Source organism: Saccopteryx bilineata, chromosome 4 (assembly GCF_036850765.1).
Source record: "Saccopteryx bilineata isolate mSacBil1 chromosome 4, mSacBil1_pri_phased_curated, whole genome shotgun sequence".
Classification (NCBI taxonomy): domain Eukaryota; kingdom Metazoa; phylum Chordata; class Mammalia; order Chiroptera; family Emballonuridae; genus Saccopteryx; species Saccopteryx bilineata.
Window position 1 is genome coordinate 91,969,069 of NC_089493.1, and position 72,089 is coordinate 92,041,157.

Genomic DNA, 72,089 nt, shown 5'->3' on the forward strand with positions numbered 1-72,089 from the left:
ATAAGAGAAACAAACGAACAAATATAATAAAATGGGATAGGTTATAAAGTCTGCGGATTATTCTGATTTTGAGAGGTTATCTTCTTGCTTTTTCTTTTTTCTCCTTCTTCCTGGTCGATGACTCTGTACCCTGGGTTCTGCCCCTTTGGCACGCTCAGGTAGAGGTTTGCAGTTGATAAGTCTCTATGACGATGTCATGTATTGTGCTTCAGTCTCGTTGGCAGTCAAGGCTCATTAGCGTTTATAGGCTCCGACAGTGAGAGAGTCCATGTTCCAGGAGCCTCTCTCCTAGTCTTTCCTTCCTCAACCAGCAGCCTGAGAATCCAACTATGGGGTTGCTGCAGCCTCTGCCTGGATAGTAAGAGGCTCAAAGAGCGGTCAACTCCCCACTCTTATTTCCACTCAGCACAGGGCTCTGGGTAAGGCTCAGTCAGTCAGAGCTGCTAGCATAATCAGCCGGGGCTTTCGCCTACTCAAAGACCTCTGGCTCTGTCACTCTGTCCGGTAACACGGCCGGGTCTGCGCGCGCAGACCAGGATGTTAGACAGGAAGTCTCGCCCTCTGAGTGAAACCCCCCGCCCGCACTGAAAAGTTCCAATGTTGGAATTGGCTCTCGCTCGTCCCCGTGTGCCGCTCTTTCAAGGCACTGGGGCAGCCTGGGACTCCGCCCTCGGCCCACACAAAGGCCCCTGACTCTGCCCCTCCATGGGACAACACGGGCTCCCACTCCCGAGGTGCTGGGAGGAGTCTCCTTCCCACTCTCCATGCGCGCAGACCAGGATGTGAGGTCGGAGTCTTGCCCTCTGAGTGAAACCTCCTGCCCGCACTGAAAAGTTCCAGTGTTGGAATTAGCTCTCGCTTCCTCCCCATGTGCGGCTCTCCCCGGGTGCTGGGGCAGCCCGGAGGCTTTCGGCCCACACAAAGGCCTCTGACTCTGCCTCTCTGTGGAGTAACACGGGCGCACCCTCCCAGGGCTTTGGAAGGAATCTCTCGCCCACTATGCGCCGACCAGGGGATCAGGTAAAATGGCTGCTCCGCTTGTCTTTCTTTGTCTGGGTTTGGCGCGAGTGTTAGCTGTATTGCCCAGGTTGTCACAGGAACAGTTTTTCCTTGGCTTGGATCTCTGTGCCACAGCCTGGTTCGGCTGTTTGTGCCGCGGCCTGGATCTATTCACCCCCTTTGCCCGCTTCAGTTTCTATATTCACAGTTACCAGAGAAAGCCGCCGTGTTTAGGGTAGTGAGGAAGGTGGAGCATTTCTTACTCCCTATTTCCTTTGGGGTTTGGTTATATATTTAGCCAATTTTTCGCTCGGTCATACCTTTGGGCGTATTGCGAAACATCTGGAGTCTCCAAGGATAGGCTTTTCTGTTTCTGGTTGAAGATCTTGTTGAGGTTTGGGGGAGATTTATCGGTATCGCTTCCTACTCCACCATTACTCTGACGTCATCTCCAATTTTACTCTTAAAACAATACTTTACCTCAAAAATTCATTTTGAAAAAGTAAAATTTTGTTATTATTTAAAGCTATATTTGCTTCCTTAATGAAAAGAATGTTTATACCATTATATTAATAAGTAACAGTAAACTTCTCCTTTTTGCATTGTCTCTGTCAGGGTTCTTTTTCTGTTTTTGTCTTTGCCTCTTATGCTAAGGCATTTTTTTTTCTCAAATGTCTAGTAATCTGCATGTTCAGTCATACTGAATGTGATACCTGTGAGGATCATAATAGTGATATCCAGGATGTGAGCTCTGGTGAACAACGTAACTGCAAAAGCAGTCCAGCTCCCACACTTTTCTGGGCAGCAGCCCAGCTCCTATGCCTTATCAGGCTGGCTAACTCAGCTCTGGTTCCCATGCCTTTCTAGGGCAGCCACGCCTTTTCAGGCAGCCGGACTCAGCAACTGACATCACCAACGGACATCATCTCACTGATGTAATATTGGCCCCATGGTGCTATTGTCCCCAAGCACTATATATACCTTGTCGGCACTGCTAGGTAGAGATTCCAGAACTGAAGGACTGCAGGACCACTTAGAATTCAGCACAGAATAAAGTATTGCATCATGACTCATCTTCCTTTGGCTTCTCATGCTTTTTTTATCTTGGGAATCTTGCTGCCTAAATCATCCCATGCAGAGCGAGTAGACTCCAACAATACAAATCTGAGATTTGAGCAAATCAAGGTGGCTCCAGTTCCCCAATTTTAACTATTGTCCTCACATCATTATCAACTAAACTTTGTATCCCAGATTCTTATTCTTCTTTATTCAATATTCTCAGAAAAATGGGATTCTCCCCTGAAAGTAGTTAGGAAGGAGTGGACATCTTATTTTTTTAGGTCAGGATGGGAGATTTGAACTGTAATTGCATTTCAGACAACTGTTACATACTAAGTAAAGTCCCATTTCCCCCATGCCTCACTCTGAGGCATCAGGTGCTCTGATTCTTGAGACTTTCAGGGCACCTGGGTTTTTGTTGCCATTTCCCTCTGTGGACAGTTAGGATTCAATTTTCATCAGTTGGCTAAGCCAGTCACTACTTGACATTCTCTCTCAACTCGGAAAATACCTCATGTTTTGTTGCCCACCACCTGTTCTGTATGTACTTTGTGGTTCACAAGTTAAAATAATTAGTGTCATTTCAGTGGGATCTCAAAAAAGGAAAAGAGAAAAAACTATGTCTTCAATTCACCAAAAGTCTAGTCTTCACTGATTTTTCATAGAAATTATAAAGTGCACAGGGGCAGGCAGAGTTCCTGTCTGTCTTGTCTGTGTCTCCATATTTCCTAACAGATAGTGGGTTCTCAATAAGTGCTCATCCAGTGATAAGGAAAAATAAGATTAGTTTTTAAAAACTCTCAGTGGCAGGAAATGACAGCAATCTAGTAACTAGCCATAGGGAGCAGTGTTTCTGTTCTTAGATAACCTGTAAGGTTAGCTCAAGGCTCTTGAGAGAAACCTCCAGTTAGAGATCAGATTGGCTGACACACAGAACAGATATTGTAACCCTATGATGATCTTATAGGCTACTCTAAGTCCAGGGGAGATTCTTGAAGCAAAAGCCCATTTAGGAAATAATTATCTGTTGAAGGACTTGTGATGGGCATTCTCCTTGAAGGTTTAATAATAATCCTCTGGATGCAGCTGACATGTGAGTCTTGGGGATTTCTGGTTTTTGCACCAGATCTCTAAAGGGGTGGGAATTCTGTGAGTGCAGGAGATGAGGTTTCATCCAGGTCTGTGAGAAGAGGGGAACAAGGAGAAAAGCTAGAGAAGGAGGGAGGAGAGGAAAAAGCACCAAGGCAGGACTGGGGGTTAGGGACAGAGTGTTCATCACAGCTCTGAGAAAGGTGACCTAAACATGACCTTGAATACTTTCTTTGTTTTTCTAAACAGGGATGAGTGGCCAACAACTAAATCAGAGTTCTCAGTCATTATCCATCCAGGAAGGAGAGGCTATCTTCGTAAGCTGCATTTCCTCAAGTGCACTCAACCCATTGCTATGGTACAAGCAGGATGCTAGAGGAGGCTCTGTCCTCTAGATAACCTTATATAAAGATGGTGAATTGACCAGAAATGGGAAACTGACTGCTCAGTTTTGTGGAACAAGGAAGGACAGCATCCTGAACATTTCATCCTCTGAGCTTGCCGATGCAGGCACCTACTTCTGCGCGGGGCAGCACAGTGCTCCACTAGCACCTGCAGCCTGAACTCAAACTTACAACCAGAACCCCAGTAACCATGCTGCCTCTGGCTCCTGCTCCTCTTGCCATGAAATGGGGCCATGCACACCACCTGTCTCCTGCTTTTCCCTTACTGTAAATTCTCAGGTATTCAATGGTTTATCTTCCAAAGAAGAATATAAAATCATGATAATCAATACTATGCCAATAAATGTTAATGTGTACAAGTGGTTAACTTAATAGGAAAATGATAATTGCTAAACTCTATTCAAGAAGAGATAGGAAAAACTAAATAAAGTCTAAAAACATAAGAGTAATAAAGTCAGAGGAATTTATAATGGGAATTTATAAAATTTCCTAATAACAGATCATTCCTATATTGCTGGAAATGTTTTAGAACATAGAAAAAGCTAAAAATATCAAGCTCATCCCAAAAAGTTTGCATTACCTTTACATAAAAAAAATACAATCATTCTAAAAGATGAAAAAAAATAAGTATTTATATTTGATAAATTTTAAACATTTTCTAAGTTAACAATAGAAGAAAAATGCAGCAATTAAAAATATATATCGGTCCAAACAGAAAAAAGATGGCAGCGGAGTAGGCGGATGCACAGACGCCCAGCTCTTACCACCAAACTGGAATACAAATCAATTTAGGAAAAATCAGCATGAAAAACCAACTCTGAACTGCAAGAATGGCTCTCAAAAACCAAGGAGCAAAGAGGAAATCACAGGAATCCTGGTAGGGAGCCCCTGTACCTCCTCTGCTTGCTGGAACAGAGGGGGGTGGGGTGGGGCTGAGAGCAACTTGCCTGGCGACCAGGGAGCAAGGTGCATTGAAAGGACCAGCTTATCTCCCAGGTGGAGAGGACAGGGAGAGGGACAGACTGTGAGGGGATAAGGAATGCAGGAGAGGAGCTAAAAGGGCTGACTCATCGTGCTGGAGGCGGCCATAGCTGGGGGAGGGACTGAACCTTTCACAAAACAGAGCTGAAGTGCTTCCGGATCAGAGACCTCTGGACATCTCTCCAGCTCCAATCAGCGCAATAAGACACAGCTGAAAACAAGAAGTGGGGAGGAGGGGCAGTAACTCAGGTCTCCATGGAGATCTGAGATACACCTCCCCCTACTGAAGCTGAGAAAACACCCTGCCCCCAGTGAGTCTAGCTAGCTAAAGAGGCCTTCAGAGTCTCAGGTTACACCCACCGCATTCCTGGATACAGTTTCAAGGAAGCCCCCTGCTGAGATCAGTAAACAAGACTATCACCTGTTAAGAAAACAAACAAATCAAGACTTCAGAGCTGCCCAAATCCGAAAGTGGATTACAGATAACAGCTGATACCAACCCAAGAAGACGTAGAAATAACACAACTGAAAACTGGAGGCAGACAACACCAAGCCTAGACTCAACCAACTCTACAAATAAAACAAACAAACAAAAAAAGAGGGTGAGAAGACAAAGGAGTGCAATCCAAATGAAACCACAAGAGACACCTTCGAGAGATGAACTGAGTGATATGGAAATAATCAAACTTCCAGATGCGAGTTCAAAATAATGATTGTAAGGATGCTTAGGGATCTTAGAACAACAATGGAGGGGCAGTTTGAAAACCTAAATAAAGAAATAGGAAGTATAAAAAAGAATCAATTGTAGACGACAAATACAATATCAGAAATAAAGACCACAAAGAAGGAATTAAAAACAGGATAGATAGAGCAGAGGATAGAATCTGCAAGTTAGAGGACAATTGGAATGAAGGCATGAAAGCAGAGAAGAAAAGAGGAAAGAGACGCAAAAAGTCAGAGGAAACTCTTAGAGAGTTCTGTGAAAACATGAAGAGAAATAACATCCACATCATAGGGGTTTCTGAATAAGAAGAAAAAGAACAAGGGATAGAGACTTTGTTCAATCATATCATAGCTGAAAACTTCCCTAAATTAATGCAAGAGAAACTCTCACAAATCCAAGAAGCACAGAGGACTCCATTAAAGAGAAACCCAAAGAAACCTACACCAAGACACATCATAGTTAAAATACCAAAGCTAAGCAATAAAAAGAAAATATTAAAAGATGCAAGAGAAAAAAAAGTTATCACCTACAAAGTAGCCCCCATAAGGATGACATCTGACTTCTCAACAGAAACACTTGAGGCCAGAAGGAAATGGCAAGAAATATTCAAAGTAATGCAGAACAAGAACCTACAACCAAGACTACTTTATCCAGCAAGGCTATCATTTAAAATCGAAGGAGAAATAAAAAGCTTCCCAGACAAAAAACAACTCAAGGAATTCATTACAACCAAACCAATGCTGCAGGAAATATTAAGGGGACTGGTGTAAACAGATCAAAGTGGGAAAAGAATACAGAAAAAAAAAAAAAAGGAATACACCTTTAAAGAATAAAATGGCAATAGACAACTACATATCAATAATAACCTTAAATGTAAATGGATTAAATGATCGAATCAAAACACATAGGGTAGCTGCGTGGATAAGAAAACAGGACCCATACATATGTTGTCTACAAGAGACACACCTTAGAACAAAAGACACACATAGACTGAAGGTAAAAGGATGGAAAAAAACGTTTCATGCAAATGGAAATGAAAAAAAAGCTGGGGTAGCAATACTTATATCAGAGAAATTGGACTTTATAACAAAGGATATAGTAGGAGATAAAGAAGGCCACTACATAATGATAAAGGGAGTAATCCAACAGGGAGATATAACTATTATAAATATCTATGCACCTAACATAGGAGCACCTAAATATATAAAGCAGACTTTGATGGATTTAAAGGGCGAAATCAACAGCAATACTATAATAGTAGGGGATTTCAATACCCCACTAACATCACTAGATAGATACTCAAGAAAGAAAATTAACAAAAAAACAGCAGACTTATTGGAAACACTAGATCAACTCGATTTAATAGATATCTTCAGAACCTTTCACCCTAAAGCAGCAGAATATACATTCTTTTCAAGTGCTCATGGTACATTCTCTAGGATAGACCACATGTTCGGGCACAAAAGTGCTCTCAACAAATTTAAGAAGACTGAAATCGTATCAAGCACTTTCTCCGATCACAACGGCATGAAACTAGAAATGAATCACAACAGAAAAGCTCAAAAATTCTCAAACACATGGAAACTAAATAGCAGCTTGTTAAATAATGAATGGATTAAGAATGAGATCAAAGAAGAAATAAAAACTTCCTAGAAATGAATGACAATGAGCATAAAACAACTCAAAATTTATGGGACACAGTGAAAGCAGTGCTGAGAGGGAAGTTCATAGCACTACAGGCACACTTTCAGAAGCTAGAAAAAGCTCAAATAAACAACTTAACCCTGCATCTAAAAGAACTAGAAAAAGAACAGCAAGTAAAGTCCAAATGTAGTAGAAGGAAGGAAATAATAAAGATCAGAGCAGAAATAAATGACATAGAGGCTAAAGAAACAATACAGAAGATCAATGAAACTAGGAGCTGGTTCTTTGAAAAGGTAAACAAGATTGATGAACCTTTAAGTAGACTCACCAAGAAAAAGAGAGAGAGGACTCAAATAAATAAAATTAGAAATGAGAGAGGAGAAATAACAACTGACATAACAGAAATACAAAATATTATAAGAAAATACTATGAAGAACTGTATGCCAAAAAACTAGACAACCTGGATGAAATGGACAAATTCCTTGAAACATACAATCTTCCAAAAATCAATCTGGAAGAATCAGAAAACCTAAACAGACCGATTACAACAAAGGAGATCGAAACAGTTATCAAAAAACTCCCAACAAAGAAAAGTCCAGGGCCCGATGGCTTCACAACAGAATTCTACCTAATATTCAAAGAAGAACTAACTCCTATCCTTCTCAAACTATTTCAAAAAATTCAAGAGGAAGGAAGACTTCCAAGCTCCTTTTATGAGGCAAGCATAATTCTGATTCCAAAACCAGGCAAAAACAACACAAAGAAAGAAAATTATAGGCCAATATCCCTGATGAATATAGATGCTAAAATCCTCAACAAAATATTAGCAAACTGGATCCAACAATATATGGAAAAAATCATACACCATGATCAAGTGGGATTTATTCTGGGGAGGCAAGGCTGGTAGAATATTCACAAATCTGTCAATGTTATTTATTACATAAATGAAAGGAAGGAGAAAAACCACATGATAATTTCAATAGATGCAAAAAAGTATTTGATAAAATCCAGCACCTATTCATGATCAAAACCCTCAGCAAAGTGGGAATACAGGGAACATACCTCAACATGATAAAAACCATTTATGAGAAACCCATAGCCAACATCATACTCAATGGGCAAAAATTAAAAGCAATACCCATAAGTTCAGGATCAAGGCAGGGGTGCCCCCTTTCACCACTCTTATTTAACATAGTCCTGGAAGTCCTAGCCACAGCAATCAGACAAGAAGAAGAAATAAAAGGCATTCAAGTTGGAAAAGAAGAAGTAAAACTATCATTATTTGCAGATGATATGATATTGTATATAGAAAACCATAAAGTCTCAGTCAAAATACTACTGGACCTGATAAATGAATTCAGCAAAGTGGCAGGATATAAAATCAATACTCAGAAATCAGAGGCATTTTTATACACCAACAATGAACAGTCAGAAAGAGAAATTAAGGAAACAATCCTTTTCACAATTACAACCAAAAAAATAAAGTACCTAGGAGTAAACTTAACCAAGGAGACTAAAGACTTGTACTCAGGAAATTACAAAGCATTGATAAAAGAAATCAAAGAAGATACTAACAAGTGGAAGCATATACCGTGCTCATGGTTAGGAAGAATAAACATCATTAAAATGTCTATATTACCCAAAGCAATCTATAAATTCAATGCAATACCAATTAAAATACTAATGACATACTTCAAAGATATAGAACACATATTCCAAAAATTTATATGGAACCAAAAGAGAACACGAATAGCCTCAGAAATCTTAAAAAAGAAGAATAAAGTGGGAGGTATCACATTTCCTGATATCAAGTTATACTACAAGGCCATTGTACTCAAAACAGCCTGGTATTGGCATAAGAACAGGCATATAGATCAATGGAACAGAACAGAGAACCCAGAAATAAAGCCACAGTTCTATGGACAACTGATATTTGACAAAGGAGGTAAGGAAATACAATGGAGTAAAGACAGCCTCTTTAACAAATGGTGTTGGGAAAATTGGACAGCTACCTGCAAAAAAATGAAACTAGATCACCAGCTTACACCACTCACAAAAATAAACTCAAAATGGATAAAAGACTTAAATGTAGGCCGTGAAACCATAAGCATCTTAGAAGAAAACATAGGTAGTAAGCTCTCCGACATCTCTTGGAGCAATATATTTGCTGATTTATCTCCATGGAGAAGTGAAATAAAAGACAGGATAAACAAATGGGACTATATCAAACTAAAAAGCTTTTGCACAGCTAAAGACAATAAGAACAGGATAAAAAGACAAACTACACAATGGGAGAACATATTTGACAATACGTCTGATAAGGGGTTAATAACCAAAATTTATAAAGAACTCGTAAATCTCAACACCAGGAAGACAAACAATCCAATCCAAAAATGGGCAAAAGAGATGAATAGACACTTCTCCAAAGAGGACATACAGATGGCCAACAGGCATATGAAAAAATGCTCAACATCACTAATCATTAGAGAAATGCAAATTAAAACCACAATGAGATATCACCTCACACCAGTCAGAATGGCGCTCATCAACAAAACAACACAGAATAAGTGCTGGCGAGGATGTAGAGACAAGGGAACCCTCCTGCACTACTGGTGGGAATGCAGACTGGTGCAGCCTCTGTGGAAAACAGTATGGAGATTCCTCAAAAATCTGAAAATCGAACTGCCTTTTGACCCAGCTATCCCACTTTTAGGAATATACCCCAAGGACACCATAGAACGGCTCGAAAAGGAGAAATGCACCCGCATGTTTGTGGCAGCATTGTTCACAATAGCGAAGATCTGGAAACAGCCCAAGTGTTCGTTAGAGGACGAGTGGATTAAAAAGCTTTGGTACATATATACTATGGAGTACTACTCAGCCATAAGAAATGATGACATCGGATACTTTACAATAACATGGATGGACCTTGATAACATTATATGGAGTGAAATAAGTAAATCAGAAAAAAAAACTAAGAACTACATGAAACCATACATAGAAGGGACATAAAAATGAGACTCAGAGACATGAACAAGAATGTGATGGCAACAGAGGTGGGAGGTGGGGGTTGGGGGGAGGGGGGATGGGTGAAGAAGGAGAGAGGGGTTGGGGGAGGGGAGGGGTACAAAGAAAACCAGATAGAAGGTGACAGAAGACAATTTAACTTTGGGGGAGGGGTATACAGCACAATCAAATGTCAAAATAATCTAAAGATGTTTTCTCTCAACATATGTACCCTGATTTATCAATGTCACTGCATTAAATTTAATAAATAAATTAAAAAAAAGAAATGCAAAAAAAATATATATATATTGGTCCAAAGAGCAAACAAGTAGAACAGTGAACATTATAGAGAGACCAGCAGTAGATCCATATATATGACAGTTAAAGAAAAGGTAAAATTACAAAAAATAATTAAGAAAAATAAAGCCTTTTCAATAAATGGTAATGGTTCAAATGAATACTCTCATAACTACCTCATATCATAACAACATTTCATTTGGGATGTATTGTATATAAATATAAAAAAAGAATTCTGGCCCTGGCTGGATGGCTCAGTGGTAGAGTGCCAGCCTGGCTTGTGAATGTCCTGGGTTTGAATCCCAGTCAGGGCCTACAAGAGAAGTGATCATCTGCTTCTCTACCCCTCCCTATTTCTCTCTCTCTCTTCTCCTCCTGCAGCCATGGTTCAATGGTTTCAGCAAGTTGGCCTTGGGCACTGAAGATGGGTCCCTGCCTCAGGTGCTAAAAATAGCTCAGTTGCTGAGCAATGGAGCAATGGCCAAGATGGGTAGAACATTGCCCTTAGGGGGCTTGCCAGGTGGATCCCTTTCTGGGTCCACGTGGGAGTCTGTCTCTCTGCTTCCCCTCCTCTAACTTAATAATAATAATAAAAGAAAGCAGAATTATAAGATATTTGAAATAATACAGGAGTGGAATTTTTTTTATGAATTTCTTTTTCTCAATTTTTTAAAAATTTATTGTTTTAACATGGTTTCAAGTGTCCCACTCAATATAACTCCCTCAACCCCCCACATCATGCTCCCATGCCCCATGCAAAGTCTCTTTCCATTCTCTTTCACCTTCTTTGCTTCCCTCCCCCACCACTATCCACCCTTTCCCTCTGAGGCTTGCTGCCCTGTTAGCTGTATCTGTGTGTGTGTGAACATAGATATATATGTTCTAACATATATATATATATATATATATATAAATATATAAATAATTGGGCTAATCCCTTCACCTTCTGTAATACTGTCCCCTCATCCCCCTTTCTTCTGACAGTTGTCCATCTGTTCCTTGTGACCCTGTCTCTGTTTCTATTTTGTTCCTTAGTTTATTGTGTTCACCAGATTCCACATATAAGTGAGTTCATATGATATTTGTATTTCTATGCCTGGCTTATTTCATGTAGCATAATAATTTCCAGGTCCAGCCTGACCAGGCAGTGACACAGTGGATAGAGTGTCGGACTGGGATGCGGAGGACCCAGGTTTGAGACCCCGAGGTCGCCAGCTTGAGCGCGAGCTCATCTGGTTTGAGCAAAAGCTCACCAGCTTGGACCCAAGGTCACTGGCTCAAGCAAGGGGTTACTCAGTCTGCTGTAGCCCCACGGTCAAGGCACATATGAGAAAGCAATCAATGAACAACTAAGGTGTTGCAATGAAAAACTGATGATTGATGCTTTTCATCTCTCTCTGCCCCTGTCTATCCCTCTCTCTGTCTCTGTGTAAAAAAAAAATAAAAAAATAAAAAAAAATTTCAGGTCCATACATGGGGTTGCAAAAGGTAAAAATTTCCTTCTTTTTCATGGCTGTGTAGTATTCCATTGTGTATATGTACCACAGCTTTTTTATCCACTTGTCTACTGATGGACACTTGGTTTGTTTTCAAATCTTGGCTATTGTAAGCAATGCTGCAATAAGTATGGGGGTGCATATCTTTTTTTGAATGATTTTCTGAAATATTTGTGTTTTTGATTCTTAGGATATATTTCTAGAAGTGGAATTGATGGCTCAAAAGGCAGTTCCATTTTTAATTTTTTGAAGAAATACCATACTGTTTTCCACAGTGGCTGCATAAGTCTATATTCCCACCAGCAGACTCCACACCCTTGCTGGCATTTGTTGTTTGTTGATTTGTTAATAAAAGCTATTCTGGTAGGTGTGAGGTAGTATCTCATTGTGGTTTTAAATTTGCATTTCACTGATGATTAGTGATGGTGAGCATTTTTTCATATGCCTATTGGCCATCTGTGTGGCTTCTTTGGAGAAATGTCTATTAAGGTTCTTTTAGGCAGAAATTCTTAAACATATATGAAGAATTAATCAAGAAGCTTAATCAAAGTGCATATTTAAGAAAGATATGAATGGAAGCTATGAATGGCAAGCTATGATTAGAAAAATACATTTCAATAGATTTAACTAGCAAGCTAGTTGTCCATTCAGAAATAACGGATTAAGAGCTGGTGAGTATAGTTCATTCTTCCTTCCTTTTGTGTGACAACTGAGTTACTGTGGTTGCAAACATTCTGCTGGTAAACTTTCTAATGCAATTATTAGATGGAGAGAGGGACAGATAGGGACAGTCAGACAGGAAGGGAGAGAGATGAGAAGCATCAATTCTTCGTTGCGGCACCTTAGTTGTTCATTGATTGTTTTCTCATATGTGCTTTGACCAGGGGGCTACAGAAGAGCAAGTGACCCCTTGCTCAAGCCAGTGACCTTGGGCTCAAGCTGGTGAGCCTTGCTCAAATCAGATGAACTTGTGCTCAAGCTGGAGACCTTGGGGTTTTGAACATGGTTCCTCAGTGTCCCCAGTCCGATGCTCTATACACTGCTCTCCCCCCCATCAGGTTAAATGAGAGTCTTATAGGGGCTGTTATGAACTTATTCTGCTATGTTACATTACAACTATTTATTGTAATCAAGCCTGAAATTTAAGAATTTATAGGAGGCAGCTAGCTGAAGAATGGAAATGAGTCATACAGCCCATCTAGCTAAGTATCCAGAGAGACATAAGAATTAAAATAATTCCAAACTAAATAGTAATGTGTGTGCTGAGGTTCCTGACTTCAAACTCACCACACACACACACACACACACACACACACACACAATTTCTAAATCTAATAAAAATTATAAACTAAAACCTTATAACAAACATAATACTGAGTAGATAAACTAGAAAGTATGTATTAAGCCAGGGGTCCCCAAACTTTTTACACAAGGGGCCAGTTCACTGGCCCTCAGACCGTTGGAGGGCTGGACTATAAAAAAAACTATGAACAAATCCCTATGCACACTGCACATATCTTATTTTAAAGTAAAAAAACAAAATTGGAACAAATACAATATTTAAAATAAAGAACAAGCCTGACCTGTGGTGGCGCAGTGGATAAAGTGTCGACCTGGAAATGCTGAGGTCGCCAGTTCAAAACCCTGGGCTTGCCTGGTCAAGGCACATATGGGAGTTGATGCTTCCATCTCCTCCCCACTTTCTCTCTCTGTCTCTCTCTTCTCTCTCTCCCTCTCTATCTTTCTCTCTCCCTTTCTCTCTCCTCTCTAAAATGAATAAAAAAATAAATAAAAAATAAAAAATATATTAAAAAAAAATAAAGAACAAGTAAATTTAAATCAACAAACTGACAAGTATTTCAATGGGAACTATGGGCCTGCTTTTGGCTAATGAGATGGTCAATATGCTTCTCTCACTGACCACCAATGAAAGAGGTGCCCCTTCTGGAAGTGCAACGGGGGCTGGATAAATGGCATGCCGCTTACGGGTTATAGTTTGGGGACCCCTGTATTAAGCAATCAGTAAATGATTAAATATGGTTCATCTATACTACAGAATACTATCCAGCCATTAAAGACAAATGAGATAAATGTTCATGTGGCGATGTAGAAATATATTTAAAATAGACTGTTCAAGTGAATAAAAGGTCACAGAACAATATAATATGAAGTAAAATTCCATTTTCTTTAAAAATAAAAAATAAATGCATAACTAAATATGAACACCCTTTCCCCCTTGATTGAAAAAGCTAGCTGTTTTATCTGTTTTTGCTCTCATTCAGCCCATCTCATAATGGCAGAAAGCAATCTTGGGTCATGGCAGAAAGCAATCTTGTCCTATAAGATTATAAATATCTCATTTTCACCAGAACTGAAAAAAAGATAGACTCCATATTCCTATTGTTAAAGCAGAAAGTTCCTGTTTGAATAGAGCATAGTGTTTCTTCTGGGAGAAACAAAGAAATAAAAAGATAATGAGGTTTCTGATGTGAAGGGATAAAGAGGATTTTTAAGAAAAACTGGGATGCTGAAGTGTCAGAAAGGAGGCAGACATGCAAGGCCAAGGCCCCTGATGCAAGAAAGGGATTAAGAATGGGCAGTAGTATGAGGAAGCAGCTGCTAAAGACACAATTTTAGTGGCCAAGGGCCAGGTTAGGTCATGACCTCAACCACTCTTTAGTGCTATTTCCAGGTGAGTCTTCAGAAAGCTGACTGTCCATGAAGCCTGTCACAGAGAAATTTATAGACTGCATGCAAGTTATCACCTTGCATCAGAGCCCGTTCACCCTCAGCCCAGCTGGAATGTATCATCCTGCAGTGCCTCCAGAAAAATTGAGGCCAGATGGCATCTTGGGCACTGAGGATGGTTAGGAGTTTCTCTAGCAACCATACACCTAGAAGAGCAGTGAAGTACCAGGACCCATCTTCCTCACCACTGCCAAAAGTTTACAATGTTTAGAAAAAATTTCCCTAGAAAATGAGAAAAGAAACTATATATTTTGAACAAATATGTGATATGTTTTATTAATAAAAAGAAGAAAGAGATCAGAGATAGGGGTTAAGACGGTGAGTGATTTGTTTTTGCTTCTCATGTTTCTCTGTATTTTGTAAATGTTCTGTAATATCAATACATTTCATTTATAATCAGAAAAATGTTATTTGCAGAGAATAAGTAGAAGTCAATTTCCTTTAGCTTAAAAAGAAGAGAAACTCAATCACATCACAATTAATGTACGAATCCTTCCCCAAAACATGTGGACAAGTACACCTTCATAATGTATTGTGGTAGATGTGTGCCCAAGTTGAGTTGTCACAGTCTGGTGACATATATTTGGTGCATGAATTTAGAAAAGATAGAAGTGTCTAGAATGGGTGAATGGAATAAGCAATGGGTCCCAAGGTGAAAAAAAATAACCAGATTTATTTAGTAGGAGGGGAGGGTCTCAGTGGATTTATAAAGAAAGCTATTGGGATGATGTCTTGCTTTTTGTTTTGACCAAGTCATGATGAAACAGAGAAGACAACTCTTCAATGTCTGTATTTCATTCAAATGTACCCTGTGAATTAACAGAGATCCTACTGTTTAAAAGAAATACTTCTTTCTAAATATATGTTCCAAATAATGAGATTAATAGTGAATCTTTTAAAGAGCTTCTGGAAAGAACTTTGCTCTCTCCCCACCCTTCCCTCCATTCCAGCTCTCCACAGTGCTTCAGCTCTTCATATAATAGGAGAGGTTCTGACTTGAACTAACCAACTTCCTGGTGTTCTGTTCCTCTCTGCTTTCACTGAGACCTAGAACCATTACTAGAGCTGTGGGTGGCTTTGGGCAATCTGGCCTTCAAGGGTGAGATGATTTTGGAAGAATCTGTCATCACTGATAATACATATGGACCCAAATTTTCAGCTTTTCTGCACCTGTTCACAAGATGGCAGTGCTCTCTTTCAAATGAGTCTCCTGAGTGAGTGAGTGGGAGGGATTGACGTGTGAATTAGGACCCAGTGATACTTGTTTTCTGGTTGGCTGAATAGCAGCATTGCTATTTTCCTTTCAGTGTGTGTGTGTGTGTGTGTGTGTGCGCGCGCGCGCATATTGGGGGAAAAAGAAAGTGTTGGTTCAAAAAAGAAAAGGTGAAGTTCAGGGCAGAGAGCCACATTTGCCCTGGAAAACAACCTCAAGACTGAAGGATGGAGAAATGGCCACAAGCCTCACTAGCGATCTTATGGCTTCACCTGAGCTGTGAGTAACACTACTGCAAAGGGTTAATGACATCCAGGAAAACTGAAGATTGGTCCTCAGAAAACTAAGAGAGGAAAGTGGAACTCATTTTGACTTATCTGGGAACACTTATGGTTTTAATGAGGAATGATTATGATCTCTTAGAAGATTTGACCTGACAGCACCTTCTCTAATGTTTATTTGTTGTTTTTTTCTAAACAGGGGTGTACAGTGATGACAAGGTGACACAGAGCCCCCCATCTCTGGCTGTCTATGATGGAGACAGTGCAACTCTCTACTGCCGATACAAAGTGACTAACTTTCAAAGTCTTCATTGGTACAAACAGGAGGAGAATGTTCCCACATTTCTGTTTAGGCTAATTACAAGTGGGAGTGACTCAGGAAGAATAAAAGGCACATTAGATAAGAAAGAACTTCTCAGCACCCTGCATATCCCAGCCACCGAGGCCAGAGACTCAGCCACCTACCTCTGTGCGGTGGAGGCACAGTGCTCTCTAGTCACCTGCAGCCTGTACCCAAATGCTACAGCTGAGGATCCTGCAAGTGTTAGGTGGGGAGCTTGCTAAATTGGGCATGCCCTCAAAAATAAGCTGTAAAGACAACAACTGTTGGTCAAGATCCCCATGCCCTTGTTCACAATTACTTATGCAGTTTACTGAATCATAACTCTGAATGAGTCATGTCACTGCATTCACCAACTTTCCTGTGCTTTTCTATGGGAGTTGGCATGGCTAATGTTTTTAAGTGAGTCACTCATATGATGCCAACTCCATACTACACCACTATGCCCTGTGGTAGAAAAAAAGCCCTTTTACGGAATTGCATCAGCAACTAGTGTGTGCACCACTCACCAAAGACTTTGCTTGACAGAATAGATAGATAAAAAGTCCTGTTTATTTTTGGTCTTATCTTTACACCCAACATAGACACACATACTTTATAGGTACAGTTCTGCCTGCAACTTATATTGCTGGACCAATTAGCAAAAAGCAAAGAGTAGAAAACACAAGGAATCATTGTTTGGTTCAAACCAAAGTTTTTCTTCCTCACTTGTAATATTCTTACTCTTTTCTCTTTATGTTCCTTGTCTATGTAGGTGCTTCATGAGGGTGGTAGTAGATTTTCTTAAGATGTTTTGCATTAATTTAAACACTTAGTACCTTACATAGTCTCCCAAAAGAAAGAGATTAGCTAAACTAAGTTTTGCAAAACTAACTTTAAACTTAATTTAGTTATATGGTATATGCTTTCAATAAAATATGTAATCATATATTTTGTATATTACCTCATTGAATTTTCAAATTAACTCTGATGGATCATTGTTATCATCTTCAGTCAACATATTAGGAAATGCAAACTCAGAAAGATTAAGGTTCCTCCGACTCCAGAGAAATACTTAATAAAATTTGAAATCAAGTCTACCTGATTTCAAATTCTATATGCACCATGTTAAATATCACAGGTTAGGAAAATTGACCCACATTATGGTCATAGTTATATACCAGAAAAGTATACAAAACATGGGAATAACAGGTTTAGTATAGGAATAAAATAACATGTTCACAATAACGTGTGAATAATCACCTAAATGTTTGCAGCAGTATTAGTCATCTTGGAGTATTGGGATTAACACTGTTTATTATTTTTCTGTTTTTCAATATTCTTTATTTTTTAACCCATCTACCAGGAACCCAATACTGAGTTTTATTTTAGAAATAGAAAAATATAAGACACTTCATTTTATAATATCAATATCCAAATAAGGTTAACCTGCATTATATAGTTATTATCTGGCACTCACAGTTCAGCTGAATTGCAATAAGAACTATAAATGATCAAATTCCACAGCATTAAAACAAAATTTTTAATTTCTCCTAACCCTTTCAATCACTGCAGATGAATGCTCCCTTTAAGTTGGGAAAGTGTTAAAGTTACAGAAACACCGATTTCTCCTGATACTTGATATTAATAACTACCTTATAAGTGGAGTGCTTTTGATGCCTTGCCTGTAGGGGAGTACAGAGAGTAAAGGCAATTTGGGTTCCTGAGTTTGTGAGGAAATGTGTTGCATTGAGCACAGTTGAGATTCCACTGCCCAGGAAATGAGGAGATAGTGTAGGAACACTGTAGGTAATCATTCAAAGAGGAGGGAAAACAGGAAGAAATACAAATGGCCAACAGATATATGAAAAGATGCTCTTCTTCTTTAGCTATTAGAGAAATGCAAATCAAAACTGCAATGAGATACCACCTCACACCTGTTAGATTAGCTATTATTAATAAGACAGGTAATAGCAAATGTTGGAGAGGCTGTGGAGAAAAAGGAACCCTCATACACTGTTGGTGGGAATGTAAAGTAATACAACCATTATGGAAGAAAGTATGGTCGTTCCTCAAAAAACTGAAAATAGAACTACCTTATGACCCAGCAATGCCTCTACTGGGTATATACCCCCAGAACTCAGAAACATTGATACTAAAGACACATGCAGCCCCATGTTTATTGCAGCATTGTTCACAGTGGCCAGGGCATGGAAACAACCAAAAAGCCCGTCAATAGAAGACTGGATAAAGAAGATGTGGCACATATACACTATGGAATACTACTCAGCCATAAGAAATGATGACATTGGATCATTTACAGCAAAATGATAGGATCTTGATAACATTATACAAAGTAAAATAAGTAAATCAGAAAAAAACAGGAACTGCATTATTCCATACGTAGGTGGGACATAAAAGTGAGACTAAGAGACATTGATAAGAGTGTGGTGCTTATGGGGGAGGGGGGAGAGGGAGAAGAGAAGGGGGAGGGGCACACAGAAAACTAGATAGAAGGTGACAGAGGACAATCTGACTTTGGGTGATGGGTATGCAACATAATTGAATGACAAGATAACCTGGACATGTTATCTTTGAATATATGTATCCTGATTTATTGATGTAGCCCCATTAAAAAAATAAAATTATTAAAAAACAAAAAAAAAAAAAGAGGAGGGAAAGAAATAGGGTAAAAATGAACAGAATATACTGACATTTTACAACCTGCACACAACTTTGCCCATTTTTTTTTCTTTTAAAAAAAAATTTATTGTGGGCCCTGGCCGGTTGGCACAGTGGTAGAGCATTGGCCTGGCGTGCAGAAGTCCCGGGTTCGATTCCCGGCCAGGGCACACAGGAGAAGCACCCATCTGCTTCTCCAACCCTCCCCCTCTCCTTTCTCTCTGTCTCTCTCTTCCCCTCCCGCAGCCGAGGCTCCATTGGAGCAAAGATGGCCCAGGCGCTGGGGACAGTTCCTTGGCCTTTGCCCCAGGCGCTGGAGTGGCTCTGGTCGCAAAAGAGCGATGCCCCGGAGGGCAGAGCGTCGCCCCCTGGTGGGCGTGCCGGGTGGATCCCGGTCGGGCGCATGCAGGAGTCTGTCTCTCCCCACTTCCGGCTTCAGAAAAATACAGGGAAAAAAAATTGTGTTAGCATGGGTTCAAGTGTCCCATTCAATATATCACCCTCACCCACAACCATGTGCCCTCCATTACACCCCCTTTGCTCCTTCCCCATTAACTCTTTCCCCCCTCCTCTCTGGGACTTGCTGTCTGTCCTGTTATCTGTATTTCTGTGTTATGTATATATAATTTCACTAATCCCTTCACCATCTCTGATCCTGACCCTTCATCCCCCTTCCCTCTGACAGCTGTCTCTTTGCTCCCTGTGACCCAGCCTCTGCCTCTATTTTGTTTCTCAGTTCACCTTATTCATTAGATTCCACATATAAGTGAGATCATATGATATTATTCTTTCTCTGCCTGGCTTATTTCACATTGCATAGTAATCTCCAGGTCTATCCATGCCATTGCAAAAGGCAAGATTTCCTTCTTTTTCACAGCTGTGTAGTGTTCCATTGTGTATGTACTGCTTTTTTATCCATTTGTCCACTGACAGACACTTGGGCTATTTCAAGATCTTGGCTATTGTAAACAATGCTGCAATAAACATGGGGGTGCATATCTTCTTTTGAATCAATGTTTTGGGATTCTTAGCATAAATTCTTAAAAGTGTGATAGTAGGGTCAAATGGCAGTTCCAGTTTTAAATTTTTGAGGGATCTCCATACTGTTTTCCACAGTGGCTGCACCAGTCTGCATTCCCACCAGCAGTGCAGGAGAGTTCCCTTTTCTCCACACCCTCACCAGCATTTGTGTGTTGATTTATTTTATTTATTTATTTATTTTTTCATTTTTCTGAAGCTGGAAACAGGGAGAGACAGTCTGACAGACTCCCGCATGCGCCCGACCGGGATCCACCCAGCACGCCCACCAGGGGGCGACGCTCTGCCCACCAGGGGCGATGCTCTGCCCATCCAGGGCATCGCCATGTTGTGACCAGAGCCACTCTAGCGCCTGAGGCAGAGGCCACAGAGCCATCCCCAGCGCCCGGGCCATCTTTGCTCCAATGGAGCCTTGGCTGCGGGAGGGGAAGAGAGAGACAGAGAGGAAAGTGCGGCGGAGGGGTGGAGAAGCAAATGGGCGCTTCTCCTATGTGCCCTGGCCGGAATCGAACCCAGGTCCTCCGCACGCTAGGCCGACGCTCTACGTGTGTTGATTTATTAATGAGCACCATTCTGATAGATGTGAGGTGGTATCTCATTGTGGTTTTAATTTGCATTTCCTTGATGATTAGTGATGTTGAACATTTTTTTGTATGTTTAATTGGCCATCTGTATGTCCTCTTTGGAGAAGTGTCTATTCATTTCTTTTGCCCATTTTTTGATTGGATTGTTTATCTTCCTGGTGTTGAGTTTTACAAGTTTTTTATAAATTTTGGTTATTAACCCCTTATCAGACATGTTGGCGAATATGTTCACCGATTGTGCAGGTTGTCTTTTTATTTTGTTGATGATGTCTTTTACTGTGCAAAAGCTTTTAAATTTAACCCTTTGAGTAGTACAAATGTTCATGTACATCCTTGTGTCTCCTGACCATCCAGAATACAATCATACAAAATTTTTTATTTTATAAATGTGTAAGGCATATAAAAAAGGGCAAATGTATGCTTTTCTTGTTTCCATAAATTGGTTATCAAACAAACATGATTTTAATTAATAAAATTGTAACTGGAACTAATTTCATTTTTGAAAAAGACTCACTCCCATGGGTCAGCGAGCATGAAAAAAATTCACTACTCAAAGGGTTAATATAGTCCCATTTGCTTATTTTGTTTTTTATTTTACTTGCCTGTGGAGATATATGAGCAAAAATATTGCTATGAGAGATATCAGAGAGATTACTGCCTATGTTTTCTTCCAAGATGTTTATGATTTTGCGACTTAGATTTAAATCTTTTATCCACTGTGAGTTTATTTTTGTGAGTGGTGTAAGTTGTTGGTCTAGTTTCATTTTTTTTTTTTGCATGTTCCTAATTTTCCCAACACCATTTATTAAAGAGACTGTCTTTACTCCATTGTATGCTTTTACCTTCTTTGTCAAATATCAATTGACCATAATGGCGTGGGTTTATTTCTGGGTTCTCTGTTCTGTTCCATTGATCTGTATGCCTGTTCTTATGCCAGTACCAAGCTGTTTTGAGTATAATAGCCTTTTAGTATAAGTTGATGTCAAGAAGTGTGATATCTCCCACTTTATTTTTCATTTTCAAGATTGCTGAGGCTATTCAGGTTTTTCTTGGTTCCATATAAATTTTTGGAATATGTGTTCTATGTCTCTAAAGTATGCCATTGGTATTTTAATAAGAATTGCATTGAAGTTATAGATTGCTTTGGGTAGTATAGACATTTTAATAATGCTTGTTCTTTCTATTTATGAACATGGTATATGCTTCCACTTGTTTGTATCTTCCTTGATTTTTTTTCAATGTCTTAAAATTTTTCGAGTACAAGTCTTTTACCTCCATGGTTAAATTTATTCCTAGGTACTTCACTTTTTTTGTCACAATAGTTAAGGGGATTGTTTCCTTAATTTCTCTTTCAGACAGCTTATTGTTGATGTATAAAAATGCTACTGATTTCTGAATATTAATTTTATATCCTACCACCTGCCTATTTTCTTTATTTCTCTCTTTTTCTATTTGCACTAAGATCCCAAAGACAGAAAGTAGAGTGGGAAGAGAAGTTGGCTTTCATTTATATATGAAATAGAAGTGAAAAATCCCACTGTTTCTAAGGCAAATATTTTTATTTATTTATTTATACTTATTTAGAGAATTAAATTTAACAGGGTGACATTGGTCAACTAGAGTACATAGATTTAGAGAAAACATCTCCCCATTATTTGGACAGTTGATTATGTTGTATACCCATCCCCCAATGTCAAATCATCCTTTGTCACCTTATATTTGTTTCTCTTTATGCCCTTTCCCCCAACCCCCTCTTTCTCCTCCTTTCTTGTCCCCCTGGTAACCACTGCACTCTTATCTATGTTCATGAGTCTCAATTTTGTGTCCAATCTATGTATAAAACCATACAGTTCTTAGTTTTTTTCTGATTTACTTATTTCACTCAGTATAATGTTATCAGTTCCATCCATGTTGTAAATGATACTACATTATCATTTCTTATGGCTAGGCAAATATTTTAAAATGAAAACAATAGAAAGAAGAAGGCAAATGTATTTATTTTCTTATTTGATGACCTAGAAAAGAAAGGTTTAGAAAGAGATCAACGACTGATCACTCTGACCGTATTTAATGCACTACATGCTCCTTAAAAGTTATGTACCAGGAGTCCTTGGTTTATGACACACTTCTGTTCCTACGACAGTGATGTAATCTAAATTTTGATTCAAGTAGAAGCTTACCCTAGCCTAAGTTACTTACAGATCCTAATACAGTTGTAAAATTGTAATGTAGAACATAAAAACACAACTAAGCCACAGAAAAAGGAAAAGGACATAAATATACTGTACTGTACACTGTACTGTAGTAACACAAAAAAATAAAAAAAAAGAGTGTAAAAGAAAATTCTTTACCTTTATTTCTGTGGTTGACTTGCACACTAGAACGATGCTAATGGCATAAGTTGAAACAGTCACATCTCAATTTTTTAATTTTTATGGGAGTGAGCATCATAAACTTGAAACGTGTGTTGAGACTGTTATAATGAAAGGACCCCTCTGAATAAATTGAATTTTTATCTTATTATCCTCTCCACCCTTAATTCTCAAGATTTACACAGGACCAAAGTTGAGAAATAAAAGTACAGTTACAACTGTTTTTATTCACTGTCAAAATCATCCCATTCTCAGCAATGTTACAGCCGACATGCCCTTGAATGTTTCCATGCACAATACCTGTTAGAGACTTAGTCTTCAATGTATTTCATACATACTTATAGACATCATGCCTCCCTGATGGCTTGTTATAAATTACAAAAAAAAGCTTTTATTAAATTCATATAGTGGGTAAAGGAAGTCTTATTATTTTATCTGCTTTTCAATTTTTAAAATATTTTATAATTTTAGATGATTCTTAACACATGGTTGGAAGAGGGTTTGCAGAAGGTTCCCCCTAAGAGGAAACAATGTGGCATTCACAGCAGCTGAAGCCTGAGCGTTGTGAGACTTCCTCCTTACAGGCCGAGTGCAATGCCTGTCTGTGGCAAGCTGGCACAGGGGTTTTACCTGGACAAGCTCACTGTCATTCTTAGCTACAAGAATGAATCCTTTTCTCCCTCAGCAGATGGCTGCGTAAATAGTCATGAATTTTAATGCATGAATTCCACTGATTTTTTTTAAAGAGAAAATCCACTAAAGAATACAAGAAACATGAAACATGAAACTTGAGGTATTGTATTCCAAATTATGAAACAACTTCAATATTTAGCTATAAGATTAAGCCATCAACTTGCTGGTGTGTTAAAAAAACAACAACCTCTAAACTAAAGATTAGAAAAGGTTATAAAAAGTGTTTGTAGAGTAACATTAAGTTAAAGTAACAGAACAAGGCCACCACCCTCTTCCTCTAGAGTTCTTAGTAAAACTCTCACTAAAATGATGTTTTATTTGTTTTTCTCTAAACAATTATGTTTCTTATTCAATGGGGTTTTTAAGGTTTTTATTACCACCTTCTTTTTTTATTCTTCCCTAGCATATCTGGATCCAGAATATCTGATATTTCTTCACAATACCCCCTGAAAGTCCTGAAAAGATATATTCAAATAATAAAAGTGCATATTTTTATAATGCCCAAGTCCCTGAGCTTGTATCTCAAAACACAGGTGTCTGACACCTTGAAGGAAAGAGGCCTCTGTCATGACCAAAACCACACAGGAAGAGATATTTACTTTTCCTTTCACTGGCTGTGAGCTGCACAAGGGAAGCGTTTATAAATTCAATTCTGCCTAGTGTAGGTGGATAAGGAGCCAACTCCCAAGATATTATAAATGGATCTTGGCCAAGATTTCAAAGTGACTGAAGAGAAAGGAAAGCCTCCTGAAACCCATTCCCAGCAATCCTGTACATAGTCAGTATTCAATGAATGGTGTTTAGGAGCAGTTAGATTGTTTTTACTACCTTATACCTAATGGGTGCTTTCCACAAATACTATTTCAGGCACTGATGCCACTTAAAACACAGGTCTCCATGGCTAACAGATCCTCTTATCCACAGCCAATCATACCAACAGTGGTCTGCCCCTGTCTGGACTCAAGGAAGCTACTCGGCTATTTTAGGATGTTTCCTCCTCCTTTCTTTCTCTCTTTTTCTTTCTTTCCTTCTTTCTATTTATTTATTTGTTTGTTTATTTATTTATTTATTATTTATTCATTTTAGAGAGGAGAGGGAGAGACAGAGGGAGAGAAGGAGGGAGGAACTGGAAGCATCTACTCCCATATGTACCTTGACTAGGCAAGCCCAAGGTTTCGAACCGATGACCTCAGCATTTCCAGGTCGACGCTTTATCCACTGTGCCACCACAGGTCAGGCTTCTTTCTTTCCTTCTTTATCTTTTTTTTTTTTTTTTACAGAGACAGAGAGTGAGTCAGAGAGAGGGATAGACAGGGACAGACAGACAGGAATGGAGAGATGAGAAGCATCAATCATTAGTTTTTTGTTGTGATACCTTAGTTGTTCATTGATTGCTTTCTCGTATGTGCCTTGACCGTGGGCCTTCAGCAGACTGAGTAACCCCTTCCTTGAGCCAGCGACCTTGGGCTCAAGCTGGTGAGCTTTTGCTCAAACCAGATGAGCCCTCGCTCAAGCTGGTGACCTCGGGGTCTCGAACCTGGGTCTTCCACATCCCAGTCCGACGCTCTATCCACTAAGCCACCGCCTGTTCAAGCCTCTTTATCTTTTTTAAAATGTCATTTTGACAGATCTCTCTATACTTTCAAAAGAAAACATTGGTGAGAGACTTATTTTGTTTGCTTGTCTGTTTATTTTGTTGTTTGTTTTGTCGAGAAGATTTCTGAGACATAAAAGACCTGTTAAGTCCTCCTCCAGTTGGTTTTCTCTGGCTTAGGGGATATGAAGAGCCTGTCATTTATGAAAGACTCAGCTGTTCTAGAGTACATGGGGGTGATGCAGCTGGAATGGGACAGTTTTCTTTTCACTCTTTCTTGTTTCTTACTGTAATAAGAACCAAACAAAATTTGCATCTCAAATAACTTCTCACTAAAATAAATACTCTATTTTTTTTAAAGTTTAATATTCATTTGTTAAAGAGAAAAAAATGTTAGAGAATCAGCTATAACTTCAACTTACAGAAATTACCACGGTGAATTATTTAGTATTTATACTTTCTATTTCACCTGTGTTCGTGATCAGTGGAAATAATAAGTCTGGAGAGATATGGGGTATTCACATTATTTCCAACAAAGAACAGTGTTTCTCAAAGTCACTGCAAAAGGAGGTACTTCTGTTCCTTCAACAAAAAAATCTCTGAATGTAATTAAGTTGAGCTCCTCCCATTTCTGACCTGTGAGTCATGGTAAAACCTCCCAAAAATTTCCTCCCAGTGATTTGATTTCTCAGAGACGGTATCAGTTTGAAGTATACACCGAATAATATCATCTCATTAATGAGGAATCCATGAGAAATGATGAATATCAAGTTTACCTTCACTTCACTTCTAGCCCTGGCTCTCCTAGGTAAGAGTCCTGTCCTGCATCCCGAGTTGCTCTCCTGGATGAGAGCTAGGATGATACTTGGCTGACGTGTGTTTTATGCTGCAGGACCTGGAGGAGCAGTCTGGATCCAATCCCAGGAGACAGAAGTGTCTGGAACAGAGGGGAAGAGTGTGGACCTCCTTTGTAGTTATGGTAATTCACCCACAAGCTTTGTTGAAATCTACTGGTTTCGACAGTATCCCAACCAGGCACTGGAATATATTCTCTACAGACAGTGGGGAAACTCTAGAAAAGGAGATGCTGATTTTGCCACTGGAAAGTTTTATTCCCAGACTAAAGCAAATGAAACAACTTTGTACATCAGAAATCTGGTGCCTGCAGACACTGCCCTGTATCACTGTGCACTGAGAGAGGCACACTGAGAGCTCTGCATAGGGCAGCTGTACAAGAACACCAGTGCATGGGTGGATGGACAGCATGGCCACATAGTCACACTGACTTTTTTTGTTTTGTTTTTTTTGCAAGATACAGCATGGTAGTTAGGAGATGTTGAATCAAGAGAGTTTTGCTCTAACTACATAATAGCTGTACAATTGCAAACAAGTAAATAACTTAAGCTTTTGAAATTTTCATTTCCTGAAATTAGAAATAGTAATGCTACTTTATAAACTGCTATAAACTTTATAAGAGCTTTAACATTTGAGTAAAGTGCATGTTCTAGATGATCATCGGATGGAAGATATCTTTTTTCTCTTTCTCAGTAACTATTTTGGTCTCAAGGGACATTCCTATTAGTATCTGAGGACAACACTGGCAAAAATAAAAACAATATAACCCTAAAAATACACATGATAACCCAGAAAAGGTCTTTTTGACTAAGGATCTCTGGCCATCATGCCAGGGGCTGAAGATCATGCTCAGCAGGTCAAATTACTAGAGACAGAGGGGTCCTGAGGTACTAAGACCTGAATTTCTGGCCATGGGCCGTTGGGCATTTCTTCTGATGTGAATAAGAACAGAGGTTAGTTCCTCACAAGAATAATGGGAAGAGGAAGAGGTTCAACATTAGGTGGTGAGTGAGGAGGGAGAAATTGCTTTGACAACTATTACCATGCTCCTGTGGCAGCTCTTACCTTTCCGGGTGGAGATGAGAAACCAAGGGAGGTGAGCGGCTTTTGGGGCTGACTGTTGGAGCCAGAGGGCAATCTGTTACCTACTGCAGAGCTTCAAGCCATGCTTCTACTGGATTGCTACCATCCAATTGTATCTGTGTAAAGGGTAGCATCTTTGATTGCACTGGAATAATGGAATGGAAGAAGAAAGAAGATTCAGAACCTTACTCGGTACAAAATCTGCAATAGCACCAACACTTTCTGGCTTCCAGGTTGGAAACCACAGGTTCCTGCAGTTCACTGGGAAGCCTGAACCAGCCTCACTTCCTGATGAATGACTGCACCAGCCAGTACGAGGGGCTTGGAAATAAAACAGCAAATCAGATTTCAAACACTGTTTTCTTCTATAAAAAAATAATAAAACAGAAAAAAGAAAAAAACCAACCACCTGAGTTAAAATAAAGGTTGAAAAATACTGTGATTATAAAAGAATTTTCAAAGATCTGCTTGAAATTAACTTTTTAGAAGAATATTGTTTATGAGACATAGTAATTAAAAATTTTTAATTGATTGAGAGAGGGTGAGGGTAGAGAGAAAGAGAGAGAGAAAGAAGTATAGCTCATTATTCCACTTAGTTGTATACGCATTGATTGCTTCTCTTACTTGTCTGGGTAGCAAACCAGCTATCTCTGTGTGCCAGGGCAATGCTTTATCCACTGAGCCACCCAGCCGGGGCCAAGGCATAAAATAATTTAAGAGGAGTAATATTTAATTTTTTTTAGCTTCAGTTTGTGGAATATTATTATTTTTGTATCCTGTTGGTAGCAATATAATGTATTGGTACAACACTTTACAGAGTGAATTACTCGGAATTGTGTTTTAAAATTCATTAAATAGTTCATATCTTTGATTTGTTTCTCAGAGTTTATATTAAATACTAATTTAAGGTCCTGGCCAGTTGGCTCAGTGGTAGAGAATTGTCCTGGCATGTGGATATCCCAGGTTTGATTCCTGGTCAGGGCACATAGGAGAAGCAACCATCTGCTTCTCTACCCTTCCTCTTCCTCTTCTCTCACTCTTTTCCCCTCTCTCTCTCTTCTCCTCCTGCAGCCATGTCTTTGTTGGTTTGAGTGTGTTGGCCCTGAGTGCTGAAAATGGCTCAGTGGAGCCTCTGCCTCAGGCACTAAAAATAGCTTGATTGTGAGCATGGCCCCAATAGGCAGAGCATTGGCCCCAAAGGGGGGTTGCTTGGTGGATCCTAGTAGGGTGCAAGTGGGGATCTGTCTCTCTATTTCCCTTCCTCTCACTTGGAAAAAAAAATACTACTTTTAAATAGAAAAACAATTTAAATAGATAAATAACTTTAGACAAGAAAACACATAATAAACATTTTCCTGCCATTTAGAAGAATGTGAATGCTGTATAGCCATTTAAAGAGCTAGTTACTGGCCCTGGCCGGTTGGCTCAGCGGTAGAGCATCGGCCTGGCGTGCGGGGGACCTGGGTTTGATTCCCGGCCAGGGCACATAGGAGAAGCGCCCATTTGCTTCTCCACCCCTCTCCCCTCCTTCCTCTCTGTCTCTCTCTTCCCCTCCCGCAGCCAAGGCTCCATTGGAGCGGAGATGGCCCGGGCGCTGGGGATAGCTCCTTGGCCTCTGCCCCGGGCGCTGGAGTGGCTCTGGTCTTGGCAGAGCGACCCCCCTGAGGGGCAGAGCATCGCCCCTGGTGGGCGTGCTGGGTGGATCCCGGTCCGGCGCATGCTGGAGTCTGTCTGACTGTCTCTCCCCGTTTCCAACTTCAGAAAAGTACAAAAGAAAAAAAAAGGGGGGGGCTAGTTACTAAGACTGATAACATGGAAATGCTCTTGACATACAGTTAAGTAATATATAGGGTATGTATTTGTAACTATGCTAAGCTTACATTCATATTAAGTACTCTCAACTGCAAATACTTTGCAGGTAATCTAACTTATTTTCTTTCTTGGTTTTGGTGACCTCCCAGTGAGAAGATGGTTCAAGTGATATTTCTTTTTTTTTTTTCTTTTCTTTTTTTTTTTTTTGTATTTTTCTGAAGCTGGAAACGGGGAGAGACAGTCAGACAGACTCCCGCATGCGCCCGACCGGGATTCACTCTGCACGCCCACCAGGGGGCGATGCTCTGTCCCTCCGGGGCGTCGCTCTGCCGTGACCAGAGCCACTCTAGCGCCTGGGGCAGAGGCCAAGGAGCCATCCCCAGCGCCCGGGCCATCTTTGCTCCAATGGAGCCTTGGCTTTGGGAGGGGAAGAGAGAGACAGAGAGGAAGGAAGGGAGTGGAGAAGCAAATGGGCGCTTCTCCTATGTGCCCTGGCCGGGAATCGAACCTGGGTCCCCCGCACGCCAGACCAACGCTCTACCGCTGAGCCAACCGGCCAGGGCTTCAAGTGATATTTCAATGTTCAGGAGCCTCTAGGAATGGACGGTTTTCTGTGAACTTGCAGAAAGCAATCAGGACTGTTCTCACCATCTCAGCTGTGAGGCCAGGAGACCTAGGGGAGTATTTCTGTGCACTCTGAATGCCTGCAGTAAGAGGAACAATAGAAACCATAAGAACAAAACCTCAAGCTTGTACCTTACTTACCTGCTACAGGGACTGGGGGGAGACCCACAGACCCTAAACTGAAAAGATGAGAAACTGTGGGAAGGGCAACTGAAGCTCGGAAAGGAAATGGGTAACTATGCTGTCAGAAAAGCCATCACCAACGACATTCACTGAATGTTTTCAGTCCATAATCCTAAAATTAACTGTCACCTTTAAGGCTTAGCAGACATTTTTTAAAAACAGTACTTTTTATTAATCTAATTATTTTATTTTTAAAAAACTTTTGAATATATTTAAATTATAAAAGCAGTACTGCTTATTGTAATAAATGAAACAATACAAAGATAGATGCAGAAAAAATTAATCCTTACTCACCAGCTCTCTCTAATCCCTTTAAGATAAACAATTTTAATAACTTGGTGAGTGTCCTTCTAATCATTCTCAGTGCTGATATAACTACAGACAAACAGATAGCTATATATACAGTTGCTGTCTGGTTTGTGTGCTTATTGCTGCATCTTTATTGATATGTATATGAGTGTATATACATATAAGTACATATATATAATAAACTTGTTTTATTTTATACAATGTATAATCATAAGCATCCCTATAGGTCAGTAGATATTATTAGTGGTGGGGTTCAAATAACTTAACAACTGGTTCTCTGCCATAATGACCATTTTAAGGATAAAAATTGATATACCAGAAGATAGTTTATTATTTCGTGGATTTAATATTTAAATAAGAAACAATAAAAAAGGTACACAAAACTAGATTATAAGAATTTTAAAATATTAATGGAAAAATATTAACTAATATCCTACAAAAAACAATAAAACTGTTATTTAAGATATTTCCATATTGGTATTGCTTCTTGATTGGTGTCCTCATTTGGAATTTTTTTCATCAACGGACAGAATGGATATTACTACGGGTGCTTAGAATACACTGTTGTGCAGATGAACATTAAAAAAGAGTAAGGAATGTAAATTTATGATTTCTACATTGAGCGACTGTGTAGGCGCCCACCTTAGAGAGAATTTTGATTACAAGTGCCATTTTAAAAGTCAGTTCACTGAACTCAACAAAATATTAGATATCAGTTCTGCTGAACCAGTGCAAACTGGCTGAATCTCACCACTGAATATTATTTTAATTCATTTATTTTTATCAATGTTTAATTGTCCCCAGTATAAATGAAGTTAATCTTTTCAAATATTTCTTTATTGATAGATATTCAGTTTTGCCAGGTGAGAATTACTGTTGTAATAAATAGCTATTCCTGTATTATTACAGTTTATATATTTAGGATAGATTTCTGAAAGTTGAATTATTGGATCAAAGTATATCTCTATTTTTATTGTTTATGCTTTTTCCTTAAATATCATTTTTCACTTACTTTACTGAGGTGACAATAGTTAATAACATTACATAGGATTTGGGTGTAACGTTCCCTAACGCATCATCTGTACACTTCACCATGCATTCACAACTTTCTATTCTTCTTTTGAAAAGACAATTTTGAATTACTGTCAAATACACTTACAGCATTTCATATTATCACTAACAATATGTGTAAATTTTCTTTTTTCTTTATTCTTATTAGTTTTAAAGAGAGCACTGTGTTGTTGAAACTATCTGACTGGATATGTAACTGAACCCCGTTAATGTCTTTATATAAACTTTTAAGATACTGATTGTGGGAGTGGAGATCTAGTTGTTTTGAGGCTACCAATAACAAGCCTCAAAAGTAAGTTTCCTTGCTTATGAAACCTGTCACCAATCTGGAGTGGTCTGCCTCTTTCATAATCTCTTCTTTCTTTCTGTGTATGGAGTCCAGTTTCAGAATTAATCCAGAAACCTTCCATGGTTTTGAACCAACATTACCTTACTAAAGAGTATTTTTATAATCAAAATTATAAAAATATTCCTAGATCTTTATCCATTTTGATTTCGATTTGATTTTTTTATTATCATTTTAAATTTTACCATAAAGTCATTTAACTTTCTGGAAATTATCATATTTTGTGCAACCAAATGGTATATATGTCTTTGTATGAACTTTACCTGCTTCCAAACATTACAGAAAGTATAAGAATTACAGCAGAATGGGGTGCTGGTGAGAACAATTGCTAAACTCTCCAGTGCCAACTTAAGGAGAAATTCTTGGCCATTTTACTTGGTGAGAGAGGCCAAACATGTTTGATTTTTAAAAATTTTATTTACAAAATTCAACAAAATGACATTGATTAATAAGAGTACATAGTTTTCAGATAAACATTTCTATAGCATTTGAACTGTTGATTATGTTGTATACCCATCAGCCAAAGTTAAATCATTGTGTGTCACTGTATGTTTCTCTTTACTCCCTTATCCCACCCCTCCCCCACATCTCCCACCCCCTCTCTTCTCCCACCCTTCCCCATATCTATTGCCCCCTAGTAACCACTTCACTTTTATCTATGTCCATGAGTCTTGCTTTTATATCCTACCTATGTGTGAAATCATGTAGTTCTTAGCATTTCTGATTTATTTATTTTACTCAGTATAATGCTATCAGGTTCCATCCATGTTGTCGTAAATGGCACTATGTCATCATTCTTTATGACTGAGTAGTATTTCATTGTATATATGTACCACTTCTTCATCCAATCCACTATTGAAGAATGCTCTGATTGTTTCTATGTCTTGGCCACTGTGAATAATTTTGCGATGAACATGGGGGTGCATGTGTCTTTACATGTCAATGTTTTTTGAGGTAGATACCAGGTAGAGGAATGGCTGGGTCATATGCTGGGTCAATTCTTAATTTTTTGAGCAACCACCATACTTTCTTCTATAATGGTTGTACTAATTTTCACTCCTACCAGCATGGAATGAGGGTCCCTTTTTCTCAACAGCCTCTTCAACACTTGTTACCCGTCTTGTTAATAATAGACAATCTAACAGTAGTGAGGTAATATCTCATATCTCATTGTAGTTTTTATTTGCGTTTCTCGAATAGCTAGTGAAATGAGCATCTTTTCATATATCCATTGGCCATTTGTATGTCTTCTTCAGAAAGGTGTCCGTTCAGGTCTTCTCCTCATTTTTTTAAAATTTATTTATTAAATTTAATGCAGTGACAATGATAAATCAGGGTACATATTTTGAGAGAAAACATCTCCAGATTATTTTGACATTTGATTGTGCTGTATACCCCTCCCCCAAAGTCAAAGTATCCTCTGTCATCTTCTATCTGGTTTTCTTTGTGTCCCTCCCCTCCCCCAACCCCTCTCTCCTTCCACACCCCATCCCCGCTCCCCCAACCCACCACCCCCCTTGCCATCACATTCTCAATCATGTCTCTGAGTCTCATTTTTATGTCCCATTTATGTATGGATTCATATAGTTCTTAGTTTTTTTCTGATTTACTTATTTCACTCCGTATAATGTTATCAAGGTCCATCCATGTTATTGTAAATGATCCGATGTCATCATTTCTTATAGCTGAGTAGTATTCCATAGTATATATGTACCAAAGCTTTTTTATCCACTCTTCCTCTGACGGACACTTGGGCTGTTTCCAGATCTTTGCTATTGTGAACAATGCTGCCACAAACATGAGGTGCATTTCTCCTTTTGGAGGCATTATATGGTGTTGTTGGGGTATATTCCTAAAAGTGGGATAACTGGGTCAAAAGGCAGTTTGATTTTCAGATTTTTGAGGAATCTCCATACTGTTTTCCACAGTAGATGCACCAGTCTGCATTCCCACCAGCAGTGCAGGAGGGTTCCCTTTTCTCCACATCCTCGCCAGCACTTATTCTGTGTAGTTTTGTTGGTGAGCGCCATTCTGGCTGGTGTGAGGTGATATCTCATTGTGGTTTTAATTTGCATTTCTCTAATGATTAGTGATGTTGAGCATTTTTTCATATGCCTATTGGCCATCTGTATGTCGTCTTTGGGGAAGTGTCTATTCATTTCTTTTGCCCATTTTTGGATTGGGTTGTCTTCCTGATGTTGAGATTTACAAGTTCTTTATAAATTTTGGTTATTAACCCCTTACCAGATGTATTGTGAAATATGTTCTCCCATTGTGTAGTCTGTCTTTTTATTCTGTTCTTGTTGTCTTTAGCTGTGCAAAAGCTTTTTAGTTTGATATAGTCCCATTTGTTTATCCTGTCTTTTATTTCCTTTGCCCATGGAGATAAATCAGCAAATATATCACTGTGAGAGATGTCGGAGAGCTTACTGCCTATGTTTTCTTCTAAGATGCTTATGGTTTCACGGCCTACATTTAAGTCTTTTATCCATTTTGAGTTTATTTTTGTGAGTGGTGTAAGCTGGTGATCTAGTTTCATTTTTTTGCAGGTAGCTGTCCAATTTTCCCAACACCATTTGTTAAAGAGGCTGCCTTTACTCCATTGTATTTCCTTACCTCCTTTGTCAAATATCAGTTGTCCATAGAACTGTGGCTTTATTTCTGGGTTCTCTGTTCTGTTCCATTGATCTATATGCCTGTTCTTATGCCAGTACCAGGCTGTTTTGAGTACAATGGCCTTGTAGTATAACTTGATATCAGGAAGTGTGATACCTCCCACTTTATTCTTCTTTTTTAAGATTGCTGAGTCTATTCGTGTTCTTTTTTGGTTCTATATAAATTTTTGGAATATATGATCTATATTTTTGAAGTATGTCATTGGTATTTTAATTGGTATTGCATTGAATTTATAGATTGCTTTGGGTAATATAGACATTTTAATGATGTTTATTCTTCCTAACCATGAGCACGGTATATGCTTCCACTTGTTTGTATCTTCCTTGATTTCTTTTATCAATGCTTTGTAATTTTCCGAGTACAAGTCTTTAGTCTCCTTGGTTAAGTTTACTCCTAGATACTTTATTTTTTTGGTTGTGATTGTGAAGGGGATTGTTTCCTTAATTTCTCTTTCTGACTGTTCATTGTTGGTGTATAAAAATGCCTCTGATTTCTGAGTATTGATTTTATATCCTGCCACTTTGCTGAATTCATTTATCGGGTCCAGTAGCTTTTTGACTGAGACTTTAGGGTTTTCTATATACAATATCATATCATCTGTAAATAATGATAGTTTTACTTCTTCTTTTCCAACTTGAATGCCTTTTATTTCTTCTTCTTGTCTGACTGCTGTGGCTAGGACTTCCAGGACTATGTTAAATAAGAGTGGTGAAAGGGGGCACCCCTGCTTTGATCCTGATCTTAAGGGTATTGTTTTTAATTTTTGCCCATTGACTATGATCTTGGCTATGGGTTTGTCATAGATGGCTTTTATCATGTTGAGGTATGTTCCCTGTATTCCCACTTTGCTGAGAGTTTTGATCATGAATGGGTGCTGGATTTTTTCAAATGCTTTTTCTGCATCTATTGAAATTATCATATGGTTTTTCTCCTTCTTTTTGTTTATGTGATGAATCACATTGATTGAGTTACAAATATTGTACCAGCCTTGCCTCCCCAGAATAAATCTCACTTGATCATGGTGTATGATTTTTTCCATATATTGTTGGATCTGGTTTCCTAATATTTTGTTGAGGATTTTAGCATCTATATTCATTAGAGATATTGGCCTCCAATTTTCTTTCTTTGTGTTGTCTTTGACTGGTTTTGGAATCAGAATTATACTCACCTCATAAAAGAAGCTTGGAAGTCTTCCTTCCTCTTGAATTTTTTGAAATAATTTGAGAAGGATAGGAGTTAGTTCTTCTTTGAATATTTCGTAGAATTCAGTTGTGAAGCCATGAGGCTCAGGACTTTTCTTTGTTGGGAATTTTTTGATAACTGTTTCTATCTCATTAGTTGTAATCGGTCTGTTTAGGTTTTCTGATTCTTCTAGATTGATTTTTGGAAGATTGTATGTTTCAAGGAATTTGTCCATTTCATCTAGGTTCTCTAGTTTTTTGGCATACAGTTCTTCATAGTATTTTCTTACAATATTTTGTATTTTTTAAATTTTTTTAAATTTTTTTATTTTTTGTATTTTTCTGAAGCTGGAAATGGGGAGAGACAGTCAGACAGACTCCCGCATGCGTCTGACCGGGAACCACCCAGCACATGCACCAGGGGGCGATGCTCTGCCCGCCAGGGGGCGATGCTCTGCCCCTCTGGGTGTCGCTCTGTTGCGACCAGAGCAACTCTAGCACCTGGGGCAGAGGCCAAGGAGCCATTCCCAGCACCCGGGCCATCTTTGCTCCAATGGAGCCTCGGCTGCGGGAGGGGAAGAGAGAGACAAAGAGGAAGGAGAGGGGGAGGGGTGGAGAAGCAGATGGGCGCTTCTCCTGTGTGCTCTGGTTGGGAATTGAACCCGGGACTTTCGCACACCAGGCCGACGCTCTACCACTGAGCCAACCGGCCAGGGCCATATTTTGTATTTCTGTTGTGTCAGTTGTTATTTCTCCACTCATTTCTAATTCTATTTATTTGAGTCCTCTCTCTCTTTTTTTGGTGAGTCTAGTTAAGGGTTCATCAATCTTGTTTACCTTTTCAAAGAACCAACTCCTAGTTTCATTGATCCTCTGTATTGTTTCTTTAGCCTCTATGTCATTTATTTCTTCTCTGATCTTTATTATTTCCTTCCTTCTACTACATTTGGGCTTTACTTGCTGTTCTTTTTCTAATTCTTTTAGATGCAGGGTTAAGTTGTTTATTTGAGCTTCTTCTAGCTTCTTAAAGTGTGCATGTAGTGCTATGAACTTCCCTCTCAGTACTTCTTTTGCTGTGTCCCATAAATTTTGAGTGGTTGTATGCTCATTGTCATTTGTTTCTAGGAAGTTTTTTATTTCTTCTTTGATCTCATTCTTAATCCATTCATTATTTAACAATCTGCTATTTAGTTTCCATATGATTGAGAATTTTTGAGCTTTTCTGTTGTGATTCATTTCTAGTTTCATGACGTTGTGATCGGAGAAAGTGCTTGATATGATTTCAGTCTTCTTAAATTTGTTGAGAGCACTTTTGTGCCCTAACATGTGGTCTATCCTAGAGAATGTACCATGAGCACTTGAAAAGAATGTATATTCTGCTGCTTTAGGGTGAAAGGTTCTGAAGATATCTATTAAATCGAGTTGATCTAGTGTGTCCAATAAGTCTGCTGTTTCTTTGTTAATTTTCTTTCTTGAGGATCTATCTAGTGATGTTAGTGGGGTATTGAAATCCCCTACTATTATAGTATTGCTGTTGATCTTGCCCTTTAAATCTATCAAAGTCTGCTCTATTTATTACGTGGTCCTATATTAGGTGCATAGATATTTATAATAGTTATATCTTCCTGTTGGATTACTCCCTTTATCATTATGTAGTGGCCTTCTTTATCTCTTACTATATCCTTTGTTTTAAAGTCCAATTTGTCTGAAATAAGTATGGCTATCCCAGCTTTTTTTTCATTTCCATTTGCATGAAACATTTTTTTCCATCCTTTTACCTTCAATCTATGTGTATTTTTTGTTCTAAGGTGTGCCTCTTGTAGACAGCATATGTACGGGTCCTGTTTTCTTATCCACGCAGCTACCCTATGTCTTTTGATTGGATCATTTAATCCATTTACATTTATGGTTATTATTGATATGTAGTTGTTTATTGCCATTCTCTTCTATAAATGTGTATTCCTTTTTTGCTATTTTCTTTTCCCACTTTGATCTGTTTACAACAGGCCCCTTAACATTTCCTGCAGCATTGGTTTGGTGGTAATAAATTCCTTGAGTTGTTTTTTGTCTGGGAAGCTTTTTATTTCTCCTTTGATTTTAAATGATAGCCTTGCTGGATAAAGTAGTCTTGGTTTTAGGTTCTTGTTCTGCATTACTTTGAATATTTCTTGCCATTCCCTTCTGGCCTCAAATGTTTCTGTTGAGAAGTCGGATGTCATTCTTATGGGGGCTCCTTTGTAGGTGATAGCTTTTTTTTCTCTTGCAGTTTTTAATATTTTCTCTTTATCGCTTAGCTTTGGTATTTTAATTATGATGTGTCTTGGTGTAGGTTTCTTTGGGTTTCTCTTTAATGGAGTCCTCTGTGCTTCTTGAATTTGTGAGAGTTTCTCCTGCATTAATTTAGGGAAGTTTTCAGCTATGATATGATTGAACAAAGTCTCTATCCCTTGTTCTTTTTCTTCTTCTTCAGGAACCCCTATGATGCAGATGTTATTTCTCTTCATGTTGTCACAGAGCTCTCTAAAAGTTTCCTCAGACTTTTTGAGTCTCTTTTCTTTTTCCTTCTCTGCTTTCATGCCTTCATTCCAGTTGTCCTCCAACTCGCTGATTCGATCCTCAGCTCTATCTATCCTGTTTTTATTTCCTTCCATTGTGGTCTTCATTTCTGATATTGTATTTGTCATCTCTGACTGATTCTTTTTTAATATTTCAATATTCTTTTTTATACTTGCTCTTTCTTTATTTAGGTGTTCATGATGACCATCCACTGTTGTTCTAAGATCCCTAAGCATTTTTACAATCATTATTTTGAGCTCTGCATCTGGAAGTTTGATTATTTCCATATCACTCAGTTCATCTCCTGAATGTATCTCTTGTGGTTTCATTTGGATTGCACTTTTTTGTCTTCTCATTGTGTTTGGGTGTTTTATTTGTAGAGTTGGTTGAGTCTAGGCTTGGTGTTGTCTGCCTCCAGTTTTCAATTGTGTTATTTCTACGTCTTTTTGGGTTGGTATCAGCTATTATTTGTAATCCACTTTCGGATTTGGGCAGCTTTGAAGTCTTGATTTGTTTGTTTTCTTAACATTTGATAGTCTTTTTTATTGATCTCAGCAGGGAGCTTCCTTGAAACTGTCTCAGGTTACTAAGTGTAACCTGAGACTCTGAAGGCCTCTTCTGCCAACTAATCTTTCTGGGGGCAGGGTGTTTTCTCAACTTCAGTAGGGGGGCTGTATCTCAGATCTCCATGCAGACCTGAGTTACTGCCCCTCCTCCCCACTTCTTGTTTTCAGCTGTGTCTTGTTGCACTGATTGGAGCTGGAGAGATGTCTGGAGATCTCTGATCCAGAAGCAATTCAGTACTGTTTTGTGGAAGGATCAGTCCCTCCCCCAGCTATGGCTTCCTCCAGCACAAATGAGTCAGCTTTTTTAGTTGGCTCCTGCATTCCTTAGCCCCTCACAGTCTGTCCCTCTCTCTGTCCTTTCCACTTGGGAGATAAGCTAGTCTTTTCAACACACCTTGCTTCCTGGTCACCAGGCAAGTGGCTGTGAGCAGTATTTTCTATTCTTTTCCCTGGGGTGAGATCCCCTCTGGGCTCTCAGCCTTCCCCTCCCCTCTGTTCCTGTAAGCAAGGGAGATTCAGGCGCTCCTTACCAGGTTCGTTGTGGCTTCTTCTTTGCTCCTTGGTTTTTGAGAGCTGTTCTCGTAGTCCAGAGTTGGTTTTTCATGCTGATTTTCCCTAAATTTATTTGTATTTCAGTGTGGTGGTGAGAGCTGGGCATCTGTGCTTCTGCCTACTCTGCTGCCATCTTCTAATCCTCTTCTCCCCATTTTTTAATTGAGTTGTTCACTTGTTTGTTGTTGAGCTTTGTGAGTTCTTTATATATTGGATATTAATCCTTTATCAGAGCTATTGTTTGCAAATATCATCTCCCATTTGGTTGGCTGCTTATTTGGTTTTTTTGGGGGGGGCTCAGAGACAGAGACAGTCAGAGAGAAGGACAAATAGGAAGGGAGAGAGATGAGAAACATCAATTCTTTGTTGCGGCTCCTTAGTTGTTCATTGATTGATTTCTCATACAATGTGCCTTGACCAGGGGGCTAGAGTAGACCGAGTGACCCCTTGCTCGAGCCAGTGACCTTGAGTTCAAATCTGTAAGCCTTGCTCAAACAAGGTGAGCCCACGCTCAAGCTGACAACCTCGGGGTCTTGAACCTAGGTCCTCCACATCCCAGTTTGATGTTCTATCCACTGCACCACCGCTTGGTCAGGTTGCCTATTTGTTTTGTTGTCAGTTTATTTTGCTGTGCAGAAGCTTTTTAGTTTGATATAGTCCCACTATACTTTTACTTCCCTTGCCTTTGGGGTCAAATTTATAAATTGTCTTCTATGGCCAAGGTCCATGAGTTTAGTATCTATGTTTCCTTTTATGTAATTTATTGTCTTAGATCTTATATTTAGGTCTTCAATCCATTTTGAATTAATTAACTTTTGTGCAGGGGGACAAAGTGTAGTCAAGTTTCATTCTTTTGCATGTGGCTTTCCAATTTTCTCAGCACCATTTATTGCAAAAAAAATATTTTCTCTAGTGTGTATTTCTGGCTTCTTTTAACAAAAGAGATGTTAGAGGGGAGATTGGGAAGGTAGAGAAGATACCTTTGAGGGAAGTGCAAACTTTGTGCAGAAGGAAAGTATATAAGTTAGTACCCCCTACTCCTTCCTATATGAGTGAAGGCACCAAGCTCAGCTTCCACCCACTTCACTAAGTTGAGGTCTGGCAGGAAATGTCAGGTTCTGATGGCAAAAAATGTAAAATGTAGGAGAAAGACAAAGGACTAAAACAAGGTACACTAGCACCTTTTAATTGAAGCAGTTTTGCATGTATTTTTTATAAATTTAATGAATATGTCTAGATTTTGAATGTACCTTTTTGAACCTACAACTGTCTAAGAGCAGCCACAGGGCAGAGTTCCTCACAGTGAAAGACTTTGAAGTGGTCCATGTGGGTTTGGTGAGAAAGGGTTTACTCCTGAGCCTGATCACTCCTTCCAGGAAACTGCAGGTGGAAGCTCTGCAGCCCTTGTAGAAACCACACACCATCATGAGAAAGCAAACATTTGGGTACCTGCCAACCTGTCCAGACAGAGATAAGAGCCAACAGGAAGGGGCAGAAACCTCTCCACCCAATGGGGCTGTTCACACAGAGGAAGAGCAGTCTGAACAGCCAAGGAGACAAGGCTATTCCACCCAGGAGAGAAAGTGAATGAAGAGTACTTTGCTATCTCCCACCTCTCTGCTCAACCACTGAAGGGTAAAAGAACAGCATAGCCCATCTGTCACTGGAGCCACTGGAGTCTTCCTGCTGAGTAGAGGTGGAGGGCAAAGCTATTACTCTAAAATGATAATTAAGGTTCACAATTAATACAAAAATTGTGTATTTTGAGCAAAACTGCTTTAACAACTAAATGGAAAGGAAAGGACAACCTGTTTCCCAATAAAAAAGAGAGGACTAATCAAGCAAAGCAGAGTATTAATCATTTGTATTGAAGATAACTCTTGAATTTATATGAGATTTTACATTTCTCAAGACTTGTAACTGGCATGGTTTTACTGTTTTTCCACCTACTTCTCTACTCTTCAGGATACTGAATTGTCATGAAGATAAGCCAGGCAGACTGTCCTCAGACATTAGGGCCAAAATCTAATTTAAACTCTTTAAAAAAAATTTTTTTTTAAAAAATCATCATGGACATATATGGTGCCTAATATGGTTTATTTTTAGAAAAGCATGTTTTGGTGTAGACAAAGCAGAATTGTCCTTCAGGCAGCAATATGCTACATTATTAGGGATCCTGAAGCTTCATTTTCTTATTAATTGGTATAGATTTTGATAAGCACATACAAAATAGGCATCAACACTATAGTAAATCTAAAATGGTTATTCTAGGCCCTGGCCGGTTGGCTCAGTGGTGGAGCATCAGCCTGGCGTGCAGAAGTCCCAGGTTTGATTCCCAGCCAGGGCACACAGGAGAGGCGCCCATCTGCTTCTCTGCCCCTCCCCCTCTCCTTCCTCTCTGTCTCTCTCTTCCCCTCCCGCAGCAAGGCTCCATTGGAGCAAAGATGGCCAGGGCGTTGGGGATGGCTCCTTGGCCTCTGCCCCTGGCACTAGAGCGATGCCCTGGAGGGGCAGAGGTAGCCCCCTGGTGGGCGTGCCGGGTGGATCCCGGTCGGGAGCATGCGGGAGTCTGTCTGACTGTCTCTCCCCGTTTCCAGTTTCAGAAAAATACAAAAAAAAAAAAAAAAAGGTTATTCTACCTTTTAGAGATTTAGTTCCCCATCATTTAGAAAGAGAAGCACTCTTTACATTTAGAAACTGATGAAGTAAGAGATATTAAAACCTTGTTAAACTTCTCTCCATTATCAACAAACATGCTCCATATAAAAAAGTAACCACAGAATTAGGGTAATTCCACTCGCCATTGTTCTTGTCAAGGAAAGATTTTCTTGGTGTAGAATGTTGGGTGATTCTATAGACTCATTTAGGATCTTGAATGATGAAAGAAACCAAGAATAATTTAGGAGAAAGAGAAAATAAATAGAAATGGGTTATAGACAGAGAAGACTTGTCCAAAAGGACACATTCAAGATTTGCTTTAATTTATCATTAAATTTGAAATGTGAGAGTTATTAGAATGAGTTAACAGCCTCTCAAAATCAGAAACCCTTGAAGAAAAGACGGTAAGCACAAAGAGGCAAGCAATAAATGCATTCATACTTATTTATAAACATCCATTTAAGTAGACATCTGTGGTTTTCACTTTTTTTTTTTCCAGCTCAGTAAAGTCACCATATCATTGAGAATTATATAACTATTTCTCTGTACAACTTTAGGGAGCACCATTCACATCTTAGTCTCAGACAGAGAAAGACATTGATGAGGTACAAAGAAGACAGATTTTTGAGAACATTGATTCAGCTGTGCTAGAGCTGCAAAAGTCAAAATATTCTCTTTAGAGAACAAGTCAGAAGGATTTGAAATTGTTATTTATGACCGACAGATCATAATACAGCCAAAGGCAGGAGAAATGTTTTGTACTGTACTATCTTCTGAACTGAATATATAGTGCATAGAAGGAGTTTTTAGTGGAAATGGATAGAATTATATAAATACAGATAGTGATTGGTTTAACTTTTTATAGTCAAAGTGAACCATGTAGTCCTATGAATGTTTTATGAATTTCTGATTGGAAAAAAACTGGAGCCCTGGCCTGTTGGCTCAGTGGTAGAGCGTCGGCCTGGCGTGCAGAAGTCCTGGGTTCTATTCCCGGCCAGGGCACACAGAAGCGCCCGTCTGCTTCTCCACCCCTCCCCCTCTCCTTCCTCTCTGTCTCTCTCTTCCCCTCCCGCAGCCGAGGCTCTATTGGAGCAAAGATGGCCTGGGCGCTGGGGATGGCTCCTTGGCCTCTGCCCCAGGCGCTAGAGTGGCTCTGGTCGCGACAGAGCGATACCCCGGAGGGGCAGAGCATCGCCCCCTGGTGGGTAGAGCGTCGCCTCCTGGTGGGTGTGCTGGGTGGATCCTGGTTGGGCGCATGCTGGAGTCTGTCTGACTGTCTCTCCCTGTTTCCAGCTTCAGAAAAATACAAAAAAAAACCACACAAAAAAAACCCTGGAAGAATACTAAAAACATATAACTGTCACATAAAGAAGCATTCATTTTTTTACTTATTTTTATCTTTTTCACGTTTTTTCACTTTGTGATAACATATTGTAGGAAGTTTCTTTTTTTAATTATCAAACTGATTTTTGTCATTAAAAATTTGCATCTATAGTTTGATTGATTCCTTACTATTCTACATCTTAAGTATACCATTTAATTTTATAATTTTCATTTTTTGGCTATTTTGATTATTTCCAATTTTTAATAAATTAAAATCACTTTATGGTAACCACCTTAAATACAAATTTGATTTGTATTTATCATTATTTTATTAACACAGCATCCCAGGACTGAAATTAGTGGTTCAATGGATATAAAGTGTTTATAATCTATTTGTTCCTTGTCTCTCTCTTGTTTCTAAAAGAACTCCTATAAAAGGTTTTCTAAACTCATCATCTCTCCTCCCTTTTCTTACCACATCCCAGTCATGTTCTCATCCTTACCATGCCGCTGAAATCACTCTTGCTTAGGTCACCAATCAGCTTTATATCAATGAATTCAGCAATCCATTATCATGTCTTTATCTTACTGAATTTCCCAGAAAAATATGATATTCTGGCTACTCTCTCCTTAAAACCCATCTTTGCCTAAATTCTGGGACCCTGCAGTCTCTTGGTTTGTCTTCTACCTCACCAACCTCACCAGCTTAGTTTCCTTTTCTAGATCTCCCTCCTATTGTTAACCTTTCCGTGTTGTGTTATTTCAGCATCAGTGTCATTATCTTCAAATAATCTTGAAAGAGTTTAAGATATGCCACTCTAAAATATGTTGCTTTGGTATATTGAATATTTTTAGCTGGAGACACTTGATAAACAGCAGGTGTAAGAAGGACATTCTGACCCTCACCTCTTTTTCTTCCTGAAAGCAGGAGATGAAACTCCTATTGAAAGATGCCCTCTCTAAACAAGAAAAGAAACATTCCAATCACCACAGAGAAGAGCTGAGGCTGAAAGAGGTCTGTGCAAAGTGACCTTGTTAAAGTAACTCTTATCTTTCTTTAATCTCTCTGTAACTGCCACTCTTTGTTCAAACTAGCATATAAGCACTTAGGTTGAGCCCCTTCTTTGGGTCTTCATTTGCCTATGAGGGTGTGCATGTGCATATAAAAAGTATTAAATAAAATCTATATGCTCTCTCTTGTTCATCTGTTTTATATCAACTTAATTCTTAGGTCCAACTGAAGATACTAAGAGGGAGGAGATAAAGGTTTATTTCCCAAACAATCTCATCTAAGAATATGGCTTTAATTACCATTATACATTGATGACTCACAAGTTTACATCTTCATCCCAGCCCTCTCCACTGAAAGCCAGTCTCATATATACTATAATCTATATGACATGTACACTGAATGTGTAATTAGCATATAATATTTAACATATCCAAAACATTATGTCTTATTTCCCCCCATAGGCTCTTCCCTCAATGTTCTCTGTCTCAAAACAAACAAACAACAATCTAATTCACCTAGTTACAACAGCCATAATTTTTGGAGTATTCTTTAACTTTTCTCTTTCTCCCATACCCTCCACTGTTAACAAACTAACCATCGAAGATTTATTTTCTGTCAGAAAAAGTTTGAATTCATTTTAAAATTTAAATAATGATGTCACATCATGGATTCCAGTGACAAACTACTCATTTTTGAATTCTAACTTTAAAATAAAAGATGGAAGCTGTAAACAGATAGATAGATGATATAAGATAAATAGATAGATACATACATGGATAGAGGCAAGAAATATGGCAAAAAATATCAGATTGTTGGTCTCCTTGTTTGGTACCTTAAAAATTTTTAGGACTTTGGAGCAATATCCTATAGTAAGATTGAGAATGTTGAGATATACTTTTTAAACAGAATGGTAAGTGTGAAGAGGAAAATGGAAAAAAAGCAGCATAATACCTGGACCTCAAGCAGATCAAATTATATATAGGTATATAAAAATATAAACTGGGTTTCTTTAGAATTATTTTTGCTAATATAACCCATGGAAAGTTTTCAAGGGTACAGAAAAAATTGTAAAGAACTTAAAAGCACAGGGATCTTAGCATGAAGACTACTTATCTAAAATGGGACACTATCAAAATCACATTTGTTACCTCACATCTAGAAAGATACAAGTTATTACCACATACTTACTGAGAAGTCATTCCTTCCCACAATGAGTTGAGATTGCATCTTTATCATATACTAAATTTCCATGAAAAATTGAGCCTATTTATTGCTTTGCTATTTCATTTAATTTACCTATTTGTCTAGTTTTAATTTGTACTTAAGAATATGTTTTCTTTTCTCTCTTCTCTCTCTCACTCTTCTATTATATTTATGATATAGAAAATGTGCTGTTTTTATTCCACATTTTCTTTTAACTGTTTTTTGGGGGGGGACATGTGAATGATAAGTTTTTAAAAATTGTTGTTTATATTATAACCTGTATTTTAGTAGTAATTTTTTCCTCTGTAAGTTTTTCTGATATATTATAATTTCATCTGCAAACATGCAGATGGTATTTTACCTCTTTATTTCCAATTCTTGTGCTTCTCACTAATTTCTCTGGGATGACTGCATTACCTAGTAGCATGATACAATGTTAAACAGTGGCAAAAGTACTGGATATCATGATCTTTCTCCTAACTTTTATCAGAAATCTCCTACCTAGCATTTCCCCATAAGTAGATGGTGATTTGGGGTTGTGGTTTATGCATTTTTATGTTAAGAAATTAAATATTAAAAAAAAAAAAGAAAAAAAAAGAAATTAAATATTAATTTATAATATTAATTCACATCCTTAGTGTTTTTAACATGAATGTGTTGTATTTTGATATATGTTTTTTCTGCATCAGTGGAGATAATTGTATGATTTTTCTTCTTAGCTCTATGCCAGTTATTAAGCTACTTACTCTTAACTGCAAACAAATACTTTGCTCATATAATTTGCTTCTTTGTGCAATAAGCATTGATGTCTATCATGCACTGCCCCCTAGAGTTAGTTAACTAGCATATTCTGTTTTGTACATCTTATTAAACATCTACAGGATTAAGGTGAATAAACTTATGTACCAGACATTCAATATTTATTGTTTACCTGCTACAATCCCTGTCTATCATTGTTCCTGAAAATTGTTAATCACCTTTCACTAGGTATATTCTGGTTAGTAGTGATCTAGAATGTTAAAATGATCACATCTGAGACAGGAAAAAAGACAATTCCAAGGAAAGTGCTGATGTAAATGTTAACTTCTCCCAGATAACTGGACCAACTTTTCTTTCTTTCCTGACTAATTTTTTTTTTCTTTGAAAACATTCCTTTTTAATATCCTTATCACCAGAGAGAAAATCTTAAAACACCTATAAGGTTTATTAGCATTTCTGCAGTGCCAAACTTGACAAGATTTGACAGTGTTCTGATTGGGAAAAAGAGCAATTTTATTCCCAGGAAAGTGAACCAATTTACAAATAGTCAGGTTCTCTAGCCACTACCCCAAGTGTCTGTTGTTTGTTTCTTAAGCAGTGAGGAGAGGACAGAAGAGGGTAGAGCACAGTTCATCTAAGACCCTCATCTCTGAGAGGGTGCTAACTCCAATCTGAGGTACAATTATACTGTACTTCAGGAAAAAAGCTAGAAGAAGCAGTCCACCTACTTTACATAATTTCACATGTGAAGAAGAAAGGAAAACTAACATCTACAATTAACATCACAGAAGATCACAGCTCTCTACACATCATACATTCTCAGCCACTTATTTCAGGCACACAGAAAGAAATGAAGAGAAGGAAGGATGGGGATAGCTTTTATAAGGCCAGAATTTATCCAGGGAATGTAGCCAAGAAAATGTGATTAAGTAGATACCTAGAGTCGTCAGAGTAGGAATGGATGCAAAGAATAGAAGAGAACTATCTTCTTTAATCTCTAGTCTTTCTAAGTCCCCAATTCTTGCTAAAAATATACAGGGTTTCAGATAACTAAGATGCAAAATATGAGAAATTACCAGAGTTTGCACAGGTGCCCAGATCTAAATATAAAAAACACTTAAATTTTGCATAAACATCAACATTTTCAGAGTTGTTGAGATACTAGGTTGCTCACTCAAAGCTGAGAATATATTTTAAAAAATAATATTATAGTTCCCTTCTTTACATTTTCAGAGAGAATTGTGGAAAGATCTCTTTTGACTAATTTAAAACTGCTCAGATTGAGAAACATAACAACGCATGGAAGACCCTAACCGATTGAGAGAAACACCAGTTCTTCTCTCAGCCTTCTGTTTACGGCCCTCAGAATGTAGTGCAAGGTCATCCAGACAAAGAACCTACATAGATTTCCACTAAAGGCGGGGGACCTGGGGAAGGGAGTACCAAGAACTAAAGATATTCATGGGATTCTTCATCCCTGAAGAACATTTTGAGACCATGTTTTGTTTTCTTTTTCTCCCTCTCTGTACATTCTAATTTTCTTTCATTGAGCATAATGAGTTACTTTGTACTAAGCGAGGAAATGATAAAAACTTTTAATGAAAGAGTTCAGACCACATGGGGGCAGTGCTTCCACTGACAGAAGTGACTGGCTGGTGGCTAGGACTCTGAATAGGAGCAGCAAGAAGGAATATTTTCAATGACAGGTTTAATGTGACAAGTGAGATTTTGATTGGTTGTAAAAACACAAGGAAGATCATCAGAGGTTTCCACACCAAAAGATGCAGAAGAATCTGGAACCGTGATCTAGGCCCACTGAACATGGTCAGTTCCAAGCCTCCTAACTGATTCCTCAGAGACTCCAGGAAGAAGCAACAATGGAGATTCCCCTGCGAGCTTCACTGATGCTCCTGTGTGTGCAGCTAACCTGTGAGTGAGAGGAGTGTGGGGGGAGAGAAGGGGTCAAGCCAGGGAAATGGGGCTCCTCTGATACTGAAATCTAGGAAGAATCCAGGGATAAACTAAGAAAAATTATTTAAAAGAAAAAAAAATAAGGAATTTATGTATGAAAAAAATTTCACTTCTGAACAGGGTCAAACCGACATCCGCGGGTGGAACAGAGCCCATCTTTCCTCAAAGTCCAGGAAGGAGAGAGCTTCATGCTGAACTGTAGTTATACAGACAGCAATGCCGATTTCTTCCAGTGGTTTAGGCAGGATCCTGGGGAAGGCCTCAGATCCCTCATACAAATGCGATCAAATGTGAAAGACAAGACCAGCAGAAAATTCACAGTGAGGCTTAATACAGAGGGCCAGCACTTTTCCCTGCACGTGAGGGATTCCCGGCTCCACGACTCAACCACGTTCCTGTGTGCAGCGAGCGCACAGTGCGGCTCAGGCACCTGCGCCCTGCACCTAAACCCTGCAGAGCCTTGTCCCTCCCCCCGTGAGGGTTCCAGGACACTGACTTTCCCCTTGCTCTGAGCAAAGGGAAACACGAGGGGCTTTTTACAGCATAATGTCAATTTTTTTTTTTTGAAGACCATGTGCAAAGGGATAATATTGCCAAATGCCACCTGATGTATTTTGTTTTTCAGTGTGAAGTTCTTGCAGAGAGCACTAAAAAGAACAAAAAGAAAACAGAAAATTCCTACTCTTTTTTTTTGAGCTCCTTTGTAGACTTTTACAAATATACTGAAAAAATATGATCTCAAAAGCCCTGATTATCAACTTTAGTAATGAAAGAAAAAATATTTTGACCTTCTGAAAAGACTGGCTTAGAAGATCAAGTACTAAAACCTGAGGGAAACTGGTATAACATTTATAAAGGACACCATGAAAAGAGCACACAGTGTGATGGAAATCTGCTTCTTCCTTAAGAGGGGTACGGTCAACCAGCTGGCTAGAGAAGAGTCAAAGGGGTGTGACCAGAGGTGATCAACAGTGGGTCTTTGGAAAGTGCCAAGCATCCTGTTATTTTCTAGAGTCAGAACCCTGAGCAAGAAGGGTAGGAAGAGAATGAGACACATTAAGGAGTGACCATGAACTGAGGAAACAGTATGTGCAGGCACAAACTGTTGGAATCATTATATCTTACATCCATATTCATTGGAGAAGAACTTTAGAAGAAACACTGAACAACCATGTGAGTAAGATAATCCATGTAGGAGATGTCACCAGCCTCTGTTTACTTCAGTGCTTGGACAGAAAACCTGTGAATAGATTAGCCAAGGTTACAGAATAGAGATTCTCCGTGATCCCAGAAGAATGGTTTTCTCTCACCAAGTTGCAGTTAGTTGCTTTTCCTGCCAAATAGCCAAGCTGTCAGCAGTAGATACCACACTGAGCCTTCAGAATGGAATCACATCTCAAGATGATCATGAGCCACTTGTTCGCAAATTGACTACATTGGACCACTTCTACCCTGGAGGCGACAAAAATTTTTTTTATTGGAGTTAATACATATTTCTGGGTATGAGTTTGATTTTCCTTCCCCAGTGCCACACATAACAGCATAGACTGAAGGCTCAGAGTGTCTGACTGATCATCAAAGGATTTCCTATTCCTCTGCATCAACAGCCCTGCTTTATAGCATGAAAGTGTGACGATGGAAATATGACCATTGGATATACTGATCCTACTGCACAGAGTATTATCTACAAACCACTAGCCTAACAGAACGTTGGTATAACAAAAGTTCGGATAAAGGACCAGCTTAGAGACAAGACTCTAAGAGGTTGGTGAGCTATTCTCCAAGGTGGTGCTGAGTTCCTAAAGCAACCCTTAATCAGTGGTGGGCAGTGAGTGTATGAATTATTTCACCTCCTTTATGTCTTACTTGGGATAACGCCAAAGGGTATGCTATACTGAATCCCAGAGCTACTCAGCTCTAATTGCCCATAGTAATAGCTGGCTTGATGACAACACCCTGTATTGGCTACCTTCCTTTCCTGATTCTCTTCTTACCAATGTTTCCTAGAACCACCTGCACAAAAAACTGCATACACAAATCTTTATATTGGAGCTATGTTTCAGGGCTCCAAAACTAAGATATAGAAATTTAAATCATTGGACAAGAATGGAATTTGTCTTCAAAGACATTCTATTGCTCCTTCTTCCATTGCTATCAAATTGGGTTTTGGAACATAAGAGATTCTAGCAGCCTCATACAGGGCTGGTCTCAACTCCCATGACTCCCTGCACCCCTCTCTGAGTGGAGAAGCTGAGTTACAGAGAACTGTGCTGCTCAGACAGTACCTGGAATGTAACAGAACTTCATTCATACTCATGGCTTGTGGACTCCAACTCTGAAGTACCTATGTCACTCCCTCTGGAAATACAAAATTCCAATGAATCATCGTACTTTTTTTTAATGTTTTTGTTCACAATATTTTATCAAAATGGAATGAGTGGTGAGAGCAACTCTTAATATGAGTTGTTTGAGGCAATTAGTGCTGATGAGTACTCTTGCAATAGTTCAGAGTTTCTTGATACAGCACAAACTTATTTTTTTAAGTATCTATGGAAAATAGGCACAATTAGACATGACAAGAACAGCTTCCAGTTAGGTAGACACTCTCTTCAATCACAAACATATATCTCTTTTCTCATTCTTTATAATTAGAAATTATAAAAATATAAAATCGAATGCATAAATATAATAAGTATAATCTTATCCATAATTAATTGTTCATATTTTTGTTAACCACTTTTTCATTTTTATTTAAAAGAAAAAAGAAATTACAGAGTTTGCCATTGCTACAAATGATATCCTCCCTTTTTTCACCATTCTAAGTCCAGTCTCCTCTCTAAGATTGTCTTCTCAGAAATAAATTTGCCAGCTCTCTTTCCTTTCTATTTCCATCCTAGAATAAAAGCCTATTTTCTGAAAGAGAGACCAAGCCTTACCGAGGAAGTTTCTCACTGAGACATAGTCACCCTCCCACCTATGATACCATTTCCTGTCACCACACAGAGAGAACCCTGATCAGAGCAAGAGTCTTCTCACCCTGCAGGGAGAGCTGTCAGCATGAAGTTTGCTACTTTGCTGTGGGAGGTCCTGGTCTCTACCTTTCTTGGTAAGGGAGCTGTAAGTTTTTATGTTATCTAATGGGGCTCTGAAACAAAAGAAGATTAATAACACAAGACCTGCATGGCATCACAGATCCCAGCTATGGGGAGCTGGGATGTTGATGTGTTCTGCCTGGGGTTTGGATCAACGAGAGAAAGGGAGGGTAAGGATGGGAAGAGCTGTGAGCTGCCTGCTCTATCTCTCTGGTGTCATACCCCAGTGCTGTCCTTTCTGTCCTCTTTCTCACAGGATCCAATGTGGCCCAGAAGGTCACTCAGCCTCAACCGGAAATGTCTGTGCAGGAGGCAGAGACTGTGACCCTGGCCTGCAAGTATGACGTTAGTGAGAGTGATTATTATTTGTTCTGGTACAAACAGCCTCCCAGCGGGGAGATGATTTTCATAATCCGCCAAGAAGCTTATAAGCAGCAAAATGCAACGGATAATCGCTTCTCAGTGAACTTCCAGAAAGCAACCAAACACTTCAGCCTCAGGATCTCAGACCCCCAGTTGGAGGATGCTGCGATGTATTTCTGTGCTCTCAGAGGGGGCACAGTGAGATAAGTGATGAGGAGAGGCTTACAGAAACGTCAGACCCAGCACCTGTGTGGGGGGAAGGGAAATGATTGGAGAACATAGAAAATCACTATCTTCTCTTGGGGATGAAAGCTCCTTATAACTGAATGCAAGAAACACAGAGAGATGCATGTCTGCAAGCTGTAATCGTTAAAATAACAGTAAAAATAATGGCATGTGTAGTGCCTTCCAATTACACTAAATGTCTTCATACCTACTATCACTTGTAACCCTCACAACTTAGTATGGTGTATATGGAAGATCAGACTTCGTAAGCCTTTCTTTTATTCATAAAATCTTTATAATTTGCCTGGGAGCTTATACCTCCAAAAATCTTAAACTTTTCCATTTTGTTAATTGAAGATTATTTTTAAAATATTTTAAAATTTCTTTAACTTTCCCATCCACTTCCAAAATTAAATCTCCTCACAAAGTACAGTATAAGCTGGACAAAATACCCAGCTTAAAACACAGCAGGTATGACAGTGGAGGCATAACTAGGGAGGGGATTCACTGGTCCACACATGAGCTGTGTCTATGGTACCTAGGTCAGATGATCTAGAAGAAATGATGGAGTGGCTTATTAAGAGCTCAGCTAAGAAGCTGCTCAGAGGTAACACTATTAGTGATTGGAATGCTATTCTCCAGGAAGCAGTAATATTTATTAAACCAATGGCTGATATTTGATGCTCTGGCATCCTATATAAAACATACAAGTGTAGAAAGTAAAAAATGGAAGTGGAACAAACTTTTCTCACATTATTCTCATAACCCATTTTAGAATTTTTCATTTTCTTTCCCACAACCTTAAGCTCTAATGGATAGAGGTTTAGTTCCCAGAGGAAGAATGTTTCTACCAGAGGATTCAGCAAGGGTTTCACAAAAACTATAGCTATGACTATCATGTAGGTCATTCTTAACTCCTTGTGCCAATGGTCTAGCAGTCAAAGCAGTTATTAGGCTGAAGTGTAATTGACCCTGATTGTCATGTAGCACCAAGTTGTTGTTACACAATGAGGGCAAGGAGGGATATGCAAGGAATTTCAGTGTTTCACATTGGGTATTTCTATACCCAGTAAAAACAGCATGTGGCTTTTGTTGTTACAAGGCCTTAAAAGAGCAAAGTGATCAAAAACTGTGGTCACCCCATCCGACAAGCAATCTAGGTCTTTTAAAGTGCTATCCAAGGAAATCTGAAGAGGATGGTGGAAGAGGGAGAAGATGACTATAAATTATACCCTTAGTATCTGTTAAAGAAGTGGAGCTCAATGCTTATGTCATGTTTTAAATAAGTTGCAGCCAGCCACAAGCTTGAAGACTCAGTGACAGTGAAAAAAGTAGGACAAGCATGTGTCTCTACAGTGCAAAGAACACATGTGCCTTGTTATTACATCCAAATGCCTACCTCTGATTTTATCAATAGATGTGGTAGACAATTCTCTAAAACACTGGGACTCATTCAAGCTGATAATTTTGTTATTTTTTACCTTCTACCCTAGGGCCTTTTCAAACACATCAGAAGGTTACTCAGCCTGTGGGCAAGCACAGCCTGAAAGAACAGGGGAATTACAAGCCTTGCTGGCAAGCACCAACCAGTGAAGAAAGGACTAGCTGATAAATGTGCAGCTTCCTGATTTCCAGCTGACAATCCTGAAAAGGGATCCTATACCCTTCTTGGGAGATACTGGAAGAATTAAGCCCTAATCTTGCCCTATGTACTTTCTAAGTCTTGCTTCCTAAGATATCTTCCTAAATAAATTATCTTCACCTGAATCCTTGCTTCAGAGTCTATTTTGGGGGAAAACAAAATTAAAACAGAGATTCTTTGAAAAATGAATAGAGAAATAACAGAAGAGTTCAAGGTGAAACCTATTGCTAGTAAGAATAAATGGGTACTTGAGTGATTAATTGGTAAAATAGAAGATGTCACCACATCCTTTCAAAAGATGGTGAGATAGATCACATTTACAAAACTCCAATCTCTGCAGATGTGTGAGCATGTCTTTTTACTTCATAACACTTTACTTAACAATTCTAAACTCTTTAATCACTATTTCCTTTTCTGAATTTGCTTAGGCTCTATCATTTTAAACTTCATTCCTACTTCTTCCCAAAATATACTTTTATTCCAGTGAGTCTGTTCTCCTTACTGACTCATAAGCACTTCAAGCCCTTGAATTTCTTTTCTGGTGCTCCACTCACCCAATTTCCCTTTTATGTAAATTTCAGTCTGCTCAAATCATGGACACCTTAAAGCTCAAGCTCCTCCAAAGGTTTTTTTTAAGTAGAGAATCCTTGAAGTCTTTCTTTTCCTATGTCATGCAGTGCTGAATCTGAACCAAACTATCTGGCTCTTGGTGGCTCCCCTTCTTGAAGCATTTACTGTTGTTTCAATTTACTAATCTTTCCAGACTTCATAAGGACAAAACTTTTTCATGTATACTTCAATGTTCCTTGAGGTTCTTGGCAGTGTTAGGTACATAATGAGCACTTAATAAAGCCCAAAGATTTTTGCCTAAACTTAATTTTATAATCATTACATAAAAGGAAAACTTTGTGTGTTCCAACAGAGTCATAGAAGGTTTTTCTGAGAAAGTAAGACATGATAAACGTTAGGATGTTTAAAAGTAGTGATAAAGAGAATAGAGAACATTTAAATAATCAAGGTCTCACAAATGAGACCTTGGGAGAATGGGGTTTGTGGATCTCCTTGTTAGGGATGAAACTAGACACATACTTATGGAGGGGGAAAAATGGCTCATACTCCAGATTCACAGCAGTCAGCATCTAATGGGTCCCTGACCAATTACCCAAGAAAGTGCACTGTAGGTCTAGGCTGGGTGCAGACAGCAAACATTTTAATAGAGTCTTAGCTCAGCATGAAGGGACCAATGGGAGTTAGGAGGTGGGGGTTGGGAGGCAAGGGTTAGTGGGGTCTCCTGTTGGGGGACAGTGCTGGTGCTGTGCAGGGAGGAAAAAATAGCCCTTGCTCTGTAGCCACAAACCTCAGTGTCTATCTGAGCCTCTGACAAGAGATCTTCAAGAAAATAAATGCATCAAAGGTCCCAGATGGGTGCAGCCAGCAGACTTTCTGCAGGGTTTGAGCTCAGCAGGGAAAGGCCAGCAGGACTCAGGAGGACAGGGTTAATGGGTGTTCTGTTGGAGGGCAGCCCAAGTGGCACATAGAGGATAGAAAAATATCCCCTGCTCCAAAGCCACCAAATTCAGTGACTGGCTAAGTTTCCTACACTCTTAGGTTTGCCTAGATCTCCTTAATTGTTCCCCAAGCAGAGCACAATGTGCCCAAACTGCAACAGACTTTTCTGCAGCCCGAAAATTGGCAGAGTGGGCCACAGGGAGTCAGAAGGACTGTGTTAGTGCACTCCTCCATGATGGTGCTGTAAGGATATGGGTGCTCAAACCAGGGAAGATGGCATCTGTGAGTGGTGTGAGATAAGAACTCAGAACAGAGACCTTTGGGGCTGAGCCTCCAGACCTCTCTTTGGGGTCATAAAACCCAGTTCTTCTCTGTATGAATCTAGCTTTCTCTGAGTTGCCTTCCTCCATCAAAGACACGAGTGAGTGGCCAAGAACAAGATTTTGTGTACTGTTTCTTTAAGAGAACACTTGGGTTTCTAGCAGACTCCTGTCTCTCCCTGGTGGACAGTTTCTCACTGACTTTTATAGCCAGATATATGGGTTTCTCTGGGCTGAGGATCCTAGCAAGTGGTTGAGACATTTTGCTCTTCATAGGAGACCTTTGCAGCTGAGATATCTCTCCAGATTCTCAACAGCTGCACATGGGTGTGGGACCCGCCAGCCCTTTGTGCATCTCCACCCTCTTACCAGTCTCCTTGTGTCTTCTTTTGTAAATCTTTGGTTATAAGATTTCTGTTCAGCTGGTCTTCAGTTGGTTATTCAGGTCAATTGATCTACAATTTAGTGGTAACTTGGTTTAGCACTGGGAAGAGACAGGTGTAATATGTACCTACTGTACAGCTATCTTGGATTCACTATATAGTCTTAAGATCTTATAAATCACCACCTTTACACTAAAACTTCAATAAATTTTTATGGGTTTACTTCAAAATACGGTAAAGAAATCAAGTAAATAGCATAAGATGAGACTTACCAAATTATTTTAAGATGCTAATTTTCATATAATGATATTTTAAAAGTAAGATTTTGTTCATTTGTAATCTTCAGTTTAGGCCAGGGGTCGGGAACCTATGGCTCACGAGCCAGATGTGGCTCTTTTGATGGCTGCATCTGGCTCGCTGACAAATCTTTAATAAAAAAAAATAATGTTAAAAATATAAAACATTCTCATGTATCACAATCCATTCATTTCCTACCGCTTATGTTCATGGTTGCGGGCGGCTGGAGCCAATCACAGCTGTCGTCCGGGACACCAAATTTTTATTGGATAATGCGTAACATACATGGGTCGTTGTATGGCTTTCATGGAATTACATTTTTAAATATGTGGTATTCATGGCTCTCTCAGCCAAAAAGTTTCCTGACCCCTGGTCGAGGCAGTTACTTTGTTTACTGACTATATGCATTTCCTTCGTCAAGAAACATGCTGTTAGCAGTGCTGGCGTGTGTGACTGCTGAGCAAGCTGATCTGAAGTCCTCTTTATTGATGGCTACAGCCCACTAGGGGGCACTGTAGGCTTTTTATTAATGATTTTAAATGCTCCCAGAAGATTGAACAATTAAGAGAAGAGACCAATGAGCTTGGTAGCCAGGCAAATTTTAGATAACAAAGATGAGGAGAGGGGGAAAAGTGTTTGTGTAACATTCAACTTGGATTTTCAGCTGTGGCCCTCTATGTAAACTGTAGAAAGCTGGAGTCCATACTTTACAAATCCATCATGATTATGATTCTCTGAGTACAGGAGCAAGAATGTTGTTGGCATTGTGAGTATGGAAGCCAAACAGTAAATATGTCTATATCCTGTATTCAGTTATTAATTGTTATGACTAATATCTCCAAACCAACTAACCTATAAATTAATGCAATACCACAGATATCTTACCATTTCATATATCTTTGTGAAAATAAATAGAACAAGAACAAAGAGAAAAGAGAAAAATAGAAAGAAATAAAAGAAATAAACATAGAGGGAAATAGGACAATATTTAATTTGACCAAGAAAGAATGATTGAATAGGAATCTGTATGTGGGTAAGCAGGGTGTCCAAGAGTTAAAGAGGAGAAAGGGATTGGTGGAAATCAAGTCAGAATGGATATTATGCACATATCTAACTTTTCACAAGCAAACTGTGTTGGAGCCATTTTCTATGCAGATGGTGACAGTATGTCTTAGTTTGTAGAATGCTCCTGACTTCAAAAAAAATTTTTACTTCTTAATACATGCTCTCATATAGTTTAACTTTATCAGAATTTTTATGTAACTGAATTCTCAAGCTCTCTGTTAAACTATGAAGTTTGGGAAATAGAGTCTTTTTTCTTAGGATTCTTTATGGTCCCACTTAACCTACTGAGGCACCAATTCTTCTTGAATCATCATTCACTCTTTCTCACACACTAACCTACACATTTCTCATACAAAAGTGTTTTAAGAAAAAAGAGCCTGACCAGGCAGTGGTACAGTGGATGGAGCATTGGACTGGGATGCAGAGGACCCAGGTTCGTCACCCCGAGGTCGCCAGCTTGAGCGCAGGCTTATCTGATTTGAGCAAAATCCCACCAGCTTGAACCCAGGGTTGCTGGCTCCAGCAGGGGGTTACTTGGTCTGCTGAAGGCCCACAGTCAAGGCACATATGAGAAGGCAGTCAATGAATAACTAAGGTGTTGCAACGCACAATGAAAAACTAATGATTGATGCTTCTCATCTTTCTCCGTTCCTGTCTGTCCCTGTCTATCCCTCTCTCTGACTCACTCTCTGTCTCTGTAAAAAAATAAAAAATAAATAAAAAAAAGAAAAAAGAAAAGCCTTATATATTTATGCATTGTATGTATTGCCCCTTACCCTACTATACTGTTCATACCCAGAACTTTGGAGAGACGGCTGTGTCATCTGACTAGGCCACTGTGGGTGGAGTTTGCTGTTAAGATAAATAACAGAGCTGAGAGGTGGCTGGTGCTCAGTGAGTCTGGTGGAACATATTGAGTGTAGAAACAAAATTTGCCTGGGTTCAGGACTCTACTCCTTCAAGAGCAAGGTCAAAGTCATCCTAGGAAGTTGGAAAGAGATCATGGAGAGACACTGGGGAGCTCTGCTGGGGATTCTGTGGGCCCAAGTTTGCTGTGAGTTGAGGCCATACCAGGTGGGGAATGGGAGTGTTCCACAGCTGCCAGTTGAAGGAGGGAAAGGAGAGCTGACAAATCTCCTTGACAGTTTCACTTGGATGTTTCTTAGAACATTTTACAGATCTAATAACTGCATCATTTGTCCCAGTTTCATCATTTGTGTTTGTTTTTCTCTTTCCAAGCAGGGGTGAGAGGGATGAAGGTGGATCAGAGTCCTTCAGCCCTGACACTCCAGGAAGGAACCAGCTCTACTCTGAAGTGCACTTTTGACACTTCTGCGTACAAAGTGCAGTGGTTCCGGCAGAATCCCGGGGGCAGCCTCATCACTCTATTTTACATGACTTCAGAGACAAAACAAGATGGAAGGTTAAGCTCCACAATAAATACTAAGGACCGGTACAGTACCCTGAACATCACGACCTCTCAACTGCAAGACTCAGCCACCTACCTCTGTGCAGCGGAGTCACAGTGCTCCCAGGTGATCTGCAGCCTGCACTCAAACTGCAGCTGGGCCTGCAGCCCCGCCCCTTCCACAGGGCAGGCATGTTGCCTCCACATTACTTTTGCACATCACTGGGTTTTCAAATTCATGTTTTAGTACTTTTTTCTGGTCCTAAAATTAGACTTTCAGCACTGTAGCTACTTGGTTTTCTGCCCTTCTTTTTCCAGACATCCCTGTACAAGTAAAGAGCTCTAATATGCAACCATTAAAGCAACTGATATATTCCAACATCTAATACCCTCTTAAAACAGATCCTCTTGCAGGTAGGACATCCATGACATATAAATTATTCTTCTGGAAAAGGTTTAGAAAAATATAGGGTGGTGAACAAATTAAAAGAGATAACTCAGTTTTTCAGTTAACTGCACCCCTGCAGTTTCCACTTTCAAGGAAAAAGAAGAGAAACTGCAATTATTTTAAAGTTTGTATTAAGGTTATTCTGTCCTAGAAATAAAAAATATAAGAAGAAAGTGTTGACTGGCTGGCACTCTATCTAGCTAATTATATGTATTATCTATTTCCTACTGATTAACACTATAAATAAGTACTCTCATTTCATGCATGGATAAAGTAAGTGTTGAAGTGTCTTAGTGACTGGCTTGAACTGAATTTGTTAATAAGTTTTTGAAGCTGGGGTGACATAAGATCTTATAAAGTGAGCTACCTGGTATAGGCCACTCTTTTGCATAACTTAGTTGAAATGATTTCTATTGATAAATTTGCACAATTTGTTTACATATATCATTATCAAAAATATCCACTCAGGTCATTTCTTTCTTTAGATTAAATTTATTGGAATGACATTGGTGTTTATTATACATTATATAAATTTCAGGTGTGAAATTTTATAATTATCACCTGTGATTCACATTGTGTTCTCACATTCCAAAGTCTAGTCTGCTTCCACCACCATATATTTGACTACTTTTACCTTCTTCTTCCTCCCTCAAACACCATTCTCCTCTAGTAACCACCATAGGATTGTCAGTGACTATGAGTTTATTTGTTGCTTTTTGTTTTATGTCCCATATATGAGTGAAGTAATATGGTTGTTGTCCTTTTCTGTCTGACTCTTTTCATTTTGAATAACACTCTCACCATCTATTCTTGTAGTCACATAAGGCAGTATTTATTCCATCCTTTCTTATGATTGAGAAGTATTCCACTCTCTATGCTATACTACAAATTCTTAACCCAATCATCTGTCTAAGGAAGTTGGATTGTTTTTATGTCTTGGCTATTTGAGTAATTCTGAAATAAATATAAGTGCACATACCTTTTTATGAATAGGTATTTTCAAATTTTTCTGGTAGTTATCCAAAAGAAAGATTGATAGGTCATATGCTAACTCTAGTCTTAATTTTCTGAGGAACTTCTATAATGTTTTCTTTTAAGGCTACACCAGTTGACATCCTTACCAGCAATGTACAAGGGTTTCATTTAGGGCATTCCTAAATAGCATTTTGTCAGAAAGAGCTCATAAAATTTTTTATTCTGTTCCATTAACTCCATTGTTCTTCCTTGCACTGTGAGTGAATCTATTATTCATAATTTTGTAACATCCTTCACAGTTTGGGGAAGGGAGCAGAAACCTTTAGTCATTACCCTAAAATATTTTTTATCTGTTGTAACCAGAAAGAAAGACTTCTGGCCACCTAACTCAAAGTTTAAACTTGCATGTGGACATTTCTAATACAGACTGAAGTCCAAAATGCATTGTCTTTATAATAATATAAGGGTGTTGATGGAAGGGCTGGGACTCTAAAATTGAGATAAAGACAAGCTCACAGACTCCAGTAAAGCAGTTGCAGAAGAAACTCTGTCCTTGGTTTAATATTCTGCTATCACTGTCTTGAAATTCTTTTTTTTTTTTTTGTATTTTTCTGAAGCTGGAAACGGGGAGACACAGTCAGACAGACTCCCGCATGCGCCCGGATCCACCCGGCACGCCCACCAGGGGCAACGCTCTGCCCACCTGGGGGTGATAATCTGCCCCTCCGGGGCGTCGCTCTGCCATGACCAGAGCCACTCTAGAGCCTGGGGAAGAGGCCAAGGAGCCATCCCCAGCGCCCGGGCCATCTTTGCTCCAATGGAGCCTTGGCTGCAGGAGGGGAAGAGAGAGACAGAGAGGAAGGAGGGGAGGGGGTGGAGAAGCAAATGGGAGCTTCTCCTATGTGCCCTGGCCGGGAATCAAACCCGGGTCCCCCGCATGCCAGGCCGACGCTCTCCCGCTGAGCCAACCGGCCAGGGCCCTTGTCTTGAAATTCTTAATTTTTTCTCTGTATTTGCTTAATATAAACAGATGAATAAGTGTGTGAGCAAAGAAGATACATAGGGCAGCAAGACACTGGACAGGAACACATACAGGCTAAGGTTCGCAGTCACAGCAGGGTATATGTGAGTGAAGCAGTTGTAAGGACCACTTGTTACGCCTGTGCATGCTTCCACTATCTGGGGCTTTGACATGCAACAAAGGGGAGCAGAAAACTTTGTTGGTCAATTGTTACAAAATGCAATTGTATATATGGACATTTCAATAAAGCAGCTCAGCAGTTTCTTATAAAACTACACATCTGTTTACTAAATGATTCAGTACTGGTGTTCCTGGGTATTTACCAAAAAGAATTGAAAAATTCTGTCCACACAAAATTTTGCTCACCAGTTTTTATAACAGTTTTATTCACAATTGGCAAAACTTGAAAGCAATCAAGATGTATTTCAATAAGTGAATAGATAAAGAAATGATAGTCTATCCAAATGATAGAATATTATTCAGTACCAAAAAGAAATGAGTCATGAAGCTATGAAAAAAATTAGAAAAAGGTAAATTTATATTACTTAATAAAAGAAGTCAATCCAAAAAGGCTACATGCTCTATGGTTTCAAACACATGCATTCTGGAAAAAGCAACACTACGGAGACAGTAAAAAGACTAGTGGTTGCCAGGGGTTGAGGGGAGCAAGAGGGATGACTAAGAAGAGCACAGGAATTTATATGACACTATAATGATGGATACATGTCATTATACATTTATGTAAACCTACGGAATGTAAAACTTGAAAAGAAAATCTTATGGTATGTTATGGTAATCATGATGTGTCAATGATGGTTTACCGATTTTAAGAAATATACCACTCTCTGCCCTGGTTGAATAGCTCAGTTGTCCAGAGCATAGTCTCAAAGGGCAGAGGTTGCTAGTTCGATTCCCAGACAGGGCATATACAGGGGCAGATCGATGTTCTTGTCTTTCTTTCTCCCTTCCTCTCTCTCTAAAATTAATACAATACACATTTAAAAAAAGAAATATACCACTTATTTGGAGAAGTTCATAATGGGGCAGACTATGCATGTGTGGTGGAAGAGGGTATATTGAAAATTCTGTAACATTTCATTTTTCTATGACTCTAAAATGTTTGATAGAAATAAATTCTCTAAAAAATTAAACTGAGACTTACAGAAACTTATCTGCATAAACATTTAAAGCATTTTAGACAAGTGGGTCCTCTGAAAACATTACCTAATAAACTTTTCTTTGCCTTTTGTGATGAGACCCTAATTTTTTATTTTGTGCTAGACCTCAAAAATAATATAACCAGCTGTGGTTATATTATTTTGAATCCCCAAACTACCCTTCAAAGAGAAATTCAGGAAAACAGAATGCAGTTAGGTTGTTTTAGAAGTGCTTCTGTTTGCATGTTAGTAAACTCATCCTACTCTTCTAGCTTCTCCCAGTCGTCAAGATTGTCTTTATTTTTTTCCAACAAGATCTATATGATGTAATACAAACACATACAAGAAAAGAGTCTCCAGAAGAACATCCTGCCTACCTGAACATCCTGCCAGCTCAGCCATGGAGCCACCTCAATTTCTCTGCCTGTGATGATATTCACACTCAGCTGCAAAGTTCCATTTCATTCCATTTTACTATCGACTTGGGTTGTCCTTGATCCATCACTGATTACAGGAAAAGTAAAAATGCAGATAAGAACTCATCCTGAGGCCTGACCTGGCGGTGGCAGTGGTGGTGCAGTGCATAGAGCGTCGGACTGGGAAGTAGAGGGTTCAGGTTCGAAAATCCGAGGTCACCAGCTTGAGGGGGAGGTTGCCGGCTTGAGCATGGGATCATAGACATGACCCCATGGTCTCTGGTATGAGCCTAAAGGTCACTAGCTTGAAGCCCAAGATCACTGGCTTGAGCAAGGAGTCACTCATTCTGCTGTAGCCCCCTGGTCAAGGCATATATAAGAAAGCAATCAATGAACAACTAAAGAGATGCAATGAAGAAATGATGCTTCTCACCTCTCTCCCTTCCTATCTGTCCCTCTCACTGACTCTCTCTGTCTCTGTCAAAAAAATAAAAAAATCATCCTGAGGATCAAGTCTGCTACTGAAGAGGTCTCATAGTTGGTTAAACTCACAAGACTGAATGTAAGTGTGAAAACGGTTTTGAGGATTCCAGGTTGCAGAAAAATATCTCACCATTTTAACTTGACCCTACATTGTGCAAAACGGGTCCTCAATAAATAGTTGTTTTGTTTAATAGCATAAAAAAATTTTAGACCCTCAAGAGCCCTTGAAATCTTCTATACCAGGAGTAATCAACCTTTTTGTACCTACTGCTCACCTTTGTATCTCTGTTAGTAGCATGATTTTCTAACCACCCACTGGTTTCACAGTAATGGTGATTTATAAAGTAGGGAAGCAACTTTATTTTATAAAATTTATAAAGTAGAGTTACAGCAAGTTAAAGCATATAATAATAATTACTTATCAAGTACTTTACGTCAGATTTTCTGTTTGGCAGAATAAATCTTCATAAAACAACTTACTATAGTTAAATCTATCTTTTTATTTATACTTTAGTTGCTCCGCTACCACTCACCATGAAAGCTAGAACGCCCACTAGTGGGCGGTAGGGACCAGGTTGACTACCACTGTTCTAGACCAATCTTATTTTTACAAAGATGAAGACTAAATGTAAGATGCAAGTATAAAACAATTAGGTAGCAAATGAGCTGGGAGTAGAAAGGAACTGTATTTCCTCACTTCCCCTTTAGCATTCTTTACCCTGCTGCTTTCTCATGGGACCAATACTGATGAGCCAAGAGAAACTGTCTAATGTAAGCCCTGCTACTTAGATCTGTGAAGTTTAAGCCTAGGGAAGCCATGGTCAATCATTTTTAATACCTGGATGGAGAATCAAAATTTGTATAAATGTTTGTTTGATACCTTGAGCAGGAAAAAAGACTCAGGCTGAGCCATTGTTGTTACCAGCAAACCAGTCAACCACTCACTGGCTTCTGTAAGAGAAAGCCAAAGATGATGCCATCACCAACATCCAGAAGTATTTCCAAGTACTTCCCTGGGAATAGCAAATATATTTGTTATCCCAGGTGGACATTCCTTGCAGACAAGATATCGATCTGATGAGCAAAATTCATACATTATCAGCAAAAATAATAATTGAAATTGGAAATCTAGCTAGCTGTGCTAGATAAAAGTTTTTTAGGCCAACTCATTGACAATAAATAAAGCAATATTTTGTTTAAGGAGTCATCCATTTAATCTTTGAGGGGGGGATTTTTCTTAAGTGAGAAGCAGGGAGGCAGAGAGACTCCCACATGTGCCTGACCAGGATCCACCTGGCAAGCCCACTGTGTGTTTTCCCTCAGAGTTTCAAGAAATTTTTAATTGAAATGTCATGATTGTTGCGGCAACAAATAGACCTGATGTGTTAGATGATGCCTTGTTAAGACCTGGAAGTTTAGATAAGATTATTTATATTCCACCTCCAGATGAGCAGGTAATCACTGTACACATTTACTATGCAAACGTCCTCAACACCACATCAGTGTCTGCACTCTCAGGAGTCTGGCAGACTTGAGTCCCAGACTGGATGTGGGTGTGCACGGTGTCTTGTACATTGGGTTCTGCATTCTCCCTTGCCTGGTAGCCCTTCATAAATCACCGCTTCGATCTGCCTTTTCTGTGTACTCTGGCCTTATTTTCAGAGAAATATAAGCCCAAAGGTAAGGTAATTTCAGTGAGTTTTTACAGAGTTTATTGAGTCTGTTCACTATTATTTTGCAAGTAGAATGGAGGAATCTGAAAGTGTTAAAAGTTTTGGAGCTTATGTGGGTCAGCATCCTTATTTTATAATGCAGAAAGCTGAGGTTTTAGAAATTATATAATGTATCCACAGCCAAAGAATTCTTTGCCCTTAACATCCAGAGCCACTGGTAGGGATTGGAGAAAGATACAGAGAATGATTTTTTTTCCTTCTTTGAGCTTTTATCAAGTTTTGAAGGGATGAAAAATTTTTTTAATGTCTACTGTATTTTTAAATTGTGTCTGATAGTTCATGTATTTACTTTAAAACATGTTTGATGGCACTGTTGTACCCAATAAAGAGATTCATCATGTCTCTTAAGAGATATATCTATGGTTAACTATTATAAAAATCAACTATAAAAATATTAAAGTTTTGCCTGACCTGTGGTGGCGCAGTGGATAAAGCGTCGACCTGAAAATGCTGAGGTCGCCGGTTCGAAACCCTGGGCTTGCCTGGTCAAGGCACATATGGGAGTTGATGTTTCCAGCTCCTCCCCCTTCTCTCTGTCTCTCTCCTCTCTCTCCTCCCTCCCTCCCTCCCTCTCTCTCTCTCTCTCTCTCTCTCTATCTCCTCTCTAAAAAAAAGTGAATAAATAAAAAAAAATTAAAAAAATATTAAAGTTTTATCATAATATCATTTTTTACCATTGTTATATGAGCCATTGATGAGTTAATCATTCTTACTCTTTCAAAAGTGATTCTTATTGATTCTTAAATATATATATTTTCTATGTAACATGTTAGGAAACTATACCTTGAAATGTTTTAATATAGCAAGTGTCAGACTAATGTTATAAGGTTTTAAACATATTTTGCTCCAGGGCAGGCTTTCTATTTTGAAAGTCTATACAAAAAAACATGCCAGTGGGGCCTGAGATTTCTTTAGAAAACCTGGCAACAGAAACCTGTTTTTTCTCTGAAGCTGATCTTGGAAACCTCTGCAAAGAAGTAAGTTAATTAGTGAAGAAATCTGTTTCAAAACATTTCTTCCTTTACTTAGGGCTTCATTCATTCGGTGGCATTTTCTGAAAGACATCTATGTGGCAGGCACCGGGCAAGGTGAAACAGACAGGTGTAGCCCCTTCCCTTACAGAGCATATAGGCTGATAGGGAGTGTGCAGAGAGGCAAATGAAAATACTGACTTGGCAGTGGAAAATATGTAGGCAGGGAAACTTAAGATGCTGTGGAATCACCTGGGAAGAACACTAAGTCAGGCTTGGGTGTCATAGAAGGCTTTCTGAGAGAGGTGTGTGCAAACTGAAATTGGGAGGATGGTGAGGGAGTTAGCTGGCTAAGGGAGGGAATAAAATATGCAGATGATTGGAGATAAGAAATGACATGACTTACTGAAGAAGTAGACAATGGCCGGATCACTCGGTACTTGAAAGCCACTCGAAGACATTTAGACATTGAGGGCAAAAGAAGCTATTGTCTGATGTGCAGATGTTTTCTCTAAATCTATGTACTCTGGTTGACCAATATCACTCTGTTAAATTTAATTGTCTAAATAAAAAAAAAGAAAGAAAAAAAGAGAAGCTATTGTCCATTTTTCCCTTTCCATAATTTTTTTTAGTTTAAATTTTTAATTACTTTTTTTAATTTTATTTTTTCAATTAAAGTTGACATTCAATATTATTTTGTATTAGTTTCATGTGCACAGCATAGTGGTTAGATAGTCATACTTTACAAAGTGGTCTCCCCAATATTTTCAGAACATACCTGTCACCATACAGTTATTACAGCATTATTGACTATATTTCCCATGCTGTACTTTACATCCCTGTGACTATTTTGTAACTACCAGTTTGTGCTTCTGAACTTCTTCACCTTTTCACCCAGCATGCCCAACTCCCCCTTCCTTCTAACAACCATCAGTCAGTTCTATATCTATGAGTCTGTTTTATTTTTTTAATTTTGTTCTTTAAATTCCACATATAAATGAAATCATATAGTATTTGTCTTTCTCTGATTGACTTATTTCATTGAGGTCCATCCATGCTGTCCCAAATGAGTAAGATTTCTTTCTTTTTTATGGTTGAATACTATTCCATTGTATAAATGTGCCACAGTTTTTTTATCCTCTCATCTACCAATGGACACTTGGATTGCTTTCATATCTCGGCTGTCGTAAATAATGTTAAAGTGGATGTAGGGGTGCATATCTTCTTTTCATAAACCTTTATAAAATATTACATTCAGAAAAATGCATAGATAAGGATACAGTTCATTAAATTAACATAAAGTGAACACACCTGTATATCCACCACTCAGGTTGAGAAAGAGTATTATCAGCACCCCAGAAGCCTTCCTCGGCCCTTCCCACTCTATGCCAAAGACAACCACTCCTGAGCACTTGAGTTACTACTATGTTGCCATTATGAACTATGCTCCTATGAACAATCTTGTACATGTCTGCTGGTATACATGCGTATGTATGTCTGTTTCATGTATGTATATATCTGCAAAGATAATTGCTGGGTCATAAAGTATGTGTTTGATCTGTTCCTTTCTGACCAGTGCTATGTCTTGTTTAGAAACTCCTAGTCTGAGGTCAGGAAGATAGTCTCCTTTTATCTTTCAAAGTGGGTACGTGCTCATAATGGATGTATTATTCTGCAACTTGCTTTTTCTTTTCTTTTTTTCCTTGGTTAAGGACAGAGTTTAATACAGAAGAAAAGTTCTACTAACAGGACTTTTAATCACTTGAACATTTTAGCTTAATGTTTTAATTTTCATAAATATTGGAATTCTATCAACTAAAACTAAGATTTTTATGTTTACAGTTTATATATTACAAAACATAAATGAAGCAAATTATTTTTTATTGTCTCTCATAGGCTGCCTTGCTGGCTCTGCAAGAAAATGGACTAGAAGCAACCACAGTGAAACAAGAGCACTTTCTAAAATCACTTAAGACTGTAAAACCATCCTTAAGTCACAAGGATTTGGCTTTATAAAATAACTTATTTTAGAAACAGGATTCTCTAACTTAGAAGATGTTTAAAAATTACATACCTGCTCAAAGATTAATTGAAATGTGAACTTGTACTGTAGTTTGCAACTTAACACTTTTAGAGTTGTATATGTTATTTCCTGTAAATAAAATAAACAACCTGTGCCTGACAAACTAAGATTTATCTTATTTCTAAACGATGTATTAGTATATGAATGTGTATTGATTTTTGTAGAGAAGATGATGGTTTTGTTTGTTTTTGATTAATTGCCTTTTAACTTTATTTTGAAATAATTTCATACTTACAAAAAAGTTGCAAGAGTAGAATAAAGAACTCATATTCTTAACTCATATTCACTGATTTTTAACATTTTGTCATATACTGAACTATAGACATACTTCGTTTTATTGCATCTTGCTTTATTGCACTTATACTTGTTTCACTTTTCACAAATTGAAAGCAAGACCTTCCACCAGCAAAATGATTATGGCTTGCTTTATTGTGATAGTCACTTTATTGCAGTGATCTGGAACTGAACCTACAATATCTTGGGTATGTCTGTATGCAAGAATAGATATTATATCTAATGCCCTTTCATCCTCTTTTAGTACTTTAGGATCTATTTCCTACAAATAAAGTTATTTTCTTACATGACTACAGTGCATTTGTTAAGTTCAGGAAATTGAATATTGATACAATATATTAATATATCATCCTGTGATTATTATCTATTGTGCCAGTAGTCATCTTTTTCCCATTACAGGATCCAATCTAGGGTCATATATTTCATTTAGTTGTCCTGTCTCTTTACTCCTTAGCTTTTTAAATCTGAAACAGTTCCTTAGTCTTTGTTGACCTTGACATGTTTGAAGAGTAGACTATTTTATAGAACAATTTTGTTTCTGATTTGTGTTTGTCTGATATGACATTGTGATAGACTGAGATTATGTGTTACCAGTAGAACAGTACATACATGCTGTCAAGTCTTCAAGATCACAATTAGTGGCATGTGATGTCTGTATATCTTGGTCGTGTTAATGTTGATCACTTGTTTAATGGTATTGTCCAGTTTCTCCACTGTATAGCTATTATTTCTTTTGTAATTATAAGTATTTTTAAGGAGATAGATTATATGTATGTTATTTCTATTTATTACAAAAGTAATTAAATTGTTTAGAAAATACAGATAAACACAAAGAAAATACTTGAGTATTTAACCTTCCAGTCCCTTATGCATGTATAGATAACATATGGTACTATGTAACTTGTTTTTGTCACCTAACAATATCTGGTAAGCATCTTACTGAGCCTTTCTTCACTCATAAGGTGCCATACTAGGGGCTGGAGTATAAATGAATTAGACAGACATGGCACTGACCGCCAGCAGGGAGCACGGGTCTCAAACAAATCGTGCAGTGAATTACATACAACCAGCAGGTAAGGGTATGGTCAGAGTATAATGCGTGAAATACATGAAGTCATAAATGTTAAATTGTTGAGAATTTTATATTTATATATCTGACCAGAACAGACTTGTTGATTAAATAAAACCTCATTATTTGGGGAATAATTATTTATTTATAGGTACTGTATAACATATAATTTCTCTAAAATTACTCTAATAAACTGACCCCTTGCTTTTTTTTTTTTGACCCCTTGCTTTTGAGTAGCAGAAAAAATATCTAGAAAACTTCTTAAAATTCTGATAGCTTTCATTGATGCTCTCCATCAATTTTATAGGACAAGGCCGCCATTAAGCCTTTGCCAGGTGCTGAGGCACCCTGGCCTGAACCCCTTAACTCAGACTCTAGCTGTAGGCCTCTTGTTTTCTCCCAGAAAAAGTTTCTAGTAGTCAGGCTGGAAACTTAGTACTCACGGATTTTTATAGGCTGAATTTTGATTTTAAAATGTCTTTTAAAATTGTAACTATAACTTACCAGAACTTTGGAAGCCCCTTCGGATAACAACCATATGTTTTCTCTCATTGGAAAACTCAATAAATGATGGAATCATATCAAGGATTTCTTTGATATGTTTTTTTATTCATTTATTTTTAAATGCACTGGTGTAATACTGGTTAATAACAAATCTAAAATTCAGGTGTACAACATCTGTATATCCTATTGTGTGCTCTCCTCCCCAAGGCTAGTCTTCCATCACCATATATATATTTGATCACCTTTACTCTTCTCATCCTCCCCCTACTCCCCTTCCCCTTTGGTGACCACCAATATGCTGGCTTTGACTCAGTTTTAACGTGATTTGAGGATGGCTCTGGGCAATTTACAAAAGCTGTTTTTTTAAAAAATACATATTTTTAATGTTTTATTTTATTTATCTTAGAGAGAGGAAGGGAAAGAGCAATAAAGAGACAGGAAAATCTGTTCCTGTATTTGCCTTGACCAGGGATCAAACTGGCAACCTCTGCACTTTGGAATGATGCTTTAACTAACTGAGGTATTCAGCCAGGGCCAAAAGCTGTTCTTAATTGGTAAGAGAAGTAACATCTCAGTTTCTAAGCACCTAGAGAAGTAAGACTAGTTTACCCTGTACCCTGAGCACAAACTCTTTTTTGAACCATACTAACAGTCTTAAACAGTATAGTAGTACACGTCCAGACCTTCCAAAATTTAGCAAATGCTGTATTTGCTAAACCTGGTAATTAGCCACTGAAGGATGGGCAGGCAGAAAGAATTGCAACAAAAAATATTTAATAAAAGAATATTTTTTGTATAAAGACTGACCTGGGCTGATTAAAATCTAAGTTTAAATTCTTTCATGCAGAAACCAAGCAGTCATGGCTCCATGTTCATAACATCCTGGATTGCAGCAGCTAGAGAAGGTGCTAGAAGTTTCTGGCAACTGGAGTGGGGAGGGGAAGCTCCTCAAGGGATTACGGGCTTTGCGGCAGCCACAGAGGGTGAAGTGTCCTGAGTGGGTTCCTTCGGGGTTTGAAAATTGTGCCTGCTAGTTGTCCTGGGAAAGGCCAAATTACATACTGATCTTGCATCTCCTGAAAATTCATTGATCCTGGGAATTTACTAAAAGGGGAAAATGTGGCTTTCAGGGTATAATTCTTATTGTTGCAATAGAAATAAGCAGATCTTAAAGGTTATATGGATACATTATATTTATAACTACATCCAATATATATTTTTAAAACATTTTCTGAACTTTTTCTTTTCTTTTTTTTAATAAATTTTTATTCATTTTAATGGGGTGACATCAACAAATCAGGGTACATATGTTCAAAAAAAATATGTTAAGGTTATCTTCTCATTCAGTTATGCTGCATACCCATCACCCAAAGTCAGATTGTCCTCCGTCACCTTCTATCTAGTTTTCTTTGTGCCCCTCCCCCTCCCCCTTCCCCTCTCCCTCCCTCTCCCCCCCCAACCCCGTAACCACCACACTCTTGTCCACGTCTCTTAGTCTCGTTTTTATGTCCCACCTATGTATGGAATCATGCAGTTCTTAATTTTTTCTGATTTACTTATTTCACTCTGTATAATGTTATCAAGATCCAACCATTTTGTTGTAAATGATCCAATGTCATCATTTCTTATGGCTGAGTAGTATTCCATAGTGTATATGTGCCACATCTTCTTTATGCAGTCATCTATTGAAGGGATTTTTGGTTGTTTCCATGTCTTGGCCACTGTGAACAATGCTGCAATGAACATGAGGCTACGTGTGTCTTTACGTATCAATGTTTCTGAGTTTTGGGGCATATACCCAGTAGAGGGATTGCTGGGTCATAAGGTAGTTCTATTTTCAGTTTTTTGAGGAACCACCATACTTTGGTGGTTGTAAATGACTGTACTACTTTACATTCTCACCAACAGTGAATGAAGTTTCCTTTTTCTCCACAGCCTCTCCAACACTTGCTATTACTTGTCTTTTTGATAATAGCTAATCTAACAGGTGTGAGGTGGTATCTCATTGTAGATTTGATTTGCATTTCTCTAATAACTAATGAAGATGAGCATCTTTTCAAATATCTGTTGGCCATTTGTATTTCTTTCTGAGAGAAGTATCTGTTCATGTCCTCTTCTCATTTTTTTTATTGGATTGTTTGTTTGTTTGTTGTGGAGTTTTATGAGTTCTTTGTATATTTTGGATATTGGGCCCTTATCTGAGCTGTTGTTTGGAAATATCACTTCCCATTTAGTTGGCTGTCTGTATATTTTGTTGTCAGTTTCTCTTGCTGTGCAAAACCTTCTTAGTCTGATGTGGTCCCATTCATTTATCTCTCCCTTCACTTCTTTTACTTTGGAGTCAAATTCATAAAATGCTCTTTAAAACAAGGTCCATGAGTTTAGTACCTATGTTTTCTTTTATGGACTTTATTGTTTCAGATCTTATATTTAGGTCTTTGATCCATTTTGAATTAATTCTAGTACAAGGGGACAAAGTGTAGTCAAGTTTCATTCTTTTGCATGTGGCTTTCCAGTTTCTCCAGCACCATTTGTTGAAGAGGCTTTCTTTTCTCCATTGTGTGTTTTTGGCCCCTTTATCAAAAATTAATTACCATATATATGTGGTTTGATTTCTGGACTTTCTATTCTGTTCCATTGGTCTGAGTGTTTATTTTTCTGCCAATA

The 72,089-nt window shown here is 38.6% G+C and overlaps 2 gene segments (V, D, J or C); both read left to right on the plus strand.

The window, feature by feature from the left end:
• Positions 1 to 47,292: 47,292 nt before the first annotated feature.
• LOC136335491 (T cell receptor alpha variable 13-1-like) lies at positions 47,293 to 48,476 on the plus strand. The segment is given in 2 exon segments: positions 47,293 to 47,362; positions 48,085 to 48,476. Coding segments are annotated over 2 exon segments (462 nt in total).
• A 2,490-nt stretch (positions 48,477 to 50,966) lies between these two features.
• LOC136335179 (T cell receptor alpha variable 38-1-like) lies at positions 50,967 to 53,400 on the plus strand. The segment is given in 3 exon segments: positions 50,967 to 51,070; positions 51,313 to 51,394; positions 53,138 to 53,400. Coding segments are annotated over 3 exon segments (231 nt in total).
• The last annotated feature ends 18,689 nt before the right edge of the window (positions 53,401 to 72,089 follow it).